Genomic DNA, 72,089 nt, shown 5'->3' with positions numbered 1-72,089 from the left:
TTTGATTCTTGGCCCCACTCTAACTGCATAGCATTGCCAAAGGTAGTCTCAGATCACAACCCCCTTATCTTCTCTGGTTCTAGAGTTTTGAGCAGTGGTCATCGTCCTTTCCGTTTTCAATCAATGTGGGTTCAACATCCATCTTTTCGAGAAACTGTAACTCATTGCTGGAGAAATACAGTTGTCTATGGTTGTCCTATGTTTATCATTCTGCAAAAATTGAAAGCTCTAAAAACCTGCTTGCGCCAATGGAATTTTTCGGTCTTTGGTGACGTCCATAATAGAGTGGCTAATGCTCGACATAATCTTTCTATGATTCAACAAAGAATTTCAACTGAGGATATAAATAATGATCTTTTCGAGGAGGAGATTGTCGCAAAGACTACAGTAATGGAGTCTCTCCAAATGTAGGAGGCATTTTGGAAAGATAGAGCTCGTGTTAAATGGTTAACTAAAGGGGATAGAAATTCTTCTTTCTTTCATGCCTATGCTCGTATTAAATCTTCCAGCTCTCATATCAGTTGTATTCTTGATGGAAACAATCTTCTTACTGACCCGCTGGCAATTGAGAACCATATTGTTAATTTCTATCAGACTTTGTTTGGCTCATCTTTCACCCCTTCAGGTATTGATGAGGTTTGTGAAGTCATCCAGCTGATGGTCACAGACTCTGAAAATGATCTCTTATCTGCATTACCTATTGATGAGGAAATTAAGGAGGCAGTTTTCTCATTAAGTGCTTCCAGTGCGCCAGGGCTAGATGGTTTTCCAGGTTTTTTCTATCACCACTGTTGGGATATTGTCAGCTTTGATGTTATTCAATTTGTGAAGCAATTCTTTCAATCAAATTGGTTATACCCCAATGCCAATAGTAATTTCTTAGTTTTGATTCCGAAGGTGGAAGACCCTATTTCCATGACTCATTTTAGACCTATTGCTTTGGCAAACTTTCTCTTTAAGATTATTCCCAAAATTTTGGCAGTTCGTCTTTCTCATATTGTTCAACGCATTATTTCTCCGCATCAAGCTGCTTTTATACCTGGCCGACGTATCACAGATTGTATTGGCCTTGTTTCAGAATGTTTCAATGTGCTTGACAAAAAAACTCGTGGTGGCAATATGGGAGTCAAAGTTGATATAGCTAAGGCTTTTGATACTTTAGATTGGTCATTTCTATTGCGGGTGCTTACTAACTTTGGGTTCTCCACTTGTTTTATAGACTGAGTTTCTACCATCTTAAGATCTGCTAAATTGTCCATCCTAATTAATGGTTCCCCACATGGTTTTTTCTCTTGTTCCCGAGGAGTGCGCCAAGGGGATCCTCTCTCTCCGTTACTTTTCTGTCTAGCTGAGGAGGCTTTATCAAGGGGCCTGAGTCGTCTTCAACTTGATGGGCTTACTAAGCCAACTTTTGCTCCAAGAGGTTGTATCTCTCCTTCTCACGTTCTCTATGCATATGACTTATTCATTTTCTGTAGAAGTGATGGTGTCACTCTGCGTAATTTGCAAGGTTTCTTCAATAGATATAGTAGAGCCTCTGGTCAATTTATCAATAAGGCAAAAAGTACTTTCTACTTGGGCTCTACCTCAAGGCATCGCAAAGCTGTGGTTGAGAGTTACTTGGGTTTCAAAGAAGGCAAATCACCTTTTGTCTACTTAAGAGTTCCAATCTTCTGTGGCAAGCCTAAAAGGAGTCATCTTCAAGCCTTGGCAGATAAAGCTAAAGCTAAGTTAACTGGTTGGAAGGGGAAACTTTTATCTATGGCAGGAAGAGTTCAACTCACTCAATCAGTTTTTCAAAGTATGCTCTTGCATAGCTTTTCTGTTTATAAGTGGCCTTCTTCCTTGCTAAGGCCTCTTTCAAGATGTGCTCGCAATTTTATATGGTCTGGTGACGTAACCTCTAAGAAGTCTGTTACCGTTTCTTGGCGTCAGATTTGTGCTCCGAAGAATGAATGTGGTTTGGGTTTGCGTGATCTTGGCTCTCTTAACACTACTGCTCTCTTAAAGCTTGGATGGCTTATTATTACTACTAATTCCCCTTGGAGTATTTATCTTCGGGAACGTTTCAAGCTACATGGTCGCCTATATTCTTGTAGTTATAAGCGATCTTCTATATGGCCTGGTATTAAATCCATTCTTCATATCTTGTTTCAGAATTGTCGTTGGGTGATTGGAAATGGTTCTACTACTTCCCTATGGGTTTATAAATGGCTGGATAAGCCTATTGTGGACTTCGTTGGTGCAACAGAGATTGCTCCTTCTTTATCTCGTACTAAGGTCTCAAATATTATTCGTATGGGAAAATGGGTTATTCCTTCTATTTTTTCTTCTACTTTCCCAGACCTAACTAAAGAGATTTTAGAAATGCCTCTTCCAATTGATGAGGATAAGGACGTTTTAATTTGGGAAGTTTCTACATCTGGTGTTTTTTCGTTCTCCGATGGCTATGAAATTGTTCGTCATCGGTTTACTGTTAAGAGTTGGGCTTCCACTATCTGGCGTCCTTTCATCCCACCTCGTTACTCTATTTTAGTTTGGAAGATTCTATTCAACAAGCTCCCAACGGAGGATCAACTTCAGCGCCGAGGCATCCCGCTGGCTCCAATATGCCAACTATGTCACAAGAATTCTGAATCTATTGACCACTTATTTTCTAGCTGTGAATTTGCACAATGTGCATGGCGTTGGCTAGCTACCCAATTTGGCACTATTATTCCACCTACGGGCTCCCTATCTGATCTTTGGCTTGTTTTTCTGTCAAAGCGGTTTTCTCCACATCTTCGCAATGTCTGGCTAGCTTCAGGGTTTTTCTTACTAATGGCTATTTGGAAGATGCGTAATAAAGTGAAGTTTGAAGGCAAACCTCCCTCCTTCTCACGTCTCTACCGCTCTACCTCGGCCTGGATTAGGCAGGTTGGAGCTCTCACCCCTGGCCATGTACGAGGCATTTTGGATAGGCAACTTTTAGTTTCTCTTGGAATATCGCCTAACTCCTGTAAAGCTCATTCTATTGTCCCTGTTCTTTGGCACCCCCCTCTTTTTTCTTGGGTTAAAGTGAATACTGATGGCCTTGCTAAAGGTAATCCGGGTCCTGCGGCATGTGGCGGGGTTTTTCGTGACTCTGCAGGTTATTTTCTTGGTGGTTTCTCCCTAAGCTTGGGCCATCGTACTTCTTTCTATGCGGAGCTCCATGCTGTCATCCTTGCTGTCGAATTGGCCCACGTGCGGGGCTGGAAAAATTTATGGCTTGAAAGCGACTCTTCTAGTGTAATATCATGTTTTGCTTCTGGATCTTTCTCTCCCCTTTGGTCACTCCAGACACGCTAGAACAATTGTACTCTCCATTTGCAGAACATGATTTTTCGTTGCTCTCATATTTTTCGAGAAGGGAATGTTGTTGCTGACAAATTAGCCAATTTAGGGCTTCTATCATCTTCACTTGTTTGGCATTCCACTCCCCCTATAGAGATCCTTCCTCCTCTGCACTCAAATTTCTTGGGCATGCCAACCTACATGTTTGTCTCCTCTTCTTGATGTGTGTTCTCCTTTCTTTTCCTAACCTTTTTAGATTCCCTTTTGTTTTGCAGCTTGTCTTGCAGGTTATTACCTTTTAGGTTTATAGAGGGGTTTGGGCTTATGTCCGCCCAGTCTTTTCCTTGTATTTTCTTTTCCAAGAGGGGTACGGTCTATGTCCCCCCCTCTTTTGTATTTCCTTTCTCAAAAGGGGTAAGGTGCATGTCTCCCCCTTTTTTGTATTTCTTTTCTCTTGTTCTATGAGGGGTTAGGTTTATGTCCCCCCCTGTCTAGGTGTATCTTCTTTTTTCTTATCAATAAATTTCTCTCGTACCGCCGAGGTTCTCCAAAAAAAAAAAAAAATTAGATTCTGTAATAGGTACAGTACTGTAGTTCTTGTTTCTTGACCATTAATAGAAAAAATGGGTATTTTGATATGGGTCCAAATGACTTATTTCAAAAATAAAAAATTACTAAAAATTAGACTTATTTAAAAAATAAACCTATAAAATTAGATCTATTTCAAATTTTTCCTAAAAAAATTATGGAATACGGAAATTGACTTTGTGAAGCATGGCCCATCCGAATGTGAACTGACATGTACGTACGTAACATATATAGGCAGCTTCCACTTTAAATATATTAATTTTAGTAGATATTAATTGACAATAACAAATCGGCAATACTTAGTAAGTGATTGACCCATTGTGTGGGCTTAATTCTATCTCTGCTCCCATTAGAATAGCATATCACCTTCTTCTTAGTGTAGAATATTGTATTAAAAAAATTGACAAAATGGCAGGAAAATTAGATTTACCTCCAAAAGAAATGGTTACAATGTGATACAATAATGTCGTTTTTCTATTATTAAACTAGATTTATGTCCCATATTTATTTTCGTGCTATTGTGTGCCATTTTTTATTTTTAATTTTTGGTTATAAGGCGGTCGTAGACAAGAAAAAAGCAAACAATAACTGGTCTAGAAAACATTACTCCAAGCTTACAAATTCGATCAAACATAACGCAGGTCTGTTCTAGATGAATTGTGAAGAGTTATATAAGAGACCTTATACATGTTTATTATTTGGAATATTGTAGGAACCTATGAACTATGAGAAGTCATGAGGGCTAAACACTAGTAAAAAAAACACTTTGCGCGACGCAGGTCCTTCGTCGCACAAAGTCAAAAAACGTCGTGCAAAACTTTGCTCAACGAACCTTCGTCGCGCGCAAACCGTCGCGGCAAGGCAGTGACAGAAGGCTTTGCGCGACGAAGGGGTTACATGCGTCGCGCAAAGTAACTTTGCGCGACTCAGTTCTAGGTCGCGCAAAGTGACTTTGCGCGACGCATTCCTACGTCGCGCAAAGTCACTTTGCGCGACCTAGGATTGAGTCGTGCAAAGTGGCATAGGTGTCTTTGCGCGACGTAGTCATGCGTTGTGCAAAGTGACTTCGTGGCTTTGCACGACGTAGGACATGCGTTGCGCAAAGTGGCTTATTATCTTTGCGCGACGTAGGCATGCGTCGCGCAAATCCCTTTTTTTTGTTTTCGTCAAAAATATTTGTTTTCAATTTTTAATAAATATTGTAATTAAATTCTAAACAATAATGAATTAACCAAGCAAAAGTATTTAATTATAAAATATATGAAAATGTACGTACAAGATGTTCGAACAAAAAAGAAAAAACTACAAGTAGTCTTCTAGGTTTGATATGTCAAGCTACTGGGTATCGACAAGGCAAGGTGGCTCTGAGGTCGAAGGTGGAGCAAAATTAAGTGCTAGTAGTGAGATTTGGAGGCTAGACATGGCTCGTACAAAGTCTCTCACCGTCCTGGTATAGGTCCTCATCTCCTCGCCCTGGACCTACATAGCCAAATGAATACAACAGTCTAGGAGATGAAGAATCATCAAATTCAGAACATAGTCAACTAAATTTGGTCCAGTCGCAGACGTGATAGAAACAAGAGGCGCATCAACATCTTTTATGACTTCACTTTGTAATATCGTCGCTTGAGGGACCCTATAAAATAAGAGAGGCTTTCAAGAATTTAAAAAGCAACGTGATCGAAAATCGCCAACCTTAACAGTATTCAAATGAATCTATACCTGGTGGAGTTCATGTAGGACTTGACCACATTTAGCTCTTCTGTGATTAAATTCACCCCAGGAAATGGGAGAACTTGAGAAAAAGTTTCGTTCATAAAATTAACAAAAATTATCCCAACTGCCCCAGATCTGTAAGCCCCAGGAAATCTAGCGTTCTTCTCACATACAACTATCTTTCCCTTAACTAAATCAGGGTCCAGGCAACCTTCCCAACATATACTAAAATGCAACAAGAAGTCAGTACTATAGTTTCATTTTTATTCCTTTATATTGTATGCAGTAAAAGTGAAACAGGGACAAGAATTACCAAGCTAGCATTTGAGAGCATTTTGTTCTTGAAGCATCTTTTCCATATATGAGAGGAAAATTTGTTCCATTTAATGTGAACGTGTTCGTAGAGTGCCCCTGTTTGTGATAAGAACATTAAAAAGTATTGAAAGGAAAACAATCTGAGCCACAGTATATACAAGTATTCATAAAATGTTTTTATTTTGTTGAAAAAGGAAGTGGATGAGACATACGACTAGTTTCTTTCCGTTTGCAAGAACAATGCTGTCAATAATCCGGCGATCTGTGGTACTAGCTGCAACTGTGAATATCCATGGTGCTACACTTGACACAGGACCAACCTTATAACTATTAAATATGGTTCCGGCAGACTGTGAAGTTAGTATCCCTTTCTTCATGGCATGAAAGGCACCAATTGCAATCGGGTCAATATAAAAATGAGGCTCAGAACGAAAAAATCCATTAAGTGAAATTGAAATGATGTCAACTTCATCAGCAATTGCATCGTCAAAAGCAGCCATGATACTGTCTGAACTACACCCGAAATCAAGATCACAGACTTTATATGCTGTGATTCTCGCAGCAGGTACACCTCCTCTTGCAGTACCATTTGCTAGTCCGTAAAAGCTTACATCCTTTACAGGACTCCTGGCTACAATTGATGCACAGTGAGTTCCATGACCCCAGAAATCCCTTGCAGAGTCTGTTAAGTAATATCGAGCACCAACGATATTTCTGCAAAACAAACATTTCTTGATGTTGACTAAATGTTGCAAAGTACAAAGGCAAAACCATTACAAAAGTAGTTTAATTATGAAATTTTGAAATGAATAAACTCAACCAAAAGTTTTAATTCGTATAATTGATAACTTTATGCATGTAAATATTGAGAGACATACTTGTTGCAGGTGAAATTTTTGCCGCCATCACAAACACCTTTCCACTTCTTAGGAGGATGACCAAAACCTTCCTCTTTAAAGCTCTCAGCTTCAGGCCAAATTCCAGTGTCCATCACACCAACAATGAAATCACTTTCAGTTGTGGCATTTCGACTGACTTTCACACCAACAATGATATCACTCTCAGTTGCAGCATATAAAGCAGATTCAGAACTAACAATCATCCAATTCAATCAATTATCCGCTACACGACCTACATAGTCATATGAATACAACAGCCTAGGAGATGAAGAATCAAGAGCATTCACTAACATGGAAAAACAATATAGAACTTGCTGAGGTCCTGAAATTCCCAGTAGCATTATAACTACCTTTACTATTTGACCAACAGTAGGTAACAACCAGTCTAAAATGCCTTTGGTTATGGAAATCTCAACTCGGTTCAAAAGTCATAGGATGTAGTTAACTATGATTTACGGCTACTAAGTCAAGTTCATTAGTTTTGACTTTAAATATTTCTTAGATTCATACAACTCATAACTCAAATGCAGAAAAATGAAACGATGGTTGGACGGTATCAACCGTATCATTTCATTTAATATAGCAGCAAAGAAAAGAAAAGGCTCGGATGGAAATTGTGGAATTGAAATCATGATGTTGACAAATGAAATTGGGCCAAACGACAAATGGAAAAATGATCGCATGAAATTTCAACCAATCATCTATAAACATACATAACACCAGCCATCAATCATCAATCTACAAATGCAATTCAAATTTTAGGAAAACCCTAAATGGTGGCAACAGAACAATCATCAATCTATAAATTCTAAATTAAAAACCCTAAAATCCCTACACCAGAAATTCACATTAATAACAAAACCTTAAATCAAAATTACCTAAATTTTAGAGGGATGACGGCGGGGGTGTTGTCGAAGAGGAGAGAATCGACGGCGGGGGTGATGGCCTGGGTTCTCTGGGATGTCGTCGAGAAGGATGATGGGTGGTGCCGTTGTGTTGGTCGACGGCGGTGATGGCTGGTGAGCACTACGAGGAGGAGGACGATTGAGAGTTGGAGAGTCGAGGGACTGAGAGTCTAAGAGTGATTCTGGTACTCGGGTGGAATTGGCTGAGGAGGATAGTCGGCTGGAGTTAGGAGAAAGATTTGGGTTTGGTTTGGGAAGAGAGACCAAGTGAGAGAGATGAGAGAGCGGAAGGCTTTTGGTTTGGAAAATTTGGGAAATTTTTTAAAAAAACGCCTATTTTTTACAATTGCCCCGCCAAAATAATGACAAATGGCGCGACGCAGGTATACATTTCGACGTCGCGCAAGGTTTTTTTATTTTTTTTTATTTTTTAAATATAAATTTTACTGAAAATTTACTTAATAAATATATATACCTTTGAACTTGATGGAATACGTATTGTACGAAATTAATTTCAACGATCCAGCCGTCAAAATTGTTTGTATATATTCCGAGATCGCATACGCCAAAAATTGGAAAAAATAAACATCCAAATATCAAGTAACGGGACAAAACCTTTCGACAATTATAAACGAAAAATCACGATTTAACGGTTATTTTAACTCCAATTTGATGACTTTTTACAACTACACTCCTTGAGCCTATATGAATACAACGAACCAATTCGATTGTCAATTTAAAATATTTACACAAGCGGATACCACAAAATGTTATGTTAAACTTAATGATAGTATAAATAAACTCCAAGTGTTAGGAAATCTATCGTTCTGAGGAAATACGCATTCTACGAAACTAATTTCAACGATCCAACCATCAAACTTGTTTGTATATATTCCGAGATCGCATACGCCAAAAATTGGAAAAAAATAAACATCCAGAGATCAAGTAACAAGACAAAACCTTTCGACGGTTATAAACGAAAAATCACGATTTAACGGTTATTGTAACTCCGATTTTGATGATTTTTTACAGCTACACTCCTTGAGCCTATATGAATACAATGAACCGATTCGATCCTCAATTTAAAATATTTACACAAGTGGATACCACAAAGTGTTATGTTAAACTTAATGATAGTATAAATAAACTATAAGTGTTAGGGAATCTATCGTTTTGATGGGATATGCATTGTACGAAACTAATTTCAATGATCCAACCGTCAAACTTGTTTGTATATATTCCGAGATCGCATACGCCAAAAATTGAGAAAAACAAACATTCAGATATCAAGTAATGGGACAAACCTTTTCGACGGTTATAAACAAAAACGCACGATTTAACGGTAGTTTTAACTCCGATTTTGATGATTTTTTATAGCTACACTCCTTGACCCTATATGAATACAATGAACTAATTCGATCTTCAATTTTAAAATATTTACACTAGTGGATACCACAAAATCTTATGTTATACTTGATGAAAGTATAAATAAACTCTAAGTGATAGTGAATGTAATGTTTTGATGGGAAATGTATTGTATGAAACTAGTTTCAACGATCCAACCGTCAAACGTATTTGTACATGCTTCGAGATTGCGTACGCCAAAAATCGCAAAAAACAAACATTCAGAGATCAAGTAACAGGACAAAACTTTTAGACGGTTATAAATGAAAAAACACGATTTAACGGTAGTTTTAACTCCGATTTTGATGATTTTTTAGAGCTATACTCCTTAATCCTATATAAATACAATGAAGTAATTTGATCGTCAATTTAAAACATTTACACAAGTAGATACCACAAAAGAAAAAGGCATTATAAGAACCCCAAAAGAAAAGCAAAAGAAAAAAAAAAACCACTTTGCGCGACGTAGGTCCACCTGCGTTGCGCAAAGCTGTTTTGCGCGACGCATGTGTACATACGTCGCGCAAAGTGTTTTTTTTTTTTTTTTTTTCCTTTTTTCCTTTTGCTTTTCTTTTGCCCTTTTCCTTATGAGTACAAAATAAATTAATTAAAATGTACTTACTAAATATATATACCATTGAACTTGATGGGAAACGCATTATACGAAATTAGTTTCAACGAGCCAACCGTTAAACTTGCTCGTATATGCTTCGAGATCACTACGCCAAAAAGCACGATTCAAACTTGTTCGTATGTATATACATTTAGAGATCAAGTAACGGGACAAACCTTTTCGACGGTTATAAACGAAAAAGCACGATTTAACGGTAGTTTTAACTCCGATTTTGATGATTTTTTAGAGCTACACTCCTTGACCCTATATGAATACAATGAACTAATTCGATCTTCAATTTAAAATATTTACACTAGTGGATACCACAAAATCTTATGTTATACTTGATGAAAGTATAAATAAACTCTAAGTGATAGTGAATGTATTGTTTTGATGGGAAATGCATTGTACGAAACTAGTTTCAACGATCCAACCGTCAAACTTATTTGTACATGCTTCGAGATAGCGTACACCAAAAATCGGAAAAAACAAACATTCAGAGATCAAGTAACGGGACAAAACTTTTCGACGGTTATAAATGAAAAAACACGATTTAACGGTAGTTTTAACTCCGATTTTGATGATTTTTTAGAGATACACTCCTTAACCCTATATGAATACAATGAACTAATTTGATCGTCAATTTAAAACATTTACATAAGTGGATATCACAAAAGAAAAAGGCAATGCAAGAACCCCAAAAGAAAAGCAAAAGGAAAAAAAAAAAAAACAATTTGCGCGACGTAGTCAATGTCGCGCAAATTAGCTTTGCGCGACGGCACTTTGCACGACGAACGAATGCGTCACGCAAAGCTGATTTGCGCGACGTAAGTGCACCTTCGTCGCGCAAAACATCTTTGCGCGACGCATTCCTTCGTCGCGCAAAGTGCCGTTGCGCAAAGCTACTTCGCGCGACGTTTGGTATTTAGCGTTGCGCAAACATACTTTGCGCGACGAAATTTCCTACGTCGCGCAAATTTCTGTCGCGCAAACATGTTTTTGTACTAGTGAAATGAAAAGAGAATGAGATCTACTATATATGCAACCAATAAAATTGGGTACTGGCCTCCAAATTGTTAGGGGCCAGGATTCTCATTTGTCAATTCAATGTATATCGATGGTAGTATATACTTGACTTTGATAGTTTTTTTTTTTTTTTAACCCAAATTTAAAAGGTATCAGTGCTTCGAGTATATAGCAAGTGTTCTTAGTGCATGCAAAAAGGATATTATGTTATTGATTTAGATGGCTCATAAAATTTCATATAAACAAATAATTAGGTAAGTGAACGCACTGCATGGTGTAATTGACCATTTAGTTGCTGATCCCAGTTTAGAGCCTGGTCTGAATAGTGTAAGGACCTTGGATATCACATACGGTATTGGTGGAACCAGTTGGTTTTATTTTATCTTGAGTTCTTCTTTTGGTCTTTTTCCTTAAATTTTATCGACAGCATAGTGCTAAGGAGTGGCGTATATACTTGACTTTGATTTTTTTTTTTTTTGGGTACCCAAATTTAAAAGGAATCAGTGTTTACTACTTTTGAGCATAAAACAAGTGCTCTTAGTGCATACAAAAAGGGTGATATTATGTTATTGATTAGATGGCTCATATAAACAAATAATTAGGTTAAGTGAACGCACTGCATGCTATAATTGACCATTTAGTTGCTGACCCCAGTTTAGAGCCCACTAATGGACCCGGTCTGAATATTGTATGGACCTCTGAGATCATACACAATATTGGTGGAACCACTTGGTTTTAGTGCATCTTGGGTTCGTCATTCGTCTTCTTCTTTAAGTTTTATCGATAGGAGTGGCGTATATATGTAATCTCGTACTATATTCAAACAAGTGATCGACAGTTGGATTGTTGAAGTTAGTTTAGCAAACTACGTTTTCAGTTAAAACAATATATTCAACAAATACTTAAAAATTTATCGTGTACTTATATTAAGTAGAATGTAAAATTTTGTGATAACAACTAGTGTAAACCTTTTAAAATTGATGATAAGATCCGGTATTGTTCTAGGTCGAGGAGTGTAGTTGTAAAAAATTATCAAAATCGGAGCTAAAATAACTGTTAAATCGTGATGATACGTTTCAAACCATCCAAGAATTTCATCCCGTTACCTAATCTTTGAAAGTTTGCTTTTCGTGATTTTTTTAGTATGCAATGTCGTAGTATATTCAAATAAGTTTGACGGTTGGATCATTCAGTTTAGTTTTATAGACTGTGTATCACATCAAAACAATAGATTCAGCAAACACTTAGTTTATTCTACACTTCTATTAAGTAGTATGTAAAATTTTGTGGTAAACACTAGTGTAAATATTTTAAATTGAGGATCAGGTCATTCATTATATATTAATCTAGGGTCTAGGAATGTAGTAAAAAATCATCAAAATCGGAGCTAAAAAATTGTTACGTCGTGATGATGACACATTTTCACCCGTCGAAGAATTTCGTCTTGTAATCTAATCCGGAAACTTGAATTTGGATGATTTTTGGCATATGCCATCTCAGAGTATGTACCAATTACGTTGACTATTAGGTTTAATGTCATTGATTGCAAAGATCATTGAAGAAATTTAATATGCGAAAATGTCACTCATCATTGCTTGACGTATTACATTTTGATCGACGAAATATAAACCCTAAACCCTAAGTCACCAAGGAAAAGGAGAAGCAACCAAGTAAATATATATTTTATGAATTGGGGTTTGCCCTACGAACTAGTATGTCACGCCAAGTTACCTTTGCAGACGAATCGGTTTTCTGTCAGGTAGAAGGTAGCATAATGCACGCCATTTTTTCTCCTTGGTGTGAGAACTTTGCCTGACAAAAGTTACTTTGCCTAACGAAAGGTACTTTGCCCGTCAAAATTGTTTCGTTGCCTAAAGCCTCTGTAAAAACCTAAACATTGACCGCTTTTGTCCAACCAAATTTTTTTCCGTTGGGTACAGTTTTTTTGCTAGATGAAATTTTGTTTGTCGTGCAAACCTTCGTCGGGCAAATAATAATTTATGGTAGTAAAAGCTCACCATGCTGATCATGTTGTGGTCTGCTTAAGAGACGGCATAACTACAAATTAATCTTTAATTCTGGTGATTAAAAACGTCGTAGGAATAGTTTCTTTTCCTTTAGGCACTAAAAATCTGTTTACTAATCGGGAGCTAGTTTTCGCTTAGAGGAGTCTAATCAGAAAAAATCGCAGAAAAATGGTTTGATAATTAAGGTTACTTATTTGATCAAGAGGAAAAACTTAAAAATCACATCTCCGCTAAGATTTCTGCTGGTTTGCGTTCAAAGAATGAACCAACTTGGTCATCGAAAAGTCAATATAGCTTCAAACTGAAGTTAGGTTGGAAAGCATGAGCTGTCGTTGCCATCAATTGTAATAAAATATTTTTTTTTCGTTTTTAGCATGAGGAACAAGTTAATAATAATGATAATTTAACTAAGTTAATAATAATGATAATTTAACTTTGAGTTAGGGTTTAGATAACGATATTATCTAGGAAAAATTAGTATATGGTTCCTGATTACTATTGTTCATTGATTGAGACTTTATTAGTTTTCAAATTTTAATTAAAGTCCTTAGCATTAATGTGATAATGAATTTATTGTTGTATGCATAATTTACTGAACAATTATGGAGGCCAGAAAGAGAGAGGGTGCGGCATAGAGAGAAAAGAGAGATGTGTAATTATGTATGTGTTCTATTCCACTCCATTGTGCCTTTATTTATAGTAGTAGGATAGGTAAAATCCTTACCCTTTTAAGATCACAACTATTAATAGGTAATCAACTACTAATAGGAACATAAGAGATATTCCTAGATCTACTAGGATTTACACAATCACATTCCTAATCTAATAGGACTGCAATACTCCCCTTGAGTGTGTAAATACTCAAGTAAATGGTGCATTAGGTCTTCAGTGATGAAGCAAGTACAGTTGATGAGATCGTTGGCACAATGAGCGACTGCGAGTCTCAAATCAACGAAAGAATGCATAAAAAGTAAAACTCACAAAACCTCGCTATGGTAAAACCCAAGGTGGGAGAAAAACCCATAGACTAAGGAGAAAAGTGAGAAGTTGCATTAAGTCAAAACTATACGTCTTATGGACGCAAGTAGAAGAGCTCACAATGATATGATTAGCCTAGGATGGGTGCCTCATTAAAACCTAGTTAGGTAATAAAAACCCAGTGTGAAAAATGCTCCTAATTGTAAGGAAAAAAAGTACATTAAGATCAAGTGAGTATACTTCTGGATACTCCCTTTGAGTTTGACATAACTTCCAAATGAGAACTACAAGCATTGCATATGATAGTTAGGCATACCAATTCCTCAGACAAGCTTCTGGAAGGTTGACTTCGGCAGTGACGTCGTGTAGAGGTCGACAAGGTTGTCTGGGATTGGCTTGCATGACTTCAATCTCCTAATGCTTTGCTAATGTAGATGTAGACGTAATATGTCTTGATGTTGATTTTGTTGATGTATCATGGCTTGATCAGGTTGATACATGCAACATAGTGTTCATGGATTGTCGTTGGGACTCAACGATGGATGAAAACACATCAAGTACTTCAAATATGCTCAACAAGAACTCTTAACCATGTCTCACTTGTGGTGTAGTAAAGTAAGGTGAATCTTGGAACGATGTGAAGATTTCGCAACTAAGGTCATATCGTGGACCTCCAAGATATTGCGATATCCCTAACAGTAAAGACATAACCATTTGAGAATTTGCCTTGTGCGGGTTTGATAAGTAACATGCGTTAGTATAACAAACAAGGCAAGCATCATTCTCAGGATTAGAGGGTTGGATCTGCTCGAGATGCATTGGGATTTGATTTGCCCAAATTCGTAGTACGTACTATGTCTTTAATACCAATGGAGTGGCTGCGTGTAGGCGCGGTGCTGCATCTTTACCAAGATCAACAGTGAAGGAGATGTCATGTCTTAATACAATGAGCTAAGTACAACGAAGCGCAAAGTTGAACTTTAGATATGGAATTTCAGATTTTATAACCTCTTTAAGGGTCTCATTTGCATATAACGTATGGACGATCAAAGGTAGACTCAAAGGTAACACATTCGGGGTGTAGTTCGATTGGTAGACCAAGGTACCGTCAGAACAACGCTTGAACTTCAGGTCAAGACATAAATGAGTTTTCCTAAGATCCTTCATCTCAAATTCCATCTTCAGGTGCGAGGAAATTTTCTCAAGCTCTTTCGGAGTCTTAGTGAGATTCGTGTCAATGACATAAACTGTTACTCTCTTCTGGAGTCTTAGTGAGATTCGTGTCAATGACATAAACTGTAACTCTAGCAATTCAGAATAAGACTTCATAGTTTTACACGCAAGGGCATACTTCATATCCCTGACTAATCAAATAATCACTTAGATGGGTATACCACATCTGTCGGATTGTAAGTGAACGCCTCAAACAAGTTAAGAGGGTGTTCTGTGGTTTTGGAACTAGTCCATGTAATTCTTCGGGAACTTACATGTCACTTAATTAAAGGAACACGGTTCAATATCGTTGCTTTTCATTTATGTCGGTAGTTACCATATAAGTGAAAACATCATCGATGGTAATCTCATTTCAATTCCATTTGGCTCATCCAAACTAGTATATTGGACCAAGAACTTCATGTCTTGGGAGTAATCTGGATTAATCTCATGAGATGGAAATGATTTGGATCAAGTATGGGTTTGTTTTTATACCGTGTCTTTCTTTCCTAGGGAGTGAATCCTATGAACTGAGTAATATGTCGTGCTCTAGGCCAAGACAGATTGATTGATTATCTGCTGGTGTACCGTACTGTCGAACAGGGGCGACACACCTTCTAGGGATGTTCACTCGACGTCCATTAAGTACATTTATCCTTGCAGACATGTTTGCAGCTGGTATATGATCTCGTCACTTTAGCTAGATCAGAGGAATGTGTCTGGAGCAACATTCTAAAATCTAAAATTCATTGCACTTGCTTATCATACTTGTGCGGTACAGGGATAAAGATGAGACATAGTGGGTAGCATCGAATCAAATTCGCGTCGTTCTTTAGGAACATTAACGTTCTTATTTCCCCTTAACGATGGCAAAACTGTCTCATTAAAGTGATAACCCACAAATGAGCAGTAAAGAGATCGCGTGCAAGGGCTCGAAGAGAGCTAATGTGAAGGAGAATCATGATTAACAAAGATTCACATCTTTCTTTGAGGACCCATGTTGGTATGTTGCAGCGGCGCAACTTGGCATATGGAATGCACACCCAAATGCATAAATACGAAAATCGTCAGGTTTGTACCCAGTAACCAACTGTAACATCATATATGTTGGGTGGCAATGAGCCTCAAGGCAAACCAACATAACTGTGTACAAGATTGCATAACCCTAGACAGAAACCAAAAACTTGGTATGTTTACCAAAATTCGGGCGATCATTTAAATTGCGTTTTATGATCACTAGGCGAGGCTACTTGCGGTGAACGTGAGAATTCGATGTTCAATTATAAACCCAAAACACATGCAATACTTTATCGAAAACTATCGATATAAACTCTCCGGCATTATCTAGTCTCCCAGACCTTAAGGGATAAGTAGGGTGGTGAACCCTTAATCGGCTAGGGGGTTTAGCAGCAATGTGTGTGGACAAACATGTGACCAGTTTTTCGATTCATCAACCAAAACCATAAGTGATGTATGAGGATCTGCCCCTCTATTGTCATATGAAGGATTTTGATACTATGTAACCTTCAAATCAGAATGTGAAGAAGGTTGCAGAAGAAGAAGATGAGTTTCAAAATTTTTAGAATGAGTTTTGATAAAAATAATAAAGAATGAACTACTTTTCAACATAAAAACAAATTAAAACAATAAAAAAGCGAATTTGAGTGAAAAAAAACAAAAAGCCATATTACAGATGCCTATTGGTTCGGTACTCCCCCTGTCATGTATGAAGTGGACTTCCCGGAAGTGAGAAAAATTTCTCCTATCATTCAATGCTCCTAGCAATCGAGGAGAAAAATTGGGACTTGACATCTTTAACATGTTAAAAGTAATATCGGCTATGTACTGTTCATTTAAAGTAAACCAAAGGCTCAAACTCCATTTCTTTTGTGAATGATTATTAGGCCAAAACGAGGCCCTATAATATTTAGTGTAAAAAAGGATTAGTTTCTTTCGTATATTGTCACGATTTTCAAATTCTAAATTCGTCCCATTCAAATGTAATAGAGAATTTCGTCACTTAGTACTACGATCTAATGGTATTCCTCTTCATTTGTAAGTGAGAAGTCTTAGATTCAATTTTTGTCAAAGGCGAATTTGAATCAAATTATTGTTAGCCTATTATGAGGCTAAGTTCATTCATTCCCTTTAGTGTAGATAATATATGCTTGTTAAAAAAAAAAAAACATGTAATAGAGAATTTCAAATGATATGCGTTAGAGAGATAAATGTGAGAAAAAGTAATAGTTAGTTACTATATTACCGATAGTTATTGGACTGAGATTCTCTCGGTATCCTTGCCTCGGAATATGTCGGGATCAATCAAATCCCTCGCCGTTCATGCGGCCATAAATCTCTTTCAATAATTTTTTTCTTTTTCGCACAACTGAGTCATCTCTTCCCCTCCTTTTTTCAGTTCATCACCTTCTTCAACCTTTTATCTCTCTCAACGCATACATATTCTGGAAAAAAATTCAGACCCTTTTATGTGTTTTTGGGTCTGTTGCAACCCCCTTTGTTAAATTATGTATTTTTAGCTGTTAGTGTTTGTTCCTTGTAGTCATTGTCTGTTTAGTTTCTCATCTAATGATCAAACTGGTAGATCCCAATTACCTTTTTTATTAATGGGAATCCCAAAATTGTGAAGAGTTAATTGAATCAGTAAAGTTAAATTTTCTTAGCGACCAAACATGGAGAACAATGAAAATTGCTTTTAGTCATTTGAGATTTAGAGACGAAGGAAGGAACACAGGGAAGGAAAAATTGCAGAGAACCAGTGTTGACGAACGGCATAGAGAGGAGGTTGTGCAAAGTAGTGATGAACATGAAAAAGGAGAGAAGGAGATGCATCAGGTTTTGCGAAGAAAAAAGAAATTGAAAGAGATTTCTAACCGCACGATCCAGTGTGAAGTACGAGTATTGATTGATTAGATGTCAATGAGCCAAAGAGGTAGTATATTAACATGTAACAACATCAATAAGATCACTATTAAATCATAAATTTAATAAAATCAATCTTCGTAAAGTCTGCCGTATCTCTCTAAAAGGATTTCAAAGCAAAATCACTGTAGCCATAGATTACAAATACAAGTGTAAACCTTGAGCAACTCCTATAAGAATCGAAAATTCTGGACCAACTCAGCAGAACCATCTCTAAAGTGTGTATGATTCTCCCAAAACGGATTAACCAAGTATAGTCACTCTTAAAATGTGTATGGTCACCCAATACGGATTAACCAGGCATGACTATAGGCAAACATCAACATGTTGACCAAGGGCGTGGTAATTGTTCACCTTTTATCGTATGCACATCATTAAAGTCCGTGATAAAATTATTGTGATAAATGAGCTCATGTCTTATTGTGAAAAGAAGATCTTAAATTCACGAGCATCTTATATGTAAGGTTGTACATACTTGACTTTGATAGTGTTTTTATGTACTCATATTCAAAAGGAATTAGTGTTTATTACTTATGAGCATATAACAAATGTTCTTACTTCTTAGTGCATGCAAAAAGGGTCATATTATTATTATACAGGGAAATGTTATTGTCACTTCAAAAATCTCATTCTACACTCCTCAGAAGTGTATTTTTCTTTCTAAAGATAAAAAGTTTGGAGTGTAGAATGAGAATTTTAGAGTGTAAATAACAATTTCCATTATATATATACAGTAGTATATACTTGACTTTGATATTGTAAATATGTATAATAAGTGTTTATTACTTATGAGCATATATATAACAAGTGTTCTTGGTGCATGCAAAAAGGGTCATATTATGTTATTGATTAGACGGCTGTATATAACATATCCATTCATACAAACAAATAATTAGGTAAGTGAACACTATAAAAAAACAGAAGAAAAAGGTAAGTGGAGGCCATGCATATGGTATAATTGACCATTGAGTTGTTGACCCCAGTTTAGAGCCCACTAATGGACCTGGTCTTACTAGCGTACGCGCGTTGAAGATCATACACGGTATTGGTGGAACCATTTGGATTATTTTTTAAGAAATCTTATAATTATTTTCGTGGAAGGCAACTTAATAAAAACGAAGTGAGATGTTGAAATGTCCAAAGTAGCTCTGAACACAAGTTATGTGCCTGACTTATTTTAGATGGAAAACTTTACAGAATTAGAATGATATGACAAATGAATGATTTCGAAAAGTTGGCATGACAATTCACTTAAAATTTTAGTTCATATAAAAATTTGAAAATGTGCATAAATTCATATGACATTTCAGAAAAAAAAATTCCTGTATTTGAAGTTAAAGCTGCATATGCCACATACCAACGGATTCACATTTCGGATAACTCAACTCTACAACCAATTATAAGAGGTGTCAAATCGCAAACAATTTTAAACTCCTATACAATTACATAACTGACAAGTAGAACAAATAATCCGAGAGAAATTCTGTCGCAAATATGGTAGACCTAACACCAATATCCTCACACAAAGCTATCACAAATAGGGAGGCCAAGCAAATTGACTGAGCGCATACCTGCTACATAACCTAAGAAGTAAGGACGATGACCTTTCGGCACCAACAGTAATTAAAGCTTCATGGTTCACACTTGTAATCTTAAAAACCCTTCCTCCGTGTTGAATAATACAAAGAATTGACGTTCAATATGCTTATTTGCTCCCATCACTGTATTGAATTGACGATCTCTAATTAACAAGAAATTTGACTCAGCCTAAGTACGGCCACTGCGCACGCTGTTCGCTACTTTCTTCTTATTAGTTTAATATTTTGGTTGCAGCAAGAATTGCTATATATACCCACAGCTAGCTTCCATAGATTATCATCTTCATATCCACATCTAATTCTTCTTCAGCCTTCGGTACTATACACAGCTTTCTAATCACCTGTTCAATTAGCACTTGAAGTGCACAAGCATCTTTCGTTTCAGATCAAGCAAACATACATGGCAGGTTTCGACAGCCAAAGATGGTCTCTAAAGGGTATGACTGCCCTCGTCACCGGTGGAACTAAAGGCATCGGGTAACTAAAAATTCGCCATTTCTTCCCTTATTTGTTGTTTATTAATCTGACAATTCAGATCAGTTCATTTCGTTTGTACATTATTCTTAATGTTGCAAATGCAATTTTTTTTTCCAGGTATGCCATAGTGGAAGAGCTAGCAGGACTTGGAGCAACCGTGCATACCTGTGCCCGTAACGAAGCGCAGATTCTTGAGAGGCTTCAAGAATGGGAAAGTAAGGGATTCAAAGTGACTGGCTCGGTTTGTGACTTAACCTCTAAAGCACAAAGAGAGAACCTCATAAAAACTGTCTCCTCTATTTTTCATGGCAAACTGAACATCCTCGTAAGCTAATTTATATATGACTAATTAGTGTATTTAAACCTTAACTTACAGCTTAATTAATATAATGATGGGTTTTGACATTGCTACATATGGTGCTAAATGTAGGTAAATAGTGCTGCAACTTGCACACTTAGAAGAACTACAGATTACACTTTGGAAGATTTCTCAAGTATGATGGAAACCAATGTTGAATCACCCTACCACCTTTCTCAACTTGCACACCCTCTCTTGAAAGCCTCTGGAAATGCAAGCATTGTCTTTGTGGCATCTATTGCCGGTGTGGTAGCTCTTCCAAAACTCTCTGCCTATGCAGCAACAAAAAGTGAGTAATTAATTTTACAAATATAAATAAATAATGTATGTTATTAATATTAACTGTAAAACCTCTAAACATTCCTATTCATTGATATTTTGTAGGTGCGATTATCCAAATTTCAAAGAACTTGGCATGCGAATGGGCAAAGGACGGCATTCGTACTAATTCTGTGGCACCATGGGCTGTCAATACCGGAGTTAAAGTTGAATCTGTAAATATCCATCCCCTCTCTACCTAAATATTATTGAGTCCTTTGTATCTTACCAATTTAATTAATATGTTTTAGGCATATCTCATTTAACACTCGAACTTGATTTTGCATTGTCAGGACGGCCATTCTGATGATTTCAGATGCCTAATAGGTAGAACCCCCATCCGTCGCCTGGCACAGCCTAATGAAATCTCATCTCTAGTCACTTTCCTCTGCCTTCCTGCTGCTTCTTACATCAATGGACAAGTTATTAGCGTTGACGGTGGATTTACCGTTAGCGGTTTCTAGCGAACTAAACTTTTCAATGTATAGGCTGCGAAATCAGTCTATCTGATCACATATCATCTAAAATCTCAACAGTTCTTTTATTATTTCCTATGGATAAACATCAGTCCATCCAATTTCTAGATTGTAATTCAACATGTTACATTGTTAATAATAAGCAAATTGTCAATTTATATAGCATTCTTGTATGAAAATAGTAATGAAAGCAAGTTTAATTGGAAATATAATGCCAAAATTTATTCATAAATCCTACTCTTTTTTGGTTTCTTGTCTCTAAACTCCCATATGGTTTTTTGGTTATGTTTGGGCCTAAAATAACATATTGAGTAGAGATGGGCTAACTTGAGAACCACGGTTCTCTGCCCAGTATGTATCCTTCAAGCCACTAGGCATTGAGCCCACCAAAAGGTTCGATTAAACCGAGTCCTCATGAAGGAAGGATTGTGAAGAAACCAAGTATGGGTGGCTCGGTTGAGATTGCCAGAGATAAGATTGAGATGTGGACTAAATAAAAATTATCCTAAGGATAAGAATGCCCTCGTAATTGGATAAAGATGAACAAGTATCGTGACTAAATTAGATTCAGAATCCTAGTTAGATTAAAAAGGCTGAGAATGGTTGGAGGTGAAGTTTTGGCCACTAAAGGATAAGGGGAACATTCAAGGAGATGCCTAGCAGGTACAGTCCCATCAGAACTCTACCTCGGTGGGCTTGTTTATGAAAGGGCTTCATCAATGCAACCATAAATAGAGAAGGTTCTACAACGGAAGACGCCCCCTTCAACAAACAACTCAAAACGCTCTACGTGAAACCTTCTTACATTTTCTTAGAAAAATATTAATTATCCTAACCCTCCCATTCACATATCTTCATTTCGGACAAGTGAACAACATTGTGTTGACAACTGGAGACATCTTCAGTTTGGACTAACAACACTGGAGCTGTAGAGCTAAGCAATTCAGGAGCACCTTCGTTCGAATTAGCGAACAGCATGCAATTGGTTGTTTTGGTTATCTATACAAGTCTTTGCGGAAGAATAATTCTCTATTCTTTTGTCTCAAGAGGTCATCTTATCAGCTTTGGCGAAGTGAGGTGTTCCCTAGTTAACCCTTATTCGGAATAGCGAAAGCCAAAGCAATTATTAAACTTCCCATTGTTCTAGTAACCTTGTCTTCAGGTTTCAAAATCCAAGGCCGAGAAGTGCTCCTTCCTCGGCCGTAACCGCTTCGGCGCAAAAATTAGCAACGCATTCAACAACACCATCACATCCATTCTTCTCACCCAACCGAGCTCGGTTGCGTGTTGGAACGCATGTAGGTTTCGTCATTTGTAGGGTCAACAGGTTTTTATCATATTTCTTGTTTGTTGAAGATCTCTCTCACTTCTTCTATTAAATGTGAAATTTAGATTTATTGTTCTTGTCAGGAACTCATGAAGTAGTGTACGAGCAAATTATGGCAGTACATCGTATTTTCTCTGTATTTTCTAAGTTAGCATTTAGGAGGAAAAAAATATCTAGTTTTTCTTTCCTTGTGACTTTTAGGTTTTCTTGTTCAATTAGGGTTGATTTATTTTCTGTTTTTGAGTTAGCTTTGTACATTGTTTATCTTAGCTAGATTATGAGAAGTTTCCCAATTTTTTTTTAGCAATTTTGATTACTCATTTTTCTATTTTGAAAACTAAGTTGCAGATATGTACAGTGATGTTGACCAGGGTGAATAAATCCCCCCCCCCCTCTTCCCTCCCCTCCCCTCTAATGTGCATCCAAGTTCAGATCTTCCTTGCAGCAATTTCAATTAATTTAATGTGAAATACCTCTTGTATTTAGGGAAAAAAAAACAAAGTTTATCGAGTACTACATGATGTTTTGGAATTATCTATCATCATTATTCACTTTCCGGATTATTACCTTGACATTTAACGGTAGTCCAACAACATTCAATGTCTAAATTAAAAGAAAGGAAAAGTAACACTATAATCGTCAAAGTTTACTGTTCAACTTTACATAACAATGTTAATTAAGGTTATAATCAATAGCACAAAATGATTATTGTTGTTACTGTAACAAGGTTAGTGTTTATGTTGTGGACATACTAATACACTATCAAGGCTGTTATGCATGAATGTGATCAAATTACAAATCATAATTTAAATTAAAACAGACCGATACCTTTTATTTTCTTGGATACCACAGACTAACCATTGTTTTAATCGAATTACCTGTGGACGTCATAGAATTACCCATCCATTCTTATTCACTTATCAACTCCATACCTTCACGTTTAACATTGAATGTTTGAATTACAAGAAAGATAAGGTTCAGCTATATAATCATAACAGTTTACAATCCAAGGTTACATAATAATAATAAGGTTATAATTAACAAGGTTGGTGAAACGTTGTGTACAACCTATTACAATTTTAGGGTAGCCTTATTCTCGGGCTTGCATTACGAAATCATCGCTCAAAATAAAGGGTACAATAGAGTATAGACTAACTCATTTCAACATACACGTTACTCATAAACATTTTATTGCATTTGATTGTCCATTCCACCGTACAATCTTAGGGTTAGTTTAGTATTAATGTGCTTTAAAAAAAAAACTGTTTCTGCTGTATTGTAAGAATAAATAGCTGTAAATTAAAACAGTTAATGTTTGGTAAACTTTTTTTTATGAAAGTGCTTTTGATAAAAAAAAAAACAGTGTTTAAGTATTTAGTAAACTTTTATATAAAACTGATTGTGACTGAAAATAATATGATTGTATAAATAATATAATAAAATAATTATTTATAATTTCTCCAGGCATTTTTTATTCTTCGTTTCCTCCGTCGTCTTCATGTTCTTTAATTTCATCTTCTCCGTTTTCATTTGCCCCAAAAAAAACAAAAAAAATAGCATCGTTCTCAATATCGACATCATACCCACCTTTACCTCCCAAAAAAGTTAGCATTTCCAATGCCCATTAATTTTTTCACCCAGTATATTAATATTGGATTTTGGGTAGGTTGCATCGGGGGAAGGGGGTTGGGTTTTGGGTATGGTTGCATCGGGTGAAAGGGGATTGGGTGGGATGGGGAGTTCATTGTGAGGGAGGAAATTAGGTGAAGAGGGTAGGTCGGGGTTCGAAAAGGGGTTGGACTCTTGAATCTTTCTCTCCTGCCATTTAAGCAAAGAGAATGAAGTTTCAGGTTCGTATTCCTTCTGCCATTCTCTATCAAAGTTGTGAGAATAGTTCCAGATGATTTGTTGCCTTACAATATTTTAATTATTTACTTCCTCTGTGAGTTTTCGTCTTTAAATTTTAATTGATGGGTGCATAATTTGGTAGATTTAGTTGGTTCCAAATAATTGCTAAAACTGGAGTTGCCGACTAGAGCAAGGAAGAGGACGACGCGACCTGAGCAAGGAAGATGAATTTTTTTGTTGGTTTGATGTATCTCAGTGTCATGGAGAGACAAAAAGAGGGTAGGATCGGCATTTACAAACTATCATTAAACACACTGTTCACCCTTGTTTTCAAGAAGAAAAAAAACCGATTTTCAAAGCCTCCTTTCAGATTTAGTTTTTTCTGACCGTAACTTCGGAAATAAGCTATCTTTTGATCTGTTACCAAACACAATTTTCAGGCCAGCTTTTTTTTTACCCCTACTTTAAAACAAATTTAAACAGTACCAAACTGGTACTTAACCGTATCAAATAAAATCTTAAAGAACAAAAAGAATGGCCATTTTCTGGAATAATTTTTTATGATAAAAAGTTGCTTTTAAATTGATATATATACACGAAACCTAGTCGTGTGTACATATATCACATGCTGAACGAACCGCCAGATTGAGATCCACATATTAAATTAAGTACAAGATAGTCAAACAGTGTAGTGGCCCTCTTTTGGCCGAGTCAAACTTTAAAGGACATATTCATTTGGCACCAAATGTAAAACCACATGAAATGTTTATATTCTGAACTTTGATTTATTCAACTTAGAGGACCTTTTGGTTTTAATAATTGACAAAGAGAATTATATGTTTATCCTCTTCTACTTTATTTTCATTTCCTTAATTGCTACTCAGACTCCTTTTATTCACTAATTTTTTCTTCCTCACCAAGTTGTTATAAAAACTTGTGAGTTGACCAAGTTGGCACCTCATTCCTCTCTCTGTCTTTTGTTCACATCCCAACCTTTTATTTAAAAATAAATAAATTCCTCTAGTTTAATCAAAAGCTTGAATTATTGGAACCAAAAAACAAAGAAAAAGCTTGAATAAGACATGCTAACGGATATTGACCAGCCGAAACTGTCCCCCTTCGGCCCGCCTGCCCCGGTGCCATAGATCATCAGCCCCACTCAAATTGATAGATCGAGGGACGGCAGAGATTTTTTTGTCATTTCCTTTTAAGCTGATTTTTTGCCGAAAAATAATTACAATGATTACATCAACCCCCTGCAAATAATGTACCATCACCATAAAAATTTCATATTAGCAACCATTCAATCTTTTAATTTTCATTTAAAAATCCTTCATACAAAAAATCATTTAAATTGAAGATCGTTTAGTCATCCATATATACAAAACTAAATAAATGATGTAGGTAAAAAAAAGTAAAGTTGATTAGGATGTAATCAAAAGTTGTGAGTCTGACATTTTTATATTCATTGTAATTCCATAACTATAGGACTGTAGAATAAGCAATTTTCTGTATAGGCTTGATTCTTGGATATAGATTGATCCCACGTTGTATATAACCTATGCATCACTTTCATGTTTTTATTTTTATTTTTTTTGTTTTTAAATAAACGATAATATCAACACTAAGGAGTTGGGATAGTGAGCTAAGTCTTACAATAAATTTGGCATAATAATGTAGTCCAATTTCTCCTTTGACAATAATCGAACTTAAGACATTTCACTAACAAGTGAAGAATAATATTACTAGACCATTGTACTAAGTGATCGCTTCAATATTTTTTTAATATACAATTTCATCCTTTTCCACATTACACGTTATAAAGAATATGAAGTAAAAGTTTATGTAATGTGCAATTTTTAATAGTCACACAGAAATGATAATTAAATAAGAAAATGTTCTAACTTTCCGTACTTCAGCTGGAACCAATCCCTATTCGGATTATGGAAACAAAAGAAGCGCAACCCCAAATGAGGCATAAACGGATTATGGAAACAAAAGAAGTACAAACCCAACTGAGGCATAAACTTTATTCTCGTAAACTGAATTAAAATTTACACAAATATTAAGTCAACAACATTTCATTTTACTTTAGAGTGGTTGACCATGACCCTTGGAATTTATTTAAAAAATAAATTCTGGGAGTACGCTAGAAACCGCTAACTGTAAATCCTCCATCGATGCTAATGACTTGTCCAGTTATGTAAGAAGCAGCCGGAAGGCAAAGGAAAGTCACCAACGATGAAACTTCATTAGGCTGTGCAGGGCGGCAGATGGGAGTTCGACCTATTAGCCGTCTGTAATCATCCGAATGGTCATCCTGATCGTGCAATCAAACCTTAAAATATTAGTTTGTGAATGAAAATCTAGAGACATACATAAGATAAGGTGTGTTCAAGGAAAAAGAAGTGTACATAAATCACTTTCCTTGGGCAAGTACAAAACACAAGGTTTTAAAAGAATTTGGATCCTCCTTGGATTCTTTTTGTGAGAACTTTAGAAATCTATGAATCGTATCTGTTTATCGTACATTGTGTAGTTAAAAATCATTTTAAATTTTTTTTATTTAAAATTAAACACATAGTACTTGACAAAACTGATTACACGATATATGATCAATGAATACGATTCATATATCCCCAAGATCTTCACAAAAAAGATCACGAGAGGATCCTATTGGGTTTTAAAAAATCATATATAGGTGGCCGAATAGGGTTAGGTACTTACAGAGTCGGGTTTTACTCCGGTGTTGACAGCCCATGGAGCCACAGAGTTTGTGCGAATGTTGTCTTTTGCCCATTCACATGCCAAATTCTTAACAATCTGGATCACTGCTCCTGTAACATGGCAATAACAAAATTATTGAAAGGCTTTTTAGGTGATGATTTATGTTGTACAGATACAGACTTGGGAATGCACAGATGACACCGTAAGTTGTGAAAGACGGAAATGGTCGAGTTTGACGCATTCATTGTCTTGATCGAAAGTACTTACCCTTGGTTGCTGCATAGGCAGATGTTTTAGGTAGAGCTTTCATACCACCAACTGAGGAGACAAATACTATACTTGCATTTCCTGAGGCCTTCAAGAGAGGGTGTGCAAGTTGGCAAAGGTGGAAGGGAGATTCTACATTGGTGCTCATCATAGTTGAGAAATCTTCTAAAGTATAATCTGTAGCATTCCTAAGAGTAACTGTTCCAGCATTATTTACCTGCACCAAAATAAATTTCACATTAAACTGAGGCTAGTTAACCACTACTTGGCGTTTCGGTCTAATAAGGTAGGAGAAATGAGACAAGTACACAACCACACGATTTCCCTGTCCAATTATCCATTGCTATGTGTAAATTTGTACTCACATAACAATACATTACTGGAACAAAGTACTACCACGATGATGAATTTGTCCCATGTAAGTTTCACTTAATACATGTGTAACTTTTAAGGCTGGAGAAGAATTGGGCGTCATTTATAGCAAAGTCAAACCCCATCTTTATCTTTGTTCTTCTAAGCTCTAGCCTTAATACAATAGTCAGTTAAAAGAAAGTTAGAGAGAAAGAAGATAACAACGGCAGTGAAATAAAACTTACAAGAATGTTAAGCTTGCCATCAAAAACAGATGAGACAGTCCTTATGAGCTCCTCCCTCTGATCTTTAGATGTGAGATCACAAACTGAACCACTCACTTCAAACCCCTTACTCTTCCACTCTTGAATCCTCTCATGGAGCAGTTCTCCGTTTCGAGCGCACATATGTACGGTTGCCCCAAGTCCTGCAAGCTCCTCTACAACGGCAAATCTAATACATGAAGAAAAACTTGAGTGCAAAAACAGAAATAGCCATATGAGATTTGAGAGATGAAGATTACTAACCCAATGCCTTTGGTTCCACCTGTAACAAGTGCTGTTCTACCTTTTAGAGACCACCTTTGGCTGTCGAAACTTGCCATTTTATTTTGTTTTGCAAGTATTTTGTCACCTTACAGTGATTATATAAAAGGAAAAACGCTTAATAGTTCAGAATGAACTGAAAAGTTGGTGACTCGAATCTATCAAAGCTGTCTGTTTATATACAACTAGCCTATCCATACATTTTGTTTGTGAAGCAATATTTTATTAATTTTAATATATATATAATGTACACATTATCAGTAAAGAAAATTCATTAGAGAGCAAAACCACGAGTACAACTAGTTCCATCAAATATGGGTATTTAACTACCAATTCCTAAACTAGTGACCGCATCAACAAGGAAATTGAAGTCTAAAAAATTACGATTCCAAGAGATGTAGGGAAGAAAAAAAAAAACAGCAAAATTTAATTTGTATGAAATTATATTACTATGTGATTTTATTTACTAATACAAGATGAAATTGTCTTTTCACTTAATTAACAAATAGAGTTTTGTCAGTTTAGATATAATGTTTTTTTGAGCAGGCATACTGAATGATTGATATTAAATTTTTTAAAATGACATCGGATCGAATTAACAACTGGCCACGTTCTCTGTCAAACTATTATATTTGACATGCATATTTCATTTGTCCATTAAGTATATTGATGTGGGACACTCATCCTCGTCAAAATATTGATAAGCTTGACTTTAATATATTCAATTGAATTTTGGACTAGAAAAGAAATTGAGATTACCTTAACATGGAAATATATGGTTTTGCACATGATTCTTGGGTTCCATGTTTGATTAAACTTCAAGAATAAATACACATAATAAATGAACAAAAATGATTTTCAGACTTTTTTTCCTTACATCACGGTGTATTTTTAGCTATCAAATTGAAGGAATCATAAAAGAATCAATTAACAAAAGTACGTAGAAGGAGAAAGATATGTAGAAATCATATCCCATCTTTGACTTTGTGGGATACCGCAAACTGGGAATGTGAAATCGCATTATTATGCATCTTGGACTTGGTAAATTGGTTGTGCACTACATTTTAACTTGACAAAACAAGTAAAAAGTACTGGTGCAAGAAATGAGAAACGGTGCTTTCATATGATTCAGCATTTTATACATATACAATTTTGATATTTTGTAGCAGCAACCAAGTTAGTAAAGAACACAATTTTTGTAGCAACTAGGTTTACTTTGTCATTTAATTCGAATTTAAAACATAGAGAAAAACAAAGAAACCAAGATCAGCGTTCAAAAAAAGATTTGGTCCACCATTGAACACATCGGAAGAAGCATCGTGACACGTCCAAGAATTTCAATAAAATTAGCTCAAATGTATCCTTTTTTTTTTCAAGGACGGCCTGATGAGGTGGTTCTAAAATTAAGTTATTCGTTGTCCTGCTGTCATGATTGGTGCTAGTATGGAAAGGTACGTCTACCAGTGAGTTCGGCGTATAATCTCCTTTTATTTGTGTGGTGGGAGGTGGATTGACTCTACTTGAGATTGTGTATGGAAATTGGATGTGCCCACTAAGTTGAAAGTGCTTAATTGGTCGGTTAGCAAGGAGAATCTGCGCACTGGTCGGTTAGCAAGGAGAATCTGCTCTCTGATGAATAGAGGGGGATAAAATGTAGAAAACAATTAGTTGTTTCATGTATTCTCAAAGGGAAGTGTTATTGGCACTTTAAAAATTTCATTCTACACTCATCACAAGTGTATTTTTCTTTTTAAATATAGAAAGTTTGGAGTGTATAATAAGAAATTTGGAGTGCCGATAACAATTCCATTCTCATATATATATTTTGGAAATTTGATGTGGAGGATAACCAGTATTAAATATGCCATGAAAACAACTGTTATAAACAAATAGAAAGAATTGAACAAATGATTGGTCTGTATTTACCTTGAATTTGAGATATTTCATGAATTGACTGTGAGTAAGGATTTTATGTCATTCAAAATCCGTTGTTATGAAAATATTCTTCATAATGAAAATAATGAATTCAAAATAATGATGCAAATATAATTTGAAAATAAGTTTTATTGTAAAACTTACACTGGAACTTACAATTGACTTACTGATGATTGAGTCAGCAAATAAGAAAATGACTGAAAAAAATGATATTGGTGCACGCATGCATCCTTGACATTTGAAAATTAAAAGTGTTTACAATTTGATTTCTTTGGGTACATTGTGAACTCAAAGAAAACTTTTACTGAGAAATTGTGGAAATTCCCAACTTAAAACTTTCTCCTCCGTAGTCCACTTCTTACAGACTTGGAAAAAGGTATTGGAAGACTTGCTTTTTACTATTTGATGAATGATGACTTGTTTTCACTATTGATGAACATTGAAATTTGTTGGAATAACTGCTTTTACTGTGGAGTTATTCAATCATCTATCTCGTGCTTCCATAGTAAAAGCAGCAACTATTCCCATAAATTTCATTATTCATGAAATAGTAAAAAGCAAGTCTTCAAATACCTTTTTCCAAGCAAGTCTATAAGAAGTGGACTACGGAGGAGAAAGTTTTAAGTTGGGAATTTCCACAATTTCTCAGTAAAAGCTTTCTTTGAGTTTACACTGTACCTAATGAAATCAAATTGTAAACACTTTTAATATTCCAATGTCAAGAATGCATGCGTGCACCAATATTCTTTTCATCACTCATTTTCTTATTTGCTGACTTAATCATCAGTAAGTCAATTGTAAGTTCCAGTGTAAGTTTTGCAATAAAACTTATTTTCAAATTATATTTGCATCATTATTTTGAATTCATAAGTTCTGCCTCATTTGTTATATCATGTGTAGGTAATTTTTGGCAAACAAATTATTGAAACCATGTATTCTAGAGAACAACTCTTTGGCAATATGAAAAGAAAAAAAAGGCAAAGGATAACGAAATTGCCGAAAGTTTAATAGGATCTTTTAATAAATTTTTTTTCTACATAGAATAAGTCGGTTGAAAATTTGATAGAAAATGATGTTGGTGAAGAGTTACAAAATGTTGGTGAAGAGGCCTAGCCCCCTAGCTTCGATTGGGTTCCAACCCTCACTAAATATTTTTTTAAACATATGTTTCCGTATTAAAAAATGGCACATTTTGAGCTTTCACACTGGATACCAAAAAACTCTGGACTGGCTCTGCTTCCTGCATGCCATACTAAATCTATTATTCATATTCTTAGGGATTACTATAGAGCTAGGTGTTTTGGGAGATTATGGGTATCCCTGGGCAACTACGCAATTTGTTTATTCTTGGTATTCAAGATTGGATGATGGCTAATCTAAAGACGAGCAAATGGGACTAATGGCTATGACTAGAATACTTCTTTCATTTTTACATGTTGGTTTGTGTGGAAGTGGAAGAATTAACATGTTTTTTTTAATGATTTTATCATGGCTTTGTATCCAATTGTCTATAATTTTAAGAGTTGTTTCTACTTAAAGTGTCGATTCATTCTTCTAATAAACCTAATACAAGGTTGATCTTTATTACTTGGGAACCTCCTGATACTGTTTAGTATAATCTTAATGTTGATGGTTCAAGAAGGTTTTCTTCCGGTCACATTGGTGCAAGTGGAGTGCTTAGAGATCATAATGGTGATTGGCTGGGAGGGCCTTCTGCTAATTTGGGAAAAAGGGATATTGTAACACCCCGCCCCGAAATTTTTTATTTTCGGCAATAATTATCGGTGATATGCCATTAATTTCCTTAAGTTCCTTAATTCCACACGTTCTATAACCTGAATTCTCTTAGCAAAGCATAACACTTATATTTGTCAATTTACTACCTTTACTACACTTAAATAAATTTACGATCTAAGAATAATTCTCAACTAAAAATAAAATTCTCGATTATTTAAGGCTGCATCTAACACTGTTAGACTGCCTACGTAACCTTGAGCGGGATCAAGCCTCTCGTAGTTCACATACACTTCCCATTAACTTTAACATCTTAGTGATCAACAATCACAAATTCAGTCCAAACACTTTCACCCACCATGTGAAATATAAACTATGGATTTAGAACATCAAAATTAGCATGAAAAATGGCAGAGTCGGCCCACTGGCCAGTCGCTGCCACACGCGACGCCGCGGGTGGCAGTCGGCCGCCTCGACTAACCGGAAAATCAACTTTTTCCAAAAAATTCCAACTTTTAAAGTCAAGTAGATCTTAATGAGTAGAACAACTTTCATACCTGTGGCCAAAGCCAAATTGGCCGGAAAACACCTCAAATTGTCTATGAACCGTCGGAACCCTTATTTTTGGGTGTTCTTAATTCAGCTCCAAAACAACTCTGACGTCCTAACCAAATCATGGGCTTTGTTCCTGGGTTTAAGGATAGTGTTTTGGTAGTGGAAATGGAAAGAGTTAGTTTCAGATTGTGGCGAATTTAAGCCAAATCCGTGCACCCCTCTGTACGGGTTTCACCCAAAATCCACCCAATTTGCCTACATTTTCGAACAAAAATGGAAGCGAGATCGATGTTTCTCGAGGTAAGGATCATTTTGACACCAACCTTGTCATCAACGATGACCAGAGTTGGGAGATTACGCCGGGTCGGGTCACAGGTTGGGGAAAAACCCGGTTTCCCCATCTTTCTCCCCTTTCTCTCCTTTCCTCCAGTCCTCCCTCTCATTGGTCCTCCTCCTTCTTATTTCTCCTCGCCTTTTAATCCCTAACGTGCACATGGCTGATTAGATTTCTCCAGAAATCTAGAGCCTTCCAAATTAATGACCAATTTACCATTTTGTCCCTAACTTTAAACGTTAATAACCCTTTCGTTATAACTCTGTTTCACGAACGGTTTGGGCCCACGTGTTTGTGAGGTTGAGCTTTTATCTCAAATATAAATTATGACCTAAAAAGGTTGACGGATTTTAAATAATTAATTTCCAACTTCAAACTTCGTAACTAGTTTAATTTAAAACTAGATTCAAATAAATTAATATAATTTCTCAATGAACAACATAAAATCTCTATAACACTTTATGTAACTTATAATAATTTTCGGAAACAAAACTTTAAAATTTTCCAATTCTATTTCCATAATCATAAATCGATTTATTTTCGATTTTTCCCACATATTCATAATTATGAATAACTATTTCATATATAAAAATTTTCAGGGTATTACATATACTATTGATGTCACATCCTAGCCTGGGTCCACCACATCCCGGGCCTGCTCCAACATCGTAGCACGATATTGTCCGCTTTGGGCTTACCATTCCCTCACAGTTTTGTTTTTGGGAACTCGCGAACAACTTCCTAATGGGTCACCAATCCTGGGAGTGCTCTGACCTCCTTCTCGCTTAACTTCGGAGTTCCTACTGAACCTGAAGCCAGTGAGCTCCTAAAAGGCCTCGTGCTAGGTAGGGATGAGAATATTCATTTAAGGATCACTCTCCTCGGCGATGTGGGATGTCACAATTGATGTTGAAGCATAGAGTTTATGCTTTTGACTACAACTTGTGCTTGACAGAGATGTTACTGGTCTCAAAATTGAGCTGGATTCCACGTCTGCTATCACTTTGTTCAAACAAAATCTGGTTGATAGCTTTCATCATCTTCATACTATTGTGATCAGATGCAAAGTACTGGTGAGTCAATTGGTTAGATGTGAGATGGAGCATGTTTTTAGGGTGAAGAATTATGTTGCTCATCAGTTGGCAAATTAGAGTTTTAATACGGATCTTGGCAACTAGTCTTCAATGATCCCCAGCCTTGATTAAATCTTATGAATGATATTCTTGGGGTTGCTACACTGCTTTTTGCTTGTGCTAATGTTAAGTTAGGTTGTTTGGGGTTTCTAACTCACTTTCTTCTCCAAAAAAAAAAAAGTTTTTCAATTTCTTGTACTTTTTCAATTTTACAATGAACAATAGACTAATATTTTACCATTTTGAATGGGATGAATGTGTTCATCTCTTGTACAAATATTATGAAGTAACGAAAAAATGACCATTACTAGCTACTGCATGACCACAAGGGGTGAGGTGGTTCGGTTTGATACAAAAAATATACCTGATCCAACTAGTACTTAACAGTTCATTTTGAATCGATTTTGACCAATACTACGATTGAAAACAAACCGAACAGAACCAAACCAAATCATTGTTAATCAACTTGTTTCGGTCAGTTTAAGCCTATTCCAATACACACCAATAAGAAAACACTCAACGTTTCAAGAGTTTTAATTTTATAATGGCTTATTTACAACAACACCTCTTAAAACTCTTCATTCTCACTTTTGCCCCTTAGACTCAAATTTTCTCATATAATAAAACTCAAATTATGTCTCTCATTGCCTCCTATGATCAAGGATTGTCAACATTTCCGTTAAAAGGCTGATGTGGATTCCTGTATAGGATTCTTTAAATGCTAGTATATTATTCTTACAAGTCATCTCCTAAAATATATATAGGACCCAACTCCCAATAAGATTATGCCACATGTGCAATAAATCTGATTATAAATCTTCACTATGCGTTAGTATTTAACAATCAAAGATTATTAAGTTTAAAATAAATGCAGATATGAAAAAAATAAAAAATAAATTGATTAGCTTGACGCACATAAATCAAACCCACATGACACACACGAAACACATACCAAATACATACAAAACACATGAAACACATGAAACACAAACCTACACACATGAAACACAAACCTTTAATCATCCTTTATATAAGCATAGGTTGAATGTCTAATCATCACACAACATATTCACCAATCTTCCAAGTTTCAAAGTGTTTTTGTTTCCTCAAAATCATCAATATCTCATCAATGGGTGATAGAAGAAAGTGTAGCTTGGCAATGTAGATGGTACAATACCAAGCAAGTCTTGCAACTGCGAATGCAGAAATGAACAACGAAGAAGCCGAATTTGCAAACTCGCTTATGTAATGTGAGCACTATGTCGAATCTAGCCATCGTGAATCTGTCACAGGCGTTCATTTATGCAGCATGATAAAGAAGAGTGTCACGACCGAATGATGAAAGATTATTTCATCGAACATCCAAGATATCTTCGGACGTGGTATCGAATGAGGAGAGAGCTTTTTGAAAGCATCTTGAACACAGTTGTCCATGATGGCCACTACTTTGCAAGGAAGATAGATGTCATAGGCCTAAAAAGTCTATCACCTCATCAGAAGCTCACATCTGCATTTCGGATGCTAGCTAATAGGTTCTCTGCAGACTTAACTGAAAAATATTGTCGACTTGCAGAGAGTACTGCTATTGAGAATCTTAAGCGCTTCTGTAAGGCAATTGAAGCCATATATGGAGACACATACCTCCACAAGTCAAATCGTGAAGACTTGAAGATGCTTCTATGCAAGGCAGACAAAGAGGCTGCCCTGGCATGATAGGAAGTCTCAATTGTATGCATTGGAAGTGGAAGAATAGTCCTACTACTTGGGCTGACCAATTTAAGGGTCATCACAACAAGCCAACCATCGTGCTCAAGGCTATAGCATCTTACGACACTTGGATTTGGCATGCATTTTTCGGTGCTCCTGAATCAAATAACGATATCAATGTTCTTTGGTCTTCTCATCTGTTCGATGATGTTGTCAATAGATGGGCATTGGAATAGAGGTACAAGGTAAATGGTAATAGGCATGAGCAAGGTTACTACTTAACTGATGGTATTTATCCTAGTTGGTCTACTTTTGTGAAAAGTTATTCTGATCCCAATAGTGCGAAAAATAAATTATTTTCGCATAACCAAGAGTCTCACAGGAATGATGTGGAGAGAGCGTTCTGGATCATACAAGCTCGATGGGTCATTGTTAGAGGGGCTGCATGATTATGGAATGTGGAAGACCTTCATTCAATCATGATGACTTGCATGATTTTTCACAACATGATTGTGGAAGATGAGTACGTAGAAATTGAAGAAGATTCTGGCGAAGATATGGATGATGACCGACCAACATATGCGAGAGTTATAGCAAGAGATGTTGAATATCTCGCTGCAACCACATACAAGACCCGACATGATAAGGTCATAGTGAGTGAGTATATGAGACGTTTAAATAGAATTCAAGATCATCAAGGTCATGACACACTCTAAAAGGATTTGGTTGAGCATATATGGCGTCAAGAAAGAGAACGTTGATGATGGATAATCTTAAGTGTATTAATGTGTTAGTGTTGGTGTATTAATGTGCTATGTTGGTATTTTCTAGTAATAAATTGAAGTGTCTACTTATGACTAATCTTTTGTCTAGTACGTTGTCAAAATTATTGAAGACCGTTTGAATTATTGAAAGCATCTATTGTACATCAAAGTGTGCAATAATAAGTACAATAATTATTGAAGGCCTCTAGATTAATAGAAACAATAATTAATAAACCATAAATTTAATACATGCAATAATTAATAAGTCATAAACGACAATTAATAAATCACATAAACTTAATACAATTGATAATTCATAAACTACATAAACTTAATAATGATATTCACCATCTTAACTTGGTAATGGACTTGGGATATAACCTTGAGATGAATCATCATCTTGAAATATACTCCTTGTGGCATGCCTTCACAAAATTTCCTTTTGCTTATCATGTAAGAAATTCTTCCTTTCTGGAGTGTATTTGTTGAGGTCCTCCATCATGAAATTACATTCGAACCTTTCTTGCTCCCTATCTCCTTCGTGCGTAATGACCAAACACATTCGGGCTGCTTCTTGCTCCCGAGAGCTATGACTTTCGGTCAATCTTGCAAATCCAGTAGCAATTTGTGCACTAATCAGATCTTGGGACTCCTCTTTTCTCTTTGCTTCATTTTGCTTATATCTTCCCGGGGGCCTTGCAAAAGAAGAAGTTAGGGTCAATTCATCGACACCTTCATTGACATCATTTGTCTGTGTGACTTCACTATGAAATAATCTTCCCCATTGTTGGTCCGCATCGGTTCCTCACCTCGGACAATCCTTGAGGACGTTCCAAGCATGATGCAACTTAAAAGCTTAATTTTTTGGTGTAGTTCTTGTCTTGTAAATTGTCATTACTTTGTCACCTTATGCAAGAAATACAGAAAAATAATTAGTTGCAAAATAATATTATGTACATAACAAATAAAATATCAATAAAGAAACTCACAACTTCTGCGGCGCTCCTTCCACTAGCCATGTCAACCACGGCTCTCTCCAAGCTTCCCTTTCTTAAAGTGCACGCTTTGTTGATAACCTTGCACCAATTGTAAACACAACCACCTTCCCTTTGGCCGGCGTTGGAGTTTTCATTGAACTTATCAACGATTTTACCGCACAAAACCTTTTTGTTTTGATTCGGGCCAACAACACCCACTTCGCTAATAGAAACCCATGCCAAGTAAAAAAAGCAACATCTTCCCCAAAGGTCCAATTACGACCTCTAATATGCTCCTTTACCATCTTGAAAATTTTGGAAATGGGAAGAAACGGTAGAAAGAAAAATTGGAATAATTGTAGGAGAAAAGTGAGTTTTATGTGGATGTTTGAACATAGGTATTTATAGAGTTTTTGGGTGAATTTTGAGTTAAATATTTTTAGCTGTTGGATTTAAATTTGGGCCATTATATCTTTATTTTTTTACGGTTAAATTTGATTTTATTCGATCCTAGTAATTGGATTCAATAAATATATAAATATAAAAAAAATTTGAATGTAGGCCGTTGGATCAACCAACGACTTGTTTATGTAAACCGTTGGATTAAAAAGAGTAGTTGGCTCTCTAGCGCACGTGGCCGACATGCCCACATGGATGGGGCCATGCAAGTCTCAGTCTTGGTGCGTCGCCCGCATGGGGCGCATCTCCCGGGGAGTCTGGCGCTCAAGCGCCAAGTTTCAGTCTCAATGGTGGGCCCCACATCATTTTTTGGACTAAATATGGGCCGGTTTTTGGCTTTTTTTTTTTTTTTTAAGATTTTAGGTTTTAGGTCCAAATTAGAATTTGGGTTGGAATGGATTGGGGGGGGGTAAAAATAGGTTTTAAGCCATGGGTTGGAGTTGGCCTTAAGAGGGCATCTGGTTGCAACAGCAAAGAAACTAAGGAAGCAACTTTAAACTCTCACGCTGAGAGAAACACACTCACAATGGAGAACTCTCACACCGGAGAGAAAGGATTCTCAGTTTGCCTCATTTTAGTCATATGCTTTCTAACTTATCTCGATGTAGCTTGTGTGAGTTAATCTACTATCCCCTTTCTCTTTCTTGCTTACAGTCCCATATCGACATCGAATCATCCGACGGCAAAACGAGCAAGGTAGTCGATTTGCTTCTATTTGTTGTAGTTAATTTAATTTAGGTTTGATTGCTCTCTCTAGTCTCTTCCACCTCCCCAGCTTCTTTGCTTATGTTTTTTGCAATTTAATTTAGGGTTTAGTTCTAGCTAACATGAATGATGAAGCAGCGATTTGTTAGGTGTTTTCTCAAACGGTGTTTAATTTTTTTTTTTGGATAAACAAACGGTGTTTAATTGGCAATCAACGAACAACTGAAGGCGAAACACAGACTCGATTTATCACTTTGGTAATCATAGCTCTCTCTCTGAACACAGATTCGATTCATCATTAAGGTAATCATAATTTTCTCTCTCTCTCTCTCTCTCTCTCTTCCATCGTTAATGGTTCTACCACCACATGATGAAGCAATTTCAGTTTTGGGGTTTGAATTAAGGCTCTAATTTTAATTATTATTATTATGAGATCCATGAAGCAATTTCAGTTTGGGGTTTTCTTTATCATGGCTTGATTGGCAACGTATTATGTGAGCTAAAACCAAACATAGAAATCATTGCTTGCAAGGGTTTTGAGTGTTACACCCAATTTCTCATTTTCTTAAGTCCTCCCTCCCTGTTTTTTCCTCTTCCTTGCTCTCTCCATATGATTAATACTGTCATTGATACGAATACATGTATCTAGTGGCGGATCCATATTTTAAACTTGAGGGTCTCAATAATAAAGGTTAAAAAATTTGTAGACAAAAATAACATGGAAAAATTAAATGATAATACATTTTATTCATAAATCATACTTAAAACAACATTACAAGCTGCAAAATCCTATTTGTAAATATGCTATTCAGACCGAACATAAAACATATCAATAATGAACGTTAAATCTCCATCAATTCTCGATACACATCAATTTAATAAAAAGAAAATAAGACTTGGCCAGAATAGCGTTGTTTTGGACCAGGTCATTTTAAAAAAACATTAAAATACATGGCCAAAATGACGTCGTTTTGGGCTAAGTCACTTAAAAAAAAGGGTAAAAGACTGTTACTACCCTAATGTTTCGTGGTTTTCAACATTTAGTACATCAAGTTTTTTTCGTCTCAGAGTCATACCTAAAGTGTAAATTTTGGGACAGTCTCGTACATCCGTTAGTCAAACTGTTAAGTTTTTCGTTAACTGTGACGTGTCGCACTGATTGGGCACCACGTGTCATCCACGTTTTTTTTTTCTTTTCTTCTTCTTCCTTCTTCTTCTTTTCTTCCTTCGACTGCAACTTTCTGTTTTTTTTTTTTTTTTTTTTTTTTGCTTCTTCCTTTTCTTTCTTCCTTCCTTCCTCCTTCCTTTCCCTTTCTTCCCCTTCTTCCTTCTTCTTCCTTCTTCTTCCTCCGAAATCTGGGGAATGTTTTTTTTTTCTTTCTTCTTCTTCTTCTTCTTCTTCCTCAAAAAAAAAAACACTTTCATCTTCCCCCAAATTCAGAGGAAGAAGAAGAAGAACGAAGAAGGGGAAGGAAGAAGGAGAAGAAGGAGGAAGAAAAAAAAAATTGAATCTGGGCAGATTCGGAAGAAGAAGAAGAAGAAGAAGAAGAAGAAGAAGAAGAAGAGGAAGAAAAGATAAAAGTGTTTTTTTTTTTTTTTTTTTGAGGAAGAAGAAGAAGAAGAAGGAGGAAGAAGAAGAAAGAAAGAAAAAAAAAAAACAAACTTCCCCAGATTTCGGAGGAAGAAGAAGAAGAAGAAGAAGGAGAAGGAAGAAGAAGGAAGAAGGGGAAGGAAGAAGGAGGAAGAAGAAGAAAGAAAAAAAAAATTCCCCAGATTTCGGAGGAAGAAGAAGGAAGAAGAATGAAGAAGGGGAAGAAGGGGAAAGGAAGGAGGAAGGAAGGAAGAAAGAAAAGGAAGAAGCAAAAAAAAAAAAAAAAACAGAAAGTTGCAATCGGAGGAAGAAGAAGAAGAAGGAAGAAGGAAGAAGAAGAAAAGAAAAGAAAGAAAAAAAAAAAAAAACGTGGATGACACGTGGCGCCCAGTCAGTGCGCCACATCACAGTTAACGAAAAACTTAACAGTTTGACTAACGGATGTATGAGACTGTCCCAAAATTTACACTTTAGGTATGACTCTGAGACGAAAAAAACATGATGTACTAAATGTTGAAAACCACGAAACATGAGGGTAGTAAACAGTCTTTTACCCTAAAAAAAGTCTATTCTTTTTTGTGGTAGTCTTCTTCCTGAAGACGCGGACCCCGTTGCATAGCTGGAATTTAGAGCCAGAGCCAGAGGCAAGAGGCCCAACCTTATACTTCAGGAGCCCTGGGAAAATTCAATCAAGGATTTTGGATCGCCCAGGTCCCTTTATAGACACGCTCTACATGTGTCAGTGCATTGCATATGTAATCGATGGAGGTTGTTGGTGATGTTAATGCTCACACGGGACTTACGGTTGTGTTGTGTCTTCTCTTATTTCCCACTATGACAAATTATCACTATGTAACGCATTAGAGCATCAGATGAGTACCGGAAAAAGAAGAAGGATAAGAGGCTAAACAAAGTCACAAGGCTATGAACAACAGTAGATATGTAGCCTATCGTCCTTCACCAAAAAAGAAAAAGGCGGCCCATCGTAAGTATCCCACTGTGGGACAATGGCCATGGCCAAATTCCATGCTTGAGCAACAAGACCTTTTTCCTAAATGTCTTTTCTTTTGAACCTATCGTAATGGTATTAGGGTTCCAGTGTTCCACAAGCTTGTTGCCTTGGAAGCGTTTTGGGCTGAATTGGAGTGGGACAAAATTTTCATAGAGGAGAAGCTAACTCAAGGAGGTGGCTATGCGGTCGGGGAGGGAAAACCACCAGGAATGAGCTAGGAGAAAGACGGCAGCCTATCATCCCGACTTTGGAGAAGTGAACCTACCCTTGAAATAGGTAGGAGGTTAAGGACTTAATTAGTTCCATCTGTGCTCTGCTGTGGTAGTGTGCTAACTACCTACCTTAATTTCTAGCTAAATAAATAGTCCGGACTACTCAATAGTACGTGAAATCAACGGTTAAGACTTGCCTTGGAATGACTTAGAAACAAGCGTTTTGCAGCCTTCACTAGAGGAAGGATGTCGAGAAGAATGGGGGTTGTGATCACTACTTCACCGGCCACCAGCCATTTAACATTCACTGTGCAAACACTCTTGGAGTATCACATCAACTTGTTGAAATCACTCATTCAAATCCAAGGACAATCCATCCCCACATGTGACCTCTCACAATTATCTGTATCATCAAGCTTTCTCTTCTTCCCAAAACTCTCCAATTTTTTTTCTCTAGTCTTCCAAGTACTTACCCAAGCAAAACACACCCAAGCAAAGTAACCGCATGAGTGGTGCATTCCTTGGAAACATGATCTAATGAAGGCATAAAGACTCAAGCTTATATTTATAGTCTTCGAAACTTGAATCTACGGACTTGATTACAACTACCGTTAGATGCTTTATAATGGCCTTATCCATTAACATCTTCATTGACTTCTGATTACCAGCACCTTCCTTAGTCCTCATTCGATCCAACATGGTTAGACCAGGTGGAACTGTAATTAGTTCATCAAAACATTTGGTCGTGTATAAAACTCTTATTACTCTCCAGTTAGGTGTTGGTGTGGGTATGCGTTAGCAAATTCTGATTGTCGGGCCTCCGATCCTATTATTCAGAGAATTGCCAAAACTTCTCCAGCATGATGTCGTGTTTACATATGAACTCAACGAAAACGGCTAGAGTACCATATCACCGGACAAGGGCCAAGTCACAGATACTCTCGGTCTTACCCCGTAAGTGTAAGCGAGCCTGACCTCTACCGTCTCTGCTACCGCTTGAACATTGCAAGAGCGTTCCATCTCCTTGATCTCGTGTATCCTATTTTAACATAAGGAGAAACATATATACCTACAAAGTTAGCTGGTTTGACATGATGCACAAGGGGGTTTAGAGATCCATGAGATGAACACTCGCACGGTGTTCAAGCGGTTGCAGAGACAGTAGAGGTCGTGCTCGCTTACACTTACAAGGTAAGAGTGAGGGTATATGTGCGAGACATAGCGGTTGCAGTAGGCAATCCTTACACCTTTCGAATACAACCGCACATCGTCAAGAAAGATGAAAACACGTCATGCAATGAAAGGGAGATAAATGGTTACATACTTACCTGTCTAGTGGCATCGCTACCCCAGCAGTTTTCTTCGACCTCATATTTAAGCATGACGTCATGTTGGAGAGGTTTTGGCTGTTGGAGAATGGTTCTCTCAAAAAATAAGATTGGATGCCTGACAATAAAAAATTGTTGACACTAATACCCGACCGAAGAAGAGCAAGAGCTTTTATACAAGACTATAGATGTTTCAATAAACCCATTACAATTCCGCCGGCCTAATCATGTTGGATCGAATGAGGACAGGAGGGTGGAATCAATTCAAAGACAATGGAGATGTTAATGGAAAAGGCCATTGCTGAGCGTCCAACGGTGGTTGTAATTATGTCTGTGGATTAAAGTTTTGAAAACTATAAATATAGGCTTGGAGTCTATGTTCCTTCACTATATCATGTTTCCAAAAAATGGACCACTTATGTTGTTACTTTGCTTGGGTGGGGAACGAAAAACTGAAGAAAAGAATGAGGTGCTATTGGATTGAGAAAAATTATCAAGGGATCTAGGATACCTTTCATCTACTATATTGCCTTTCCAATTTTTGGGGAGGAGAAAATGTGCTACGTAACAAATGAATATGTTTATTTGAAGAAAAGGTGTTGCATAAGAAGTAAAGACATCAATCAAAGTGATACAAAGTAACCAAGTCAAAATGGCATCTCATGGATTATAGTTTGAAAAACAATGTTGTTTCCGAAAGCTCTTTTGATATATGTACTAATTGGATCATGATTGTTGTCAATGTTAAGTTATGACTCATGTTTAATGGTTTGTATGAAATTGAGATTGTGATGGATGGCTGTTTCCTTATGTACTGAACTCTTTTTTATTGATATTGAGACTATGAGCATCTCCTCTCTCTCTCTCTCTCTCTCTCTCTCTCTCTCTCTTTTTTATCGGTGGAAAATATTGATATTCAAATCTATGGAAATACCGATTGATATATCGTTATCGGTCTTCGATTAATTTAAAATGGAACTGTAGGGAAATTTGCTCAAGGCAACTAATATCGATATTGATTCTATAAATTTGCATATTAATATTTCTACTGATATTTTAAACATTGTATCATATATAGGTGGAGGTAGAGGAAGATGAGATACTTACAATCTCAATGTCAATAAAAAGGAGTTAAATAGAAAAGAAAACAGCAGTCATCTCAATCTCATTGTCATACATATCATTTGACAAATCATATAATACGAGTCATAGCTTAACATTGAAACCAATCATAATGAAATCTAATTACTACATATATCAAAAAAGCTTTCGGACGCGAAATTGTTCTTCAAACTATAATTCATGAAATGCCATATTTCGACTCAGTTACTTTGTAGCACTTTGATTGATGTTTTAGTTTTTATGCATCACCTTTTCTTCGGATTAAAAAAGATTAGACCGTCTTCATATGTTACATAATACTTTTTCTTCTTCTCAAAAATTGGAAAGACAATATAATGGATGTAAGGTATCCTAGATCCCTTTATAATTTTTCCCAATACATTAGCACCTAATCACTACCCCATGAGTTCTTGATTAGCCACCAGAATCCATATCATCAAGCTTCTTCTTCTTCCCTAAACTCTCCATTTTCTTCATTCTTCTAACTTTCTCAACTAAGCAAAGTAACAACATAAGTGGTCCCCTTATTAACCAAATAAACTAAATTAGTTGGAATCAGGTGGGACTTATCTTCAAAATAGTTAGAGTTAGTTGGAGTTAGGTGCAACATAGTCTCTATATAAGCATTGTCTTATAGACATAGAGGTTCATGATGTAATATTTCCTTTTTACTCAAAATATATCACTGAAAGGTTTCTCTCTTATTTTCTTCTTCTTTGATTCCTTTAGTTTCTTCTTCCTTAAGATTTCTGTATTTCAATAGTGCTAATATGGTATCATCGCCAGCTTTGGCTCACTGCCGTTGTCGACCCTAGTTCTTCCGCTGTTACACACGATCGAAGAGTCCAATTCAAGTGACATTGTAAATTTTTCTGTTGAGTAATTAGGTTTCAGTCCTGATTAAAAGGTTAATTGGGTTTCAGTCCTGATTAGAAGGTTAATTGGGTTTCAGTCTTGATTAGAAGATTTCGATCTTAGAATTTGGTGCATGTTGTGTGTTTGATTTCGCTTGTATTTCAAGATTTCTTCAAGAAAGTTTCAATCTTTCTTGATTGCAAAGGGAGTTTCATAAGGGAGTTTCATTCTCTCTTAATTTTCTTTCTGGATAGCAAAGATTGGGGGTTTGTGTGATTCTTGAAAATGTGTGTTTTACATCAAGGAGTCATGGCTAATTCTATTGTCAAATTTGAAAATTTGTTGGGAATGATCACTATAAAGTTGAAGGATGATAATTTTGCGAAATGGGCATTTCAGTTTAAGTCGGTGTTGAAGGGGTCATAAATTGTTTGGGCATTTTGATGGCACTACTGCTTGTCCGTCGAAATTTGTAGTTTGTACTGAAGGAGGAGTTACTTCTGATCCTAATGATGCATATATTGAATAGGAGTCCACAGATATGGCACTGTTAAGTCTTTTATTAGCTACTTTGTCTGATGAGGCTATTGAATATGTTCTTGGATGTGTGACTGCGTACGAGGCTTGGTCAAATCTTGTGGATCGGTTTGCTTCCGTGTCTAATTCTAGAGCTAATCACTTAAAAACAAAATTACATACAATTCAGAAATGAGGGGATTCAATTGATAAATATCTGTTAAGATTGAAGAATATAAGGGAACAGTTAACTGTTGCTAAAGAATTCATTTCTGATAATGATGTCATAATTGCTGGTCTTGTTGGTTTACCAAAAGAGTATGCTATAATTCGAATAGTGATATTAGCCAGAGAATCATCTATTTCTGTTAAAGAACTTCGAGCTTTGTTGCTTGGGGCGGAAAAAGAAATTGAAGGTGAGTCAAATGGTCCTTCTGCATTATATGTTCAAGGTTCTCAAATGACCCCAGGAGCTTCTTCTACTTCAGGGTCTAATCCTACAGGACATAGTCATTTACCTGGAATAACTGGGGGTATCCTAACTCCTAATCCATATCCCTATTCAATTGAGCCTTATTCTCAGCCATACACACAACCATACCCTCAACCTCCTCTGCATCAACAACTTCCATCATCATTTGTTTTACCACAGCCTTCTATGCCTCAACAATTTCCTATGCCTTAACAACCATACTCACAACCTCATATGCCTTAACAATTTCCTATGCTTCAAAAACCATACTCATAACCTCCTATGCCTCAACAATTTCCTGGTACTGTTTATCCTCAAATTCATTATGGTGTTGGCTATATGGGTAACTCTTCAAATTCTAGCTCAAGACCTCCATTTATACCGAAGCCAAATTATAAGGGTAATAACAGTTTCAAGTCAAATGCTGGTTTTCAAGGCAAAGGGTACAATACAGATTCTTCTTCTGGTTTTTCATCTGGAATACAAGGCAATTTGGTACGAATGTGGAATGGGAATACAGAAAACAGGTCTTCAAATGTTATTGAGTGTCAAATCTGCAACAGGAGAGGACATACAACTATTAATTGTTTTCACAGGAATGCTACTACACCAAGTACTGGTTTTCAAATGAAGTGTTAGATTTGTGGAAAACGTGGTCATTCAGCTCTTGATTGCTGTCACAGAGGGAATTATGTGTTCCAAGGTCAACAACCACTTGCACAGTTCACAACTATGACAGCCTAGCAAGCAGAACAACAAATTCCTCAGGATGCTTGGATTGTTGATACTGGTGCATCTCACCATATCATTGCTGATATCAACACATTGAATCAAGTTACACCATTCCAAGGTTCTAAAACAATTTTAGTTGGCAATGGGACAAGTTTATCTATTGAAAATACTGGTGCAACTACTATTAAAACTAACTCTCATAGCCTAGTTTTTAATAATGTTTTACATGTTCCAAAAATTGCTTGAAGTCTGCTATCTGTACAACAATTGTGTGCTGACAATCATAGTTGGTTTGTTTGTGATGATAATGATTTTTTTGTGCAGGACAAGAAGACAAGGGACATACTGTATAGAGGAAAGAGTATAGCAAGACAATTGTTTCAAATCCCTATTATCAAGCAATCAAGAGGAGTTCAGTCTGTGATTCAGCAGCCTTATGGTTTTCTTGGACAGGTGGTAAAGTCAACTCTGTGGCATCAACAGTTTGGTTATCCATCCAATGAAATCATGTCCATCATGTTGAAATAGTCAAATATACCACTAAAGTTACATATGAATCATAGTATGTGTACTTACTGTATTAAAGGAAAAATGGGTAGGCTTTCTTTTTTCTCCTAGCAGTGATAGATACTTCTCACCATTTGAAAAGGTGCACTCAGATGTATGGGGCCCTTATCCAGTCAAAACAATAGAGGGGTATAGATACTATGTTACTTTTATTGATCAATATACAAAGTATGTCTGGATTTTTCCATTGTATAATAAATCAAATGTCTATGCAATTTTTGTGAGTTTTTACAATTGGGTTTATATACAGTTTGGTGTTGCTATTAAATGTATACAATCTGATGGTGGGGGTGAGTACACAAGTCATTCCTTTAAAGCTTTTCTTGCTGCAAAGGGTATTGGACAAATGATTTCTTGTCTATACACTCCACAATAGAATGGAGTAGTTGAAAGAAAACATAGGCATATAGTGGAAACTGCCATTACTCTTCTTGCTTAAGCTACATTACCACTTGATTTTTGGTATTATCCTGTGCACATGCTTTGTTTTTATCAATCGAATGCCTTGCAAAGTGTTGTCCATGGTGTCCCCTTATAAGAAATTGTATGGTAAAGACCCTGAGTTGCAGAATTTGAAAGTATTTGGATCAGCAGTATATCCTTGGTTAAGACCATATTCTGAAAATAAGTTACCATCTAGGTCTGATCAATGTGTGTTTTTGGGTTATTCTATGGGATATAAGGGTGGAGTCTGTTATAATGTACAAGGCCAAAAATGTATTGTTTCAAGACATGTTATCTTTGATGAGAATGTGTTTCCTTATGCATTGATAAAATGTAAAGTTGAAGGACAGAGAGTCACTTCGAGTTAACTTCAATGTAGCACTGTGGTAGTACCAGTTCCTGTACAAAACATATATTCAGCTCATGTGAATACAATGCATTAAGAGGGTAGTATGGATTTATTTTTTGGTAATGGAAATTTATCTGCAATTCAAACTCATGCACAAACTCCAGTTTCTACTTCACACATCAACAGTTCTTTAGAACAATCAGGCACTAGAACTCAGGGATTTGAAACTCAAGCATCCACAGACACTCTTTCCTCTTCTCAACATACAGTTCCTTTGCTGCCTGTCCTTGATCCATCTCAGCTTCAGGTAATTCTTCCTCTGTCTATTCCAAATGCACAAATTCAATCCCAGTCACACAATCATACTATTCAAATTAGACTTAAAACAGGTGCTATTATGAGACGAGATTACACATCATGTCTAGTTGCATTACCCGAGTTAGCATATATTCAGTTTAAAGCTGATGATATTGGAGATGTCAATGGTCATATACCATGTGGTTTCTCTTTTCTGGCTGACATACATGAGGTAGAGGAACCAAAGAACTTAAGAGTTGCATCAACTATGTCTCAATGGTAGAATGCTATGCAGGAAGAGTATGATGCTTTAAAGTCACAAGGTACATGGAAATTAGTCCCTCCTCCAAGTGATAGAGCTGTGATTGGCAGTAAATGGGTTTATAAAGTGAAAAGAAATCCTAATGGGACAATGTCAAGGTACAAAGCCCGATTGGTAGCAGAATGTTTTAGTCAAGAGCAAGGGTTGGATTATTCAGAAACTTTTAGTCCTGTGGTTAGACATGCAATTGTGAAGCTTATTTTAGTATTGGCAGCCCAATACCACTGGAATTTAAGACAATTAGATATTAAAAATGTATTTTTGCATGGGGAGCTTGAAGAAGAAGTATATATGAACCAACCCCAAGGTTCTGTGGATCAACAGTACCCAAGTCATGTGTGCAGATTAATAAAATCCCTATATGGGTTGAAACAAGCTCCAAGAGCTTGGAATTCTAAATTTACAAGTTTTCTACCTGCGCTTGGTTTTAAAACCTCAATGTCTGATACAAGCTTGTTTGTGAAGGTGGATGAGAGTGATGTTATTTTACTCCTCTTGTATGTTGATGACATCATTTTAACTGGATCTAATAGTGAGAAAATTCAGTTTGTCATTAATAGTCTTGCAACTGTGTTTGATTTAAAAGATATGGGAAAGTTGACATATTTCTTGGGAATCCAGATTCAATATCATGCAGATGGGTCTTTGTTTGTGAATCAATCAAAATACACAAAGGAGTTGTTGGAAAAGGCTGGAATGGAGCAGTGTAAACCAACCTCCACACCTTCCAAACCTCACTCACAGCTACTTACAACTGAAGGCACACCATTGTCTGATCCTACCCACTATAGAAGCCTGGTTGAGGCTTTGCAGTACCTGACTTTTACCAGGCCTGATATTGCACACTCAGTGAATGTAGCGTGTCAGTATATGACCAATCCTTCAGAGTCTCATATGTATCTGGTGAAAAGAATTATGAGGTATCTTCAGGGTACATACAACTGTGGGTTGACATACATTCAGTCTTCTGATTTTCAAATCAATGCTTATTCTGATTCGGATTGGGCAGCATATATCAACACAAGGAGGTCCATTACTGGTTATGTTTTTTATTTGGGATCCAATATGATATCGTGGCAATCAAAGAAACAGGCTATTGTATCTCGAAGTTCTACAGAAGCCGAGTACAAAGCCTTGGCACATTGTGCTGCAGATGTCTTTTGGATTAAATCTCTGCTTAAGGATGTTCATCAAGTTCTTACACAACCTCCTACCTTGCATTGTGATAACCTTTCAGCTTTGGCATTGTGTTCCAATCCAATGTTCCACTCGAAGATTAAACATTTGAACACAGATTATCATTTTGTAAGGGAAAAAGTTCAAAAATGGGATCTTCGTGTTCAATACATATCAACACATGAACAGGTAGCAGATGTATTCACAAAAGGTTTACATAGTCCAGTGTTTATTCAACATCGTCATAGTTTACATATTGGAGTCTTTGATGTTGGTCAACAATCTTTACAAGCTCGAGAAGCATCAAGTGCAGCAGATAGAGAACATGACAGTCCCACCGGTTCTTCATTGCAGATGCAAACAAAACTTGGGAGTTACCAGTTCTGTTTGAGGGGGGAGTATTAACCAAATAAACTGAATTAGTTGGAATCAGGTGGGACTTATCTTCAAAACAGTTGGAGTTAGTTGGAGTTAGGTCAATGAGAGATGAACGCTATTAAAATGTTGAAGCGGTTGTCGAGACAGTAGAGACTGGGCTCGCTTACGGTAAGACCAAGAGTATCCATGCGAGGCTTGGCGCCCTTGCAGTAAGCAATCCCTACACCTTTCTAATACAACCACACCCTGCCAAGAAAAATAAAAATGCTTCATGCCATGGAGGGAGATAAATGGTTATGTACTAACTTATCTGTCTGATGGCATGGCTACTCCAGCCATTTTCTTCGACTATATGTAAGCACTACATAATGTTGGAGAAGTTTTGGGAGCTGAAGAATGTTCACACCAACACCTGACCAATGAGCAGTATAAGAGATTCTATACACGACTATAAATGTTTTGGTGAACCCGTTATAATAGTATACAAGACTAAGGAGATGTACACCTGGTTAGACCATGTTGGATCGAATGAGGATTAAGAAGGGTGCTACAAGACTATGGAGATGTAATGGGTAATCATGTCCGTAGATTCAAGTTTCGAAGACAATGTATGCATGGAGTTTGATCATTTACTAGATCATGTTTCAAAGAAGAGACCACTTATACTGTTACTTTGCTTGGGTAGGGAACTTGGAAGACTGAAGAAAAGAAATTGGAGTGTTTTGGGTAGAAAAGGAAGCTTGATGATATAGGTACTTGTGAGTTTTGGCTAATCAAGAATTCATGAGGTAGTGATTGGGATGCTAATGGATTGGGAAAAGTTATCAAGGGATCTAGGATACCTTACGTGAACTAAATTACATTTTTAAGGAGGAGAAAAAGTGCTACGTAACAAATGTAGACGGTCTCTTTATTATTAGAATAAAAGGTGTTGCATTAGAACTAAAGAAATCAATCAAAGTGCTACAAAGTACAAAGTAACTAATTCAAATGGGCATCTCATGGATTAGAGTTTGAAGAACCATGTATGACTGGCTGTTTCCTTTTCTTTTCTATTTCTCTCCTCTACCTCTATCTATATATTGTACATGATATCCCTGTTATGTTTCGTAACAACAACTGGAGCATCTTCTTTGTTGGAAACTGGCTTAATTTGAGAAGCCCTTTTTTGGTGAGTTTGGGGATAACCATCTCTGAGTTTAATGTCACCAAATAGGTTGGCTGCACACTTTGGTTCCTTTTTCAGTTTGATAAAAGGGAAATTTCCCAGAGAGCACCATTTTTGTGATTTTGTGGTGCCGTACCATTTGGAATACGGCGATATGAGCAAGCTCTTTTGTCTATCATGACTTAGTGTACAAAATATGGTTGGCTGCACATTTTGGTTCCTTTTTCAGTTTGATAAAAGGAAAGTGTCCCCGAGAGCACTATATTTGTGATTTTGTGCTGCCGTATCATTCGGAAGACGGTGGCATGAACTAGCTCTTTTGTCTATCATGATGTTGGGAAAGAGCAACCAATTTGTTAGAGATGTTCTCTGTCCTGGTGTAAGTTGCTTCTCTTACTTTGTTCGTTGTACAGTAGATGCAAGACTGAGTTAGTTCTTCTCTTTGATCCCTTGTGTATGCGAGTTTGGTTCATATCTTAGTAATAACCCCATCTCTTTCCTGTATTTGTCTGCAAGCAACAATCTGAGACTTGTTCTTGGCTAGTCTCTGTGTGTGTTCTGAGTGTTTTTGGAATATGTAGTGAGAGCTTAAAAACTCTTTTGTGTTCTCCTTTGTTATTAGTGCATTTCCTCACCGTCTCCAGACCGGATGTAGGCTCTAACATAGCCAAACCGGTATTTTTACTATATGGACGATTTCTGTATTTGTCATATTTTGTCTCCGCTTATGTATTGATCTTATTTTTGTTGCTTCCACACAAGAAGTTGAATCAAGACCATGTCTTTGGTTGCTTCCGCACAAGTTGAACCAAAAGCATGTCTTCAGATGCTTCCGCACAACATACTTCAATACTAGAACAAAATTAGAATTGCAATGACACCTGTAGAGTATCATAAAAAACAATTACAGAGCATTTCAGGATCCTATCACCTTCCTCATTGTCTTTTTTCTTTGAGGGGGCAGCAACCTTATTCTATACGTCAGCTGCATCCTTCTGCATATCTAGCTTTGGCAAGAGCAACCGCGCAACTGCATGTAAAATGCAGTGGACTGACCAGTTAGTAGAGACATTGCGCTTGCATTGCACCTCGGTTGATCGCAATTTCGATTACCTTTTCTTGCACACTTTTGGAGATACCATGGTTCCAACATCTATAAAGTACAATTCCGATCAATAAAACAAAAATCAATGAATGAATATACATAATAAATGTTGATTTCTTTATTGATTTATTTTAATCACAAATCACTTCTACTCATTTATTTTGTCTGTCAGACTCAAATTTCATATGGATATCTCTGTATTGCAAACTCAAGTTTTTGTTCATGTATTGAATTTGCCATTGCAGAGGAGCTTGCATGACTTGGGGCAACCATACATACGTGTGCTCGAAATGGAGAATTGCTCCACGAGAGGATTCAAGAGTGGAAGAGTAAGGGGTTTGAAGTGAATGGCTCAGTTTGTTATCTCACATCTAAATATCAGAGGGAGGAGCTCATAAAGATTGTCTCATCTGCTTTTCATGGCTAGCTTTACATCCTTTTAAGTTTATTTCACTGTCGTTGTTATCTTGTTTTCTATGAAGCACGGATACTTTAGTTTGGTCGCCTATCTGATACCCTTATACTTTAAGATGAGAATTTTAAGAGGAGAAAAAATTAATAGAAAACAAAGATTTAGTTGAAAGTTATGAATACAAAGAATTTGCCTCTAATTGAAACATGAATATAACTCTCATACTAGAATGAACTTGAATGTGAATGTTTTCCTGTTAAATTATGGGATAAATTACACAAAACTACCTTAACTATAGGTCGAACAGCAATCTCATACCTTATGTTTTAAAAATTACAATATCATACTTCACCTTATGAATTTGTTACAATGTCATATCTTCGTCAATTTTTCTGTTAAATGCTGACGTGGCTTGAGGTGGAGTCCACTCTCTAATCCAACTGGATTAAAAATTTAATTAAATATTTAAAAATTAAAAATATAATTAATTAAATATTTAAAAATTAAAAATATAATTATATAAATATTTTTATTTAAAAAATATGGGACCCACCTCTACAAACCCTCACCTTCTTCCTATCCCACCCATCTCCACCTCCCTCTCAATGGCTCTCCTTCTCTTCTCCGGCAACCTTAGAACAAGTGCTGCTCCATCGTGACATGGGCCTTTTTATTGGCAACTCAATTCCCATAGTTCTCTGCTTTCAAAATGATAGCTTTGAAATTGGTTTCTGATTTTGGAAAAAAAAAAAATTGGTTTTTGATTAAATGGGGTTTACCATTGATTGCAATAATATGCATTTTAATTTGGAGAATTTCAAATGTGGATTTTTGCCCAAATTTTCTTGAACGGAATCAGTTTTTTAGGCCCGAGATCCCGACTCGAATTCTACCTCTTCTTGCCGTCGTCTGATTTTATTTTCTTCCTCTGCCCGTCCTCACCTTCTACAAGCCTCGAGAAGGTCTTTGAAATACCCAAACCCTACAAACAGTTTCATATTGCAGGCGAGGGTTGTTGGGGTGGTGCTCATGAAGGTCCTTGATGGAATTGACGTGTGCGACTGCTTGCTTGAGAAGAAGGAGGTGCCCCTTTGTAATATTTTAACTTGGGTGGGTTGATGATAACTTGGTGTCGGAGATGGAGGAGAGAACGGCGGTGGGGGAGTGGTTCTGGTTTTGGTGGTGAAGGAGGGAAGTGGAGGTATGGGTAGGCTGGAGAAGAAGGTGAGGAGGATGGGTTTGTAAGGGTGGGTCCCACTTTTTTTATTTATAAAAAATGTTTAAATAATTTTTTTAATATTTAATTAATTTTTTAATCTAGTTGGATTAGGGAATGGGTTTCGTCTCAAGCTATGTCAGCATTTAACAGAGAAATTGACAAAAAATTTGGCGGAGGTACAACATTGTAAAATTCGTAAGATGAGGTATGACATTGTAATTTTTAAAACATGAGGTGTGAGATTGTGGTTCAATCCATACAACAACAACAACAACAACAACAAAGCCTTTTCCCACTAAGTGGGGTCGGCTATATGAATCCTAGAACGCCATTGCGCTCGGTTTTGTGTCATGTCCTCCGTTAGATCCAAGTACTCTAAGTCTTTTCTTAGAGTCTCTTCCAAAGTTTTCCTAGGTCTTCCTCTACCCCTTCGGCCCTGAACCTCTGTCCCGTAGTCACATCTTCGAACCGGAGCGTCATTCGGCCTTCTTTGCACATGTCCAAATCACCGGAGCCGATTTTCTCTCATCTTTCCTACAATTTCGGCTACTCCTACTTTACCTCGGATATCCTCATTCCCAATCTTATCCTTCCTCGTGTGCCCACACATCCCACGAAGCATCCTCATCTCCGCTACACCCATTTTGTGTACGTGTTGATGCTTCACCGCCCAACATTCTGTGCCATACAACATCGCTGGCCTTATTGCCGTCCTATAAAATTTTCCCTTGAGCTTCAGTGGCCTACGACGGTCACACAACACGCCGGATGCATTCTAACACTTCATCCATCCAGCTCGTATTCTATGGTTGAGATCTCCATCTAATTCTCCGTTCTCTTGCAAGATAGATCCTAGGTAGCGAAAACGGTCGCTTTTTGTGATCTTCGCTAGATTGCTCCGGTCATTAGTGTGGATAAGTATATAAATGGATAGAGATAGGAAAGCAAACACAAGATGTACGTGGTTCACCCATATTGGCTACGTCCACGGAATAGAAGAGTTCTTATTAATTGTGAAGGGTTTACACAAGTACATAGGTTCAAGCTCTCCTTTAGTGAGTACAAGTGAATGATTTAGTACAAATGACATTAAGAAATATTGTGGGAGAATGATCTCGTAATCACGAAACTTCTAAGTATCGGAGTGTGGAGTCGTCTTGACTTGCCTTATCTGTCTCATAGGTAGATGTGGCATCTTCTCTGGAAGTACTCTTCCTCCATCCAGGGGTGGTATCTTTAACTGGTGGAGATGCACAAGGTAATGTATCAATTTCACTTGAAGCTTACTTGTAGTTTCAGGCTTGGTCAAGCGCGATACAAACCATGTAGTAGGAGTCCCCCAAGTCGCCGAGCTAGGGGGTCTGCTGAAAGAGGTGACAGACAAGGTAAGCAATCAGAGCTCCGACTGATTGTTCACCTTCTCCCCATCTTGCAGCAGCATGAAGGATAAAGAGAAGAAAAATGAGAAGAGATGATATGAGATACTTTTGCTTTTGAAGAAGTAACTTTCCACAGGCTTATTCTTGAACTGAGCTGGAGGGTTTTCTGGTTTCCTCCAGAGTATAAGGCCGACTGAAGAATTTGAGGGTCAAAACAAGTCCATCAAATCTAGAGTACGTTCCACCCTGCTGATATGGGATACTTTTGCTTTTGACAGAGTAATGGATGTATCGGCACGTGTGCTGTTACGCTTGTCTCCACATGCTTCCTTATATCCTTCGCACTTGCCCTATCTGTTCCTCAAGCAGATGCAGAATCTTCCCTGGAAACATAAGATGTTGAAGATGAGTACTCGAGAGCAATGCCAGGTAAGTAATCAGGTAAGGGGTTCCAGGCAGTCAGTTCTTGGCTGGAAGCTTGATTCCAAGTGCTGACTGATTGCTCTCTTTCTCCTTGTCTTGCAGGTAAAAACAAGGCCAAAGGAAAAGACAGGGAAAAAGCATGATATGGGATACTCTTGCTTTTAACCCTGATGATATGAGATATTCTTGCTCTAGTATAGCTTGTTTGCAGAGGTATTATCGGGGGGAAAGAAAGCTGAATATTTCGAAAGGCTTCGTTGGGAGTGCCCTCTCAGATATGATGAAGGGTTGAGCATTTTTGCAGGTCTGCCTGTCCGTTGGGGATGGAGGTTGACATATATAGGAGTCTCCCTAACAAGTAGTAATGCTATTCCTTTACCCTGCTTGGTCATAGCACGGTAGTGGGAGCTGTCAGTTTCACATGTTTTAACTCTGTCAGAGCACTTTGAAAAAGTGGTCTGTGGTATCTGGCTCTCGAGATTCGGAGAACGATGCCTCTTCGATTTTTGAGAAAGCAATCATGCTGGGGGTCTGGCTCTCGAGATTCGGAGAGCAGTGTCTCTTCGATTTTTGAGGAAGTAATCATGTTGGGAGTCTGGCTCTCGAGATTCGGAGGGCGGTGCCTCTTCGATTTTGGAGCAAGTAATCTTGTTGGGAGTGTTGTCTCGAATGTGAGTAAAGGTTGGGCATGTTTGCTAGTCTACCTTGCCACGAAGCACAAAGGTTGATACACAGGGACTTTCCAATTATCCAGCAATGGTACTGTTCCTTTACCCTCTCTTCGATTTTGAGAAAGTAGTCATGTTGGGAGTCTGGCTCTCGAGATTCGGAGGACGGTGCCTCTTCGATTTTGGAGCAAGCAATCTTGTTGGGAGTGTTTTCTCGAATGTGAGTAAAGGTTGGGCATGTTTGCTAGTCTACCTTGCCACGAAGCACAGAGGTTGACACACAGGGAGTTTCCAATTATCCAGCAGTGGTACTGTTCCTTTACCCTTGTGGGTAATAATATGGTAGCTAGACCTTCAAAATTTATGTGTCTAAACTTTGTTAGTGTTGTTTCTTTGCTATTCTTTTACCTTTCTTGGTCAGAGCGATGTAGTGGGAGCTGCAAGCTTCACGTGCTCAACTTTGGCAGAGAACTTTGGCAAAGTTATCTGTGGTACCCATGAGCTATTGTTGCGTGTGGGAAGTGGGTGATTGAACAGTAAGATTCATGTGCTTTCTACTTCACCAGAAGTCTTCGACAGAATGCCCATAATTTCTGCAAAGCTGAGTGTGCGTGTGACAGGTGCTGACAAGGCTAGAAAAGTAGGTGCCTCTTCGATTTCTGAGATCGGCCCTCGTGGTCTCTGAGCAGCCCAGCTTTTGAGAAAGCGAGCGCCTCTTCGATTGATTCGAAGAACGATGCCTCATCGATTTTTGAGAAAGCAGTCACGCTGGGGGTCTGGCTCTCGAAGATTCGGGGAGCAGTGTCTCTTCGATTTTTTAGAAAGTAATCATGTTGGGAGTCTGGCTCTCGAGATTCGGAGGGCGGTGCCTCTTCGATTTTGGAGCAAGCAATCTTGTTGGGAGTGTTTTCTCGAATGTGAGTAAAGGTTGGGCATGTTTGCTAGTCTACCTTGCCACGAAGCACAGAGGTTGACACACAGGGACTTTCCAATTATCCAGCAATGGTACTGTTCCTTTACCCTCTCTTCGATTTTTAAGAAAGTAGTCATGTTGGGAGTCTGGCTCTCGAGATTCGGAGGACGGTGCCTCTTCGATTTTGGAGCAAGCAATCTTATTGGGAGTGTTTTCTCGAATGTGAGTAAAGGTTGGGCATGTTTGCTAGTCTACCTTGCCACGAAGCACAGAGGTTGACACACAGGGACTGTCCAATTATCCAGCAGTGGTACTGTTCCTTTACCCTTGTGGGTAATAATATGGTAGCTAGACCTTCAAAATTTATGGGTCTAAACTTTGTTAGTGCTGTTTCTTTGCTATTCTTTTACCCTTCTTGGTCAGAGCGATGTAGTGGGAGCTGCAAGCTTCACGTGCTCGACTTTGGCAGAGAACTTTGGCAAAGTTTTCTGTGGTACCCATGAGCTATTGTTGCGTGTGGGAAGTGGGTGATTGAACAGTAAGATTCATGTGTTTTCTACTTCCCCAGAAGTCTTCGACAGAATGCCCATAATTTCCGCAAAGCTGAGTGTGCGCGTGACAGGTGCTGACAAGGCTGGAAAAGTAGGTGCCTCTTCGATTTCTGAGATCGGCCCTCGTGGTCTCTGGGGAGCCCAGCTTTTGAGAAAGCGAGCGCCTCTTCAATTTCTGAGACCAGCCTTCGTGGTCTTTGAGCAGCCCAACTTTTGAGAAAGCAAACGCCTCTTAGATTTCTGAGATCAACCCTCGTGATCTCTAAGCAGCCCAGCTTTTGAGAAAGCAAACGCCTCTTCGATTTCTGAGCAGGCGCCTCTTCGATTTCTGAAGCTCCGTCGAGTGCAGATTTTTATAAGGGCTGACATTAAGTTCCAAAGCACACTTGAATCTCCACCAGTAGAAGCTTCATTCTTGCACTTCTAAGATCTTGATTTGTCCGACCTCTTCTCTCTTCAACACCTTTGAAAATGTCTGGCCCCTCCGACCGTCGTTTTGACTTGAACCTTGTTGAAGAGGCAGCCCCGCCTTCTCCAGACAACATATGGCGCCCATCCTTCGTCTCCCCTACTGGTCCTCTTACCGTTGGGGATTCCGTGATGAAGAATGATATGACCGCTGCGGTGGTGGCCAGGAACCTTCTCACTCCCAAAGATAACAGACTACTTTCCAAACGGTCTGATGAGTTAGCTGTTAAGGATTCGCTGGCTCTCAGTGTTCAGTGTGCAGGTTCTGTGTCTAATATGGCCCAACGCCTATTTGCTCGAACCCGCCAAGTTGAATCATTGGCGGCTGAAGTGATGAGTCTCAAACAGGAGATTAGAGGGCTCAAGCATGAGAATAAACAGTTGCACCGGCTCGCACATGACTATGCTACAAACATGAAGAGGAAGCTTGACCAGATGAAGGAAACTGATGGTCAGGTTTTACTTGATCATCAGAGATTTGTAGGTTTGTTCCAAAGGCATTTATTGCCTTCGTCTTCTGGGGCTGTACCGCGTAATGAAGCTCCAAATGATCAACCTCTGATGCCTCCTCCTTCTAGGGTTCTGTCCAGTACTGAGGCTCCAAATGATCCCCCTCCGGTGCCTTCTCTTTCTGGGGCTCTACCGACTGCTGAGACTTCTCCTAAGCAACCTTTGTGAAGGCTCCCTCTTGTGTGTTTATTTTGACTCATGTATATGTACATATTTGTAGCTTATCGGGGATATCAATAAATAAGCTTTCCTTCATTTCAACGTATTGTGTTAAATACACCAAAGCCTTCTTCGCTAAGTTCTTTGAATTTTCTTTTGTTGAAGCTTGTATGTTGAAGCTTTCTGAGTGGAGCATGTAGGTTGGGGTAGTGTTCCCTTAATTTTCCGAGTGAGGAAAACTTCTCGGTTGGAGACTTGGAAAATCCAAGTCACTGAGTGGGATCGGCTATATGAATCTTAGAACGCCATTGTGCTCGATCCTGTGTCATGTCCTTCGTTAGATCCAAGTACTCTAAGTCTTTTCTTAGAGTCTCTTCCAAAGTTTTCCTAGGTCTTCCTCTACCCCTTCGGCCCTGAACCTCTGTCCCATCGTCGCATCTTCTAATCGGAGCGTCAGTAGGCCTTCTTTGCACATGTCCAAACCACCGTAACCGATTTTCTCTCATCTTTCCTTCAATTTCGGCTACTCCTACTTTACCCCGGATATCCTCATTCCTAATCTTATCCTTTCTTGTGTGCCCACACATCCAACGAAGCATCCTCATCTCCGCTACACCCATTTTGTGTACGTGTTGATGTTTCACCGCCCAACATTCTGTGCCATACAGCATCGCCGGCCTTATTGCCGTCCTATAAAATTTTCCCTTAAGCTTCAGTGGCATACGGCGGTCACATAACACGCCGGATGCACTCTTCCACTTCATCCATCCAGCTTGTATTCTATGGTTGAGATCTCCATCTAATTCTCCGTTCTTTTGCAAGATAGATCCTAGGTAACGAAAACGGTCGCTCTTTGGTATTTCTTGATCTCCGATTCTCACCCCTAACTCGTTTTGGCCTCCATTTGCACTGAACTTGCACTCCATATATTCTGTCTTTGATCGGCTTAGGCGAAGACCTTTAGATTCCAACACTTCTCTCCAAAGGTTAAGCTTTGCATTTACCCCTTCCTGAGTTTCATCTATCAACACTATATCGTCTGCGAAAAGCATACACCAAGGAATATCATCTTGAATATGTCTTGTTAACTCATCCATTACCAACGCAAAAAGGTAAGGACTTAAGGATGAGCCTTGATGTAATCCTACAGTTATGGGAAAGCTTTCGGTTTGTCCTTCATGAGTTCTTACGGCAGTCTTTGCTCCTTCATACATATCCTTTATAGCTTGGATATATGCTACTCGTACTCCTTTCTTCTCTAAAATCCTCCAAAGAATGTCTCTTGGGACCCTATCATACGCTTTTTCCAAATCTATAAAGACCATGTGTAAATCCTTTTTCCCATCTCTATATCTTTCCATCAATCTTCGTAAGAGATAGATTGCCTCCATGGTTGAGCGCCCTGGCATGAACCCGAATTGAAGTAATTTTATGTAATTTACCCTAAATTATGTTTTAGATTATATATTTTTATAATCGTATACATGACGCATCATATCGTACCTATGCTTCATAGCTTGTTTCTCTCTTTCTTTTTACTGAATATTAAATAACGGCTGGAGCTTGGAAGAATAAACATAAAGATGGGTTTGACTTTCTTCTTTGGCCTTAAAATTTAGACATTGTATAGAGCAATTTATTTGAGATTAATCTGAATGTTTATATGAAAAAAAGACCTCACAGGTCCTCAAAATGAGGACGGGGAGCAGTCCTGTTGACATACAATATGAACAAAGGGCAAGACGCATGAAGGTTAGGGCACAATTTAGGATTTAACCTTTTAAAAGTCATCAAATTGCAAACATGAGTCATATTATAATACTATAAAAGTGATGAAAATCACTTGGGAATGACGAATACGGCCGTTTTTGCGTGACTAATGGGTTAATTTCATTAACACTTCTTGAGGTTTTTAGAATTTTCACAAAACTTCCTCAAGTTTGAAACATTACATGAAGACTTCTTGAGGTTTTAATTTACTTTCACAAATACCCATTTGATAAAAAAAAATTGTCTATAAAAAGACAATTTTACCCTTATAACTAATTACTTAACAAAATAAAAAAAAATTATAAAAAAAAATTCAAATTATAAATTACACAAACATTAAAAAATAAAAAAGAAGGGAAAATTAGAATCCCCCATTCTTTTTTGACATAAATTTTATTAAACATTTGTTTCTTTTAAAAATTTGATTAAGACGCTTTAACTAGTGTCCACCTAATCATTTTTATATTTATTTTATTTACATGTCATTAGTTTATTTTTTTAAAATAAAAATGCTATATGTTGATTTCCCACTTTATCCTTTTAGTTGATAAGGGGGATTTTTTTGGCTTGTCAGGATTTATACCTTTTTTTTAGGGATATTATTAATGGCTATTAACTAAATCACCAATGTTATCTATAAACTTTGAATTTTGAATTTTTTTTTTGGCGTCAGGGTTTATACCCCTTTTGTTGGCTCGTTCACATCATAAAATTATTATTGAAATATAAAAGTTGTTGATAAAAAAGATGAGTTTGGAGTCTTTGAACTGAGATTAGTGATATTCGGCGGCATGAGATATATAAATGTGAATTTTAAATTGAAATCAATTTGAAACATATTCAGGTCAATTTGAAACATACCAATAACAACTTGAAACGTACCCATTTCACCTTGAAACGTTCAATAACAACTTGAAACATACTCATATATAAATGTGAATTTTAAATTGAAATCAATTTGAAACGTATTTAGGTCAATTTGAAACTTACCAATAACAACTTGAAACGTACCAATGCTAAATTAAAACGTACCAATTTCACCTTGAAACATTCAATAACAACTTGAAACGTACTGATGCTAAATTGAAACGTACCTATTCTAACTTAAAACGTACCAATAGATCAGTTTGAAACGTACCAAATTATCCTTTAAAAGAAAATGTACCCAAAAAAGAATGATAAATCCCATGGGAATCCAAACATCTAACTTTTGTTTGTTTTTCCGCTACTGCCACTTACATGCACCCACAAACTCATTCCTCTCGTTTCTAGCAATCCCTCCCATTGATTGTTTCACGCAGAAATGTTGGAGGGTCGGTCCATCTTGCTTTCGAGGTTGTTTCTTGACGATATTTCCAACAGCAAGCGTCCATTGGGGTTCGGAGGCGGCGAAGATGACGGAAGAGCATAGAGAGAGGAAATCGTGTAAGCTATTGGATTGTTGTGACACGGTGGAGACGGAGTTGAATCAGTCTTCGCGTGAGCAATTGGAGGATCAGCAGCATTCTGGCGTTCTTTTTTTATTTTTTAATGTTTTGTGTAATTTTTAATTTAATTTTCTTTTTTTATTTATTTATAAAGGTTTTTTATTTTATTAAGTAATTAATTATAAGGGTAAACTTGTCCTTTTATAACCAGATTTTCAAGCAAAGGGGTATTTTTGAGAGTTGACTTAAACCTTAAGAGAGGTTAGTGTAATGTGTCAAACTTGAGGGGGTTTTGTGAAAACTCAATAAACCTCATGAGGCGTCAGGGTAATTAACTCGTGAAGTGATGGAAGATTAGCATGGTTTAAGAGTCACAAGAATCATATTATATTAAGTTTTATAATGAATATATAATATTAAAGGCAATATAGTAATTAGCCGTAGTTTTAGGGGGGTGTATTGTATATGAACTTTGATGAACTTTTATAGACTTTAAAGTCCGGATATATTCAATATAGACTTCTAAAAAGAACCAATAAATGTTACTCTTATTGTAGGCATAATTTACTGAATAATTATGGAGGCCATAGAGAGATAGGGGTGCGGCATGGATAGAGAGAAAGAGAGAGATGTGTAATTGTGAGGTATGTGTTATTCCACCCCATTGTGCCTTTATTTATAGTAGTAGGAAGGGTAAAACCTTTCCCTTTAGGATTACAACATTTAATAGGTAATCTAATCCTAATAGGAATACAAGATACATTCCTAGATTTCCTAGGATTTACACAATCACATTCTTATTCTCAATATGACTGCAACACTCCCCTTGAGTGTGTAAATACTCAACAAACCATCGCATCAGATCTTCAGCAGATAAGGTAGAATAGTTGATGAAGTCATCAGCACAACGGGTGATTGCGAGTCTCAAATTTAATTTGAAGTATGCATGTGTAAAAACTCACAAAAACCTCGCTATGGTAAAACCCAAGGAATGGGGAAAACCCATAGACTAAGGAGAAAAGTAAGAAAATATGCATAATGTCTAAAACAATCGTCAAACTGGACGAAGGTAGTGAACTCAACGAAGTATGATCATCCCAGGATGGGTGCCTCGTTAAAACCTAGTTAGGTAGCAAAAACCCAGTGGGAAAAATGCTCCTAATCATAAGGAAAAAGAGTACATTAAGATCATGTGAGTATACTTCTAGATACTCCCCTGAGTTAGACATAATTTCTAAATAAGAGAACTACAAGCGATTCAACTCAGATAATTAGGCATACCAATTCCTCGGACAAGCTTCTGGAAAACTTCGGCAGTGACGTCGTGTAGAGGTCGGCAAGGTTGTCTGGGATCGGTTTGCATGACTTCAATCTCTTAATGCTTTGCTAATGTAGATGTAGATGCAATATGTCTTGGCGTTGACTTCGTTGATGTATCATGGTTTGGTCGGGTTGATACATGTGGCATAATCTTCATGGATCGTTGTTGGGACTCAATGATAGATGAAAAATAGCAAGTACTTCGGATATGCTCAACAAGAACTCCTAATCATGTCTCACTTGTGGCGTAGTGAAGTGAGGTGAGTCTTGGAACGATTCAAAAATTTCGCAACTAAGGTCATATCATGGACCTCCAAGATATTGCGATATCCCTAATGGTAAAGACATAACCATTTGGGGATTTTGCCTTGTGCAGGTTTGATAAGTAACCATCGTCAGCATAACAAACAAGGCAAACATCATTCTGATGATCAGGGGGTTTAGATCCGCTGAGATGCGTTGGGATTTTCCCATGTAATACCTTCAGGGTAAGTCTTTAATACCAATTCAGTGGTTGCGTGTAGGCGCGGTGCTGCATCTTTACCAAGATCAACAATGAAGGAGATGTCCTGTCTAAATACAATGAGCTAAGTACAACGAAGCGTAAAGTTGAACTTAGATAAGGAATTTCGGATTCCATAACCTCTTCAAGGGTCTCATTTGCATATAATATGTGGACGATCAAAGGTATACTCAAAGGTGACACATTTAGGGTGTAGTTCGACTGGTAGACCAAAATACCGTCAGAACAATGCTTTAACTTCAGGTCAAGGCATAAGTGAGTTTTCCCAAGATCCTTCATCTCAAATTCCATCTTCAGATACGAGTCAATTTTCTCAAGCTCTTCCAGAGTCTTAGTGAGATTCGTGTTTAACGACATAAACTGTAACTCTAGCAATTTGGAATAAGACTTCATATTTTAACCTGTAAGGGCATAATTCATCCCTGATTGATCAAATAATCACTTAAGACGAGTATACCATATCTGTCGGATTGTAAGTGAACGCCTCAAACAAGTTAAGAGGGTGTTCCGTGGTTTTGGAACTATTTGAACCAATCCATGTAATTCTCCGTATCAATATCCCCATGGAGAAACACTAACCACATTTCATAATGCTGCTATCAATCACATGACGTTTGAGAGAAACCTTGCGCCGTAAGGTGTGCATCATATCGCACTATTTCATTCATCTCATAACACTTCCTTTCCCATTTGTAACACAACGGAGTTACCTTGGGCAGTGTAGGAATGATAGGTCCAATACACACTTTGTTAAGGAATTTGACCTGGATTGTAACTTTAGTTGTCCAATCCGTTCTATGTTGTCACTTAATCAACGAAACACGGTTTGATATCGTCGCTTTTCATTTATGTCGGTAGCTACCGTATAAGTGAAAACATCATCGATGATAATCTCATTTCAATTTCATTTTCTCATCCCAACTAGTATACTAGACCAAGAACTTCAAGTCTCGGGAGTAATCTGGATTAATCTCATGAGATGGAAATGATTTGAGACAACGATCGAGTTTAGATTCATTATTGTGTCGTGTCTTCCTCTTCTAGGGAAGTGAATCCTAAGAACTGAATGATCTGTTGTGCTCCAGGCCAAGACAGATTGATTGGCTATCCGCCGGTGTACCGGACCATCTAACAGGAGCGTCCAAACCGTCCAATAGGCGCGACACACCCTCTAGGGATGTTGACTCGACGTCCGTTAAGTACGTCTATCCTTGCAGGCATGTTTACAACTAGTATATGATCTCGTCACTTTAGCTAGATCAAATGAATGCGTCTGGAGCAACATTCTGAAATCTAGAATTCATCGCACTTGCTTATCACACTTATGCGATATGGGGATCGAGATGAGACATAGTGGGCAACGTCCACGCAAATTCAAGTCGTTCTACAGGAACGTTGACGTTCTTATCTCCCCCTAACGACGGGAAGACGGTCTCATTAAAGTGACAACTCGCAAATGAGTGGTAAAGAGATCGCGTGCAAGGGCTCGAATAGAGCTAGTGTGAAAGAGAATCATAATCGACAAAAGATTCCCAGCCTTCTTTGAGGACCCAAGGTGGTATGTTGCGGCGGCACAACTTGGCACATGGAATGCACACCCAAATGCGTAAATACGAAAATCGTCAGGTTTGTACCCAGTAACCAACTGTAACGTCATATAGGTTGGGTGGCAATGGGCCTCAAGGCGGACCAACATAACTGCGTACAAGGATTGCATAGCCTTAGGCAGAAACTGAAAACTTGGTACGTTTACCAAAATTCGGGTGATCATTTAAATTGCGCTTTATGATCACTAGGCGAGGCTATTTGGGGTGAACATGGGAATTCGATGTTCAATTAGAAACCCAAAATACATGCAATACTTTATCGAAAACCGTCGATGTAAACACTCCGGCATTATCTAGTCTCCAAGACCTTAAGGGATAAGTAGGGTGGTTAACCCATAATTGGCCAGGAAGTTTAGCAACAATATGTGTGGACAAACGTGTGACCAGTTTGTCGATTCATCAACCAAAACCATAAGTATTTATATGGTCCGCGTTTTAGTTGGATTAGTCCACATATATTCCCTTGAATCCACTGCGAAAAAGGAGTTGTTTCGTATCTTTGCTAGGAATGATTTAGAAAATCAATTTCCCTAATGAGCTTGCTTGACAAAGTGTGCTTGTAGGCACAAGATCCTTACTTCGGGTAAGGAGATGCGATGTAGCATCATTGTTCGGCCTAAGTGTCCCAAAAGGTCGTGCCAAAGCAAGTAAACTACTCAATCACCCAGCTCTAGGCCGACCACATGTGGTGTATTCCCAGTTGGGAGACAACCCATTGGCTCAAAATGAAAGTTTTCAGGCTCAGTGTTTTTTTTTTTTTTTTGAGGTGGTGCAAAGATATTTCACTCTATTTTCTTCAATGGTTTCATTTATGATCATTGTCATCTCGAATATCCTTAAAAACTCAATGTCAGGGAAAATTTAAGGTCCTTTAAATGGTGATGCAGTACCATTCATACAACGATGAGCGTGCCAAATGCTCTTAATCAAGTTGGATATACCTGAAGTCGTTAGAGATATGATTTAGGTGTCAAGTTAGTGTGCGTGGTACGCATTCATCCAGACAACTAACTTTCCCACATTCCCACCTAATCACGTGGTCAATTGAATTGGTCACATGTATTCAAGAAACATGATTCAATTAACTCATATTTGAGGACAATATCAATAAGATTATCCATAAGTAAAGCATACACCAAACTTGAATCCAAGAACATGGAAAAATGTTCACAAAGTAAACCAAAGTTACTTTGGTGGATTCGGCCAACAAGGCCATTCATGTCACAATTTTTCTATTCCAACGATATTCGGTGGAGCAAAATCAATCTCACATATTGACTACTAGAATGGTACTCCTCAACAACATTGGTAGGGGCACGAACAGGTGCATAACCAATGGTCTATTCCATCAAGACGAAAGTAGATTCTGCAGGGTTAAGGTTTGGGAATGTTATCCCGTATTCTTGAAGTTTTAGGTCTTGGGTGCCAAGGATCACGCGTCGGGCATGATGCCACACCTTGGCAGGCCCTGATTCTACCATATGTTTGTCAAAACAAACTCAAAATTGGATTGTGAGAAAGTATGCCATTCAGTGTATCCTTGCCGAAGCAGTGCATCACCATTTGGTAGGCTTTGACCATACTGGGTCCATACATTTCTCTCACATTTGTGGTAATAATCAGATCCGAGAATTTGATAAACTTTCGCTATCTACACTGCTGCTTCAGAGGTGAGTTAGAAATAAGGAAGGACGAGAAAAGTATTCTCCAGTCAAAATTCGATCGGATTTATAAACTTCTAAATTGTACTCATTCATGGACGTAATCATGGTTTGCTTTGGGCAATATCTTTCATGATTAGACGGTCCGTAGAAGCGAGCCAAAGAGCCATGGAATCCTCGTTCGGGAGGTACTTCCATTTGTAATGCTTTGAGCATAAGTCTTCGAATGAAGATCATGGCAGAGGCTTATTCAGCTCTTCTATGCCATTGTTGGCTTCAATGATTTCTCACCTTCTTAATAGTCATGTGGAGATTCACATCTTGTACCCCACATAAAGTGGTTTCTATTAGAAACGTCCAAATCAAGAAAATCAAACTTGTGAGGGTTCGACAATTCACTGAATTTGAGGGAACAAGATTGTGATTGGTGCTATGGGAATGAATCATCCATAAGCATCAAAGTTAGAACATTCGAGTTCTAAGACATGGTTTTCATAAAAAACGTCGGGTTTTCATGGGTGTATTGTTTTATGAAAACTTCTGGTTTCAAAGGCACTAAATTTGAAACTACAGGTTCGATTTAGTTTATAAACATTTAGTTCATAAAAGAGAGGTTCATGCAAGAAATTCATAATGCAATATACTAACTTAGTGTAGTGGATTTTAGTTGTCTTCGGGAACTCAAGTGTGGGAACTTCGTTACTGGGAAAATATATGACGGTTCAAAGAAGAGAAATAAATTATTGAATCGTTAATGTCCAAAAGTGATCTTCAGGTCAATAATTTTGGATTCATTATTAGATTAATGGACTTCAGGTCACTTTTAATTAATTCAATAAATCGGGCCATACATGGTCGATTGTAGAAGCTAAATAATATTAACATATGGGTTAAATTATTTTAGAATGCTAGAATAATAGCTTGTGGGTTGAAAAATGCCCCAAAATAATTTGGGCATGGGTGCCGTGAAAAAAAAAAGGAAGGCACGAGGTGCCTTGAGTAAAAACAGCAAGGCCCAAAAGGGCCTCGGGGTATGGCTGCAGGCCACCGGGGAGGGAACGAAACCCCAGCCGTAGCTGGGTGTGGGTTTTAGGCTGTGGGGAGTTCACGGGCAGGTCCAGCTCATGCTGGCCTGTGGGTTGTCACGGGGATCCCAGCGAAGGTTAGCTGCGTGAAAGCAGCCTCATAGTGACTCACGGGCTTAGGTATGGATGGTGTAGGGACAAGCCCAACATATGCTTGTAAACACGGAAATTCCTGAAACAAGAACAACATGTACAAAATAATATTTGTATTAATGATTTAGGGGTTATAATCTCTTCTACAAATTTAGCCTTTGATTCTATCTTTGTAATGGGTAGATTTGTTGTTGTTGATCCAAAGGGCTGTCGGGGCTTGATCTTTAGGATGAACGGATGATGAATGATGAACACTTTCTTCGAGGGCCATCGGGGCTTGATCTTGAATTAGTGGAAGTTTCTTCAAGGGCCGTTGGGGCTTGATCTTGAAGGAGGATTTTGACGAAGAACGAAGAGGGTTTTCTTGATTCTTCGGAATTTGCTTGAAAGCTTTAGAGTTTCGAGGCTTCAAGGCTTTGGTGTGGTGTGAATTCTCTTCAAATTTGGGAGTAGAGAAAGTGTATCTAAAATCCTCCCTTGATTCTTTGATGAAGGAGCCTATTTATAGGCTTTGGGAATGAATCACCACCATCCATTTGTTTTGGTGGATGTTGTAGGTGAATTTTGGTGGATGTTGTAGGTGATTGTAGGTGAAACTTGGTGGATGTTGTAGGTGAAACTTGGTGGATGTTGTAGGTGAAACTTGGTGGATGTTGTAGGTGAACTTGGGTGGATGTTGTAAGTAAACTTAGTGTATGATGTAGGTGAACTTGGGTGGATGTTGTAATTTTAATACAATAGTCAACATTTATTTCACCAAAATTTCAATGTTTACAAATGTAATCTTAATGCAATGGCTAACATTTATGCCACCGAAATTTCAATGTCTACAAATGCCCCCACTTCAAGGCGCGTTGTATACATGTGCTTGTTACATGTAGAAGATGTGTTTTGAAGTCCCTTAATGTAGTTTGTCGATCCAAGGGCCGTTGAGGCTTGATCTTGAACTGGTCTGGGAGTTTCTTTAAGTGCCGTTAAGGCTTGTTCTTGAATTTTGTTTGAAATTTCTTCAAAGGCTGTTGAGGCTTGATCTTGGACTTTGAATTTGGACCACAATGAGCTTTACGTGGTAGATGATCTTTGGCTTTGGTAGTGAATGAATCGACACGTATTTTGTTGCGCTTGTTGACTTTCCACAGCTTTGATCTTGAACTAGGCTGGAGGAGTTTTCTGGTTTCCTCTAAAGGACTTTCCACAGACTTAATCTTGAACTGGATTTGATTCAAGGGTGGTGGACACTTGATCTTGAATCAGACTTGTGATTTCTTTAAGGGCCGTTGAGGCTTGATCTTGAACTTAAACATGACCACGAACAGTTTCAGGACACACATGCTTTGAAAGATCAAGGAAGTTCGCAGCATTTTCATATGAACCCTGAGCAATTTGGTCAACGGTATGATCTTCAAGATTGATGGGCTCTTCTTCCAGTTGGTGACTTGATCTTTAAGGATTATCGAGACTTTGCTCTTTGGCGATAGTGTCAGCGAAAGGTTGTTGAAGCTTCTCGAGCTCTTTGATTATAGCAACGATGGCAGGCTTGGATTTGACTTAGACCCCTTCGTCTGGATTATGCAGTTCTGCCGAGAAGGGTGTTCTGCCATAATGATTTGTTATGGCTCATCATGCTGCGTTTTTCTTTACTTGTTTCTTTCGCCTAGCCGAAGTGGTACGTAACCTTTTGCCTTTAAATGGTCCTTCATAGCATCATTTTTCAGCCACTTATCCATGCTTGGCAGCTTCAGTGTAAAGAGCCAACACCATATCAACTGTTTTGAAATATTTACTGAGGAAATTCGAGATCCGTCAACAGTTGAAGATGAGTACTCGAGAGCAACGCTAGGTAAGCAACCAGGTAAAGGTTCTGGGCAATCAGTTCCTGATCGGATGTTTAATTTCAGGTTCTGACTGATTGCTTCATTTCTCCTTGTTCTGCAGGCAAGAACAAGGGCAAAGGAAAGGATAGGGAAAAAACATAATATGAGATACCTTTGCTTTCAACCCCGATGATATGAGATACTTTTGCTTTTGAAGAAGTAGCGGATGATCAGCACATGTATTTGTTGAGCTTGTCTCCACATGCTTCGATGCATCATTTTCACTCGCCTCTTTTGTTTTCCTGGCAGATGTGGTATCTTCTCTAAAAGCATAAGATGTTGAGATAATGGGTACTTCGAGAGCAGTGCTAGGTGAGCAATCAGGAAAGGTTCCAAGCAGTCGGTTCCTTACCAGGAGCTTGAGTGGAGGTTCCGACATATTGCTTTCTTTATCCTTGTCTTTGTAGGTAAGAAAAAGGACAAAGGAAAGGACAGGGAGAAAGTATGTTATGAGATACTCTTTCTCTCAACCCCAGTGATATGAGATACCTTTGCTCCGGTGTCACTTGGTTGAAGAGGCGTTTCCAGGGAGGAAGAAAACTGAGTGTGTCAAGAGGTTTTAGTTAGAGATGTATTCTTGGTAAGGAAGAAGAGTTAGGCGTTTGTGTTTTCAGGGAGGAAGAAAATAGAGTTTTGGTTGCGGATACATTCGGCAAGGAAGCGGAGAAGTTGGATATGTGTCTTGCTATAGAGGATGGAGGTCGAATTATATGGTGAGCTCCCAACAGCAAGTGGCAGGGTGGATGTGGCCTTGTCTCCCATGCTTTGTCGGCCAAAAGTCGGGTAGGTGGGTATGATGGACTCCACACGTTTTCAACTTTGTCAGTGCTCTCTGGCAAAGTTGCACGTGATAGACGAAAGCTGAAACTGCGTCTGAAAAGTGTTGACGGATTTTACGCAGGAAAATCCGGGTTTTGAAATCCGAAGAGAGGTGTCTCTTCGATTTTTTTTTTAACAAGTGGTTGTGTTGCCTCTTCTTTTTAAAGAGGTGTCAATTGCATTCAACATGCACACTTTGAAGATTGCCCGCCTTTGACAATTGTCTTTGCTGTATTTCTGAGATTTTACTCACTTCAACCCTTTTCTTTTACCATCTTTTTGGAAATGGCTAACCCGTCTAACATTTGCTTAGATTTGAGTCTCAGCAGTGACATAGGTGCACCGCGTCAGGGTAATATATGGCGCCCGTCCTTCTCATCTTCTAATGGCCCTCTTACAGTTGAAGACTCTGTAATGAGGGATGCAGCAATGACTACGGTTGTAGCTAGGAACCTCATCACCCTTAAAGATAATAGGATACTTTCACGACGGTCCGATGAATTAGCTGTTCAAGAGTCCCAGGCTCTCAGTGTCTAGTGTGCGAACTCTGTTTCCAACATGGGCCAACGCTTACTTGTTCGAACTCGCCAAGTTGAATCATTGACAGCCAAGGTGGTAGCTCTTAATCAAGTGATCAGACAGCTGAAGCACGAGAATAGAGAGTTGCATGTGCTTGCAAATAATTATTCGACGAGCATGAAGAGGATGCTTGATCAGTTGCTGGACTCCGAAGGTCAGATTCAAAGTGACAATCGAAGATTTGTGGATGTATTCCAAAGGCACCTTTTGCCTTCGTCATCTGGAGTTCGACCAAGTATTGAGGCTCCGAATAATCCATCTCCAATGCCTCCCTCTTCTAGGGTTCCGCCGAGTACTAAGGCTTCAAGTACTGAGGCTTCACATAAGTGACATTTGTGAACAAGTACTAAGGCTTCACATAAGTGACATTTGTGAAGGCTCCCTTTTTTTTTTTAACGCACTTGTAATTTCTTAGAGATATCAATGGACATGCTTTATTTTATTCAGTAT

At 37.7% G+C, this 72,089-nt stretch overlaps 4 protein-coding genes and 1 long non-coding RNA gene across 6 annotated transcripts in view; 3 read left to right on the top strand and 2 right to left on the bottom strand.

Annotated features, from left to right (window-relative positions):
- Positions 1–3,330, top strand: part of LOC126592246 (uncharacterized) — a 3,549-nt gene extending 219 nt beyond the window's left edge. Inside the window, exons 1-3 of the mRNA XM_050257968.1 lie at positions 1–407; positions 510–1,199; positions 1,479–3,330. The exon at positions 1–407 is cut by the window's left edge and continues 219 nt beyond it. Of these exons, the coding sequence (XP_050113925.1) occupies positions 1–407; positions 510–1,199; positions 1,479–3,330 (2,949 nt within the window). The remainder of the gene's footprint in view (positions 408–509; positions 1,200–1,478) is intronic.
- A 1,804-nt stretch (positions 3,331–5,134) lies between these two features.
- Positions 5,135–7,672, bottom strand: LOC126592475 (subtilisin-like protease SBT4.3). Its single transcript, XM_050258159.1, has 6 exons — positions 6,813–7,672; positions 6,147–6,648; positions 5,933–6,030; positions 5,626–5,844; positions 5,471–5,539; positions 5,135–5,382 (listed from the first exon to the last, which is right to left on the bottom strand). Exons 1-6 carry the CDS (start codon positions 7,034–7,036, stop codon positions 5,364–5,366), a joined length of 1,131 nt encoding a protein of 376 aa, XP_050114116.1. The 5' UTR covers positions 7,037–7,672; the 3' UTR covers positions 5,135–5,363.
- A 12,134-nt stretch (positions 7,673–19,806) lies between these two features.
- LOC126593709 (tropinone reductase homolog) lies at positions 19,807–21,397 on the top strand. The gene is made up of 5 exons (XM_050259813.1): positions 19,807–20,013; positions 20,131–20,338; positions 20,444–20,660; positions 20,756–20,865; positions 20,983–21,397. The coding sequence occupies exons 1-5, from the start codon at positions 19,937–19,939 to the stop codon at positions 21,151–21,153; spliced, it is 783 nt and encodes a 260-aa protein (XP_050115770.1). The 5' UTR covers positions 19,807–19,936; the 3' UTR covers positions 21,154–21,397.
- A 4,947-nt stretch (positions 21,398–26,344) lies between these two features.
- LOC126592555 (tropinone reductase homolog) lies at positions 26,345–28,436 on the bottom strand. 2 transcript variants are annotated; one of them, XM_050258270.1, is made up of 5 exons: positions 28,213–28,436; positions 27,931–28,138; positions 27,335–27,551; positions 27,068–27,177; positions 26,345–26,660 (listed from the first exon to the last, which is right to left on the bottom strand). In XM_050258270.1, exons 1-5 carry the CDS (start codon positions 28,287–28,289, stop codon positions 26,490–26,492), a joined length of 783 nt encoding a protein of 260 aa, XP_050114227.1. In that variant the 5' UTR covers positions 28,290–28,436; the 3' UTR covers positions 26,345–26,489. The 2 variants fall into 2 exon arrangements, with proteins under 2 accessions (XP_050114227.1, XP_050114228.1); XM_050258271.1 differs by having other exon boundaries at positions 27,931–28,124; positions 28,213–28,358.
- A 22,878-nt stretch (positions 28,437–51,314) lies between these two features.
- LOC126593955 (uncharacterized) lies at positions 51,315–52,779 on the top strand. Its single transcript, XR_007613070.1, has 2 exons — positions 51,315–51,453; positions 52,425–52,779. It is a non-coding gene; the product is annotated as an uncharacterized LOC126593955 (long non-coding RNA).
- Positions 52,780–72,089: the final 19,310 nt, after the last annotated feature.

Source organism: Malus sylvestris, chromosome 12, assembly GCF_916048215.2.
Source record: "Malus sylvestris chromosome 12, drMalSylv7.2, whole genome shotgun sequence".
Taxonomy (NCBI): Eukaryota; Viridiplantae; Streptophyta; class Magnoliopsida; order Rosales; family Rosaceae; genus Malus; species Malus sylvestris.
The sequence above is the reverse complement of the archived record's forward strand: the minus strand, read 5'-3'. Positions and strand labels throughout refer to the sequence as shown.

Excerpts from the sequence above, each read along its gene's own strand:
- LOC126592555 (XM_050258270.1), bottom strand. The coding sequence starts at position 28,289 with ATGGCAAGTTTCGACAGCCAAAGGTGGTCTCTAAAAGGTAGAACAGCA. Across the intron at positions 27,178-27,334 it reads TGCCTATGCAGCAACCAAGG|GAGCAGTGATCCAGATTGTT; the intron begins GTAAGTACTTTC and ends GCCATGTTACAG. Across the intron at positions 26,661-27,067 it reads CCGGAGTAAAACCCGACTCT|GATGACCATTCGGATGATTA; the intron begins GTAAGTACCTAA and ends TTGCACGATCAG.
- LOC126592475 (XM_050258159.1), bottom strand. The coding sequence starts at position 7,036 with ATGATTGTTAGTTCTGAATCTGCTTTATATGCTGCAACTGAGAGTGAT. Across the intron at positions 6,031-6,146 it reads CAAACGGAAAGAAACTAGTC|GGGCACTCTACGAACACGTT; the intron begins GTATGTCTCATC and ends TATCACAAACAG. Across the intron at positions 5,540-5,625 it reads TCCTACATGAACTCCACCAG|GGTCCCTCAAGCGACGATAT; the intron begins GTATAGATTCAT and ends CTTATTTTATAG.
- LOC126593709 (XM_050259813.1), top strand. The coding sequence starts at position 19,937 with ATGGCAGGTTTCGACAGCCAAAGATGGTCTCTAAAGGGTATGACTGCC. Across the intron at positions 20,661-20,755 it reads TGCCTATGCAGCAACAAAAA|GTGCGATTATCCAAATTTCA; the intron begins GTGAGTAATTAA and ends GATATTTTGTAG. Across the intron at positions 20,866-20,982 it reads CCGGAGTTAAAGTTGAATCT|GACGGCCATTCTGATGATTT; the intron begins GTAAATATCCAT and ends TTGCATTGTCAG.